We start from the raw sequence: 72,089 nt of genomic DNA, 5'->3' as shown, positions 1-72,089 counted from the left end.
ACGGGGCCTCCCTCTCCTTTCCGTACTCTTTCCACTGCCCTGCGACCCGTGGCGAATGCGTGCTCAGGTGATGCTGCTGACAGATGGAAATGCTGCCCACACTACCCTCATGGCCACCAACCTCAGCCCAGAGAACCTGAGAAAGTCACCTCCTCCATTACCGCCCCTCGGGCAGGACATCCAGAGCCTGGCTCGCACAGGTGACTTTCTCCTGCCTCTGTCCGGGATCTGAGGGCCTACTCCTTCCAGAGTTCAAAACAAAACACTAATGAAAACAAGAAAGCCTCTACAGGGGCTAGACATTTTCTGCTTCCATCTCACATCCATCTTTCCTGCAGCAATGACTGTACTGTGCCAAGTGGAGCAGAACCACGGGGAGGAGTGGTCAAATAAAGTTTTCACCCGAGCCATCAACTGTACTAACTCCCTTTCATCGGCCATGTGACAGGGGCAGAGCCAGCAGCAGCACCCTGGGTTTGAGAGGCCCTGCCCAGCCTTTCCCAGCCTAAAATTCTCTCACACACTGAACTGTTCTATTCCCAGAAGTACGTCCATTTCTTTGCATTTTGTCTTCCAGAGCCCTTTTAAACCGCAAACATCTCTGGAGGAAGAAACCATATTCCACTGGCTCTAGTCACGCAGCACCTGTGCCCCATAAATATTTCCTGAATTAAACTGGTTACTAGATGCCTGTCCTCAGGGACAGGGGTCACAGCCCAGGGCTGTGGAGGGTGGGGCTGCAGGGACAGCCTTTCCCCAACCTCACCGCCGGCCTAGAGCAGCCCTGTCAGCCACAGTGAGATAACGGAATTCGGAGAAAGTAAATCTGAAATAGCCAAATATGGAAACTCTGCAGGAGGGGGCAGAACCAGCCGAGACAGAAAGCGGCAGAGGGGCCCAGTGGAGTCAGCGACAAGAGCGAGGCCCCGGTATTCACTGAAAAGACTCAAAATTGCCCAAACGCTGCAGAGTGGCAGTCAGGAGGCGATCTGGTCTGGAAAACCCAGATTCCACCAATCCTCTGGGTGTCCCTGGGCAACTCACTTCACCTCCCGGAACCTTGGTTTCCTCCAATACCCCTCCGAGCTCAGCTTGGGTGCGTGCGTGCATGCGTGTGTGTGTGTGTGTGTGTGTGTGTCTGTGTCTAAATGAGCACGCTCAATCGAACAGTTCGTGGAGGTTTCCATTCATTCCGATATTAAAGTTTCATTTCGGAGGGCTCGGGTTGGAGAAGTCCTGCAGAAGTGGAGGGTGCGCCGAAGGGTACGGATGGAGAGCCAGGGCTTTGCAGAGCGTGCGTGCCCGGCGCGCCTGGAAATCGCCCCTCCAGGCCACAGCCGCGCTCTGCAGCAGCTCCCCAGCCCGAGACCCCTGGTCTCCGTCCGCGACACAACCTCTCCCAGCAAAGAAAACCCGCTCGGAGCCGCGGAGCCCAGCTGTGTCCCCGAGCCCCCAACCGCAGCTCCTCGCCCGAAGCAGCCGCCACCAACACAGCGGGTTCCCCCGCTCCCCCCACCCACCCACCGCGGCCGCCCCGCGCCCTCCCCGCGGTGGTCCGGAACTCTCCGGACGCGAGGAGACCCCAGCAGCCGAGCGCCAGGCGCCGGGAGGGGGCTGCGGGGCTCGTGCAGCTGTGGCGCTTTCGGTTTCAAAACAAACGGGACGAGCCGAAGAACGCTCCTCAGTCCCCTCACTCCACCCTACAGCCGCGGGGCTTGGGGATTATCAGCGCGGCGCGGCCACCGCCCCGGCGGCGACCTGCCGGGACTCACGTGTGGCTCGGCGCGNCGGTCGGGGCGAGGGGCGCAGGCCGCGGGGGAAGGGCGGACTCGCAAGAAGGTGTCTGGTAGGACGTCGAGAGTTACTGAGCAGTTAGAAATCTAACCGAACCTCACTGGAATCACAAGTACCTACAAACAAAAAGCATCTCAGATTTTCCTCAAGTGCCTTGGAACTGTACACATCTTACCCTTCAACCTGGGACAACAAAGCTCGGCCAGTCCTTACCTGTTTTGACTCCCTTAGCTCAAGGTCTTGGGTCTGGTTTGAACCAGTCCTTCCCCATCTTCCTTAGCAGTAGCACAAATTCGCCTGCCTTGCTGCTGGTCTAGCAATCCCTTAGAGTTGTTGAGGTTGACCTTGACCTTCGACCAAGGGCGTCCCAAGTATCTCTTTGGATCTTCAAAACAACCTTGTGAAGTAGGCTTGGTCCTTCTCAGTTTACCGATGAGCTATCTGAGGTCCAGAGAAGTGACCTGAAGTGAAGTGCCCGAAGGTGGACACTCAGCAAGTGCTTGTAGCTACAACTGAAATCCAGCCTTCCAGACTCCTAAACACAGGACTCTTTCTTACAATACTTCTCTCCATGAGCATANATGGACACTTAGGCTCTTTCCATGTTTTAGCTATTGTTGAGAGTCATGAGCATATGTTCTGAATGATATGGGTAGGCTATATAAATTTCCTCTGTGGAGGTCCATGGAGCATGAAGAGCGAGGACTTTGGAATGAAATAGATCAGAACTCCAATTCTAGCTTCCTCACTTTCAGTTAGGCAACCGTGGGCAAGTTGATTGTACTGAGTGAGCTTCAATTACTCATCAGTAAAAGGGGGAGAATTAGTAAAATGCACCACCCAGATATGCATAGGAACCAGGCAGAAACAGACAGGAAGGAGGCTGAGGTTGCAGTCATGGCGGAGGGGGAGGGACACTGGTGCACTAAAGAGCTTGGGCAGGATCTGGAGGAGCAGGCAGGCTCAGACTCTTTGCTAGTCTGTCCTCCTGTGGTCTCTATTTTTCAACAAGAGCCAGAAATCCAGATTCCAACTTTTTGATTGGTGAGCCAGATTAACCACTCTAGTGGGCATTGCTTTGGGACTCTAGATCCACCTCACAATCGTGTGTGAAATAAAGAAGATAGCATTTCTGCATTTCTGAAACAGAGTAGGCGCTCCGTGAACCTCACTCTCTCTCCTTGTTCCCTCATACATCTTCTCTTATCATTCCTACTTCCTGACTCATTCCCCACCCCCACCCCCACCTCTACACACACCCTGACCAGCATCTATAAGTCCTTGTTGATATGTTTTGTGAAGGTACATCTCCTTTCACTGGCTAGAAACATTTGCAGATATGCGCTGGGCTCTTGGTACTGTCACTGACTGTGATTCCATGGTTTCTCCCCCCTCCTCTTCCGATCAACTGAATAAAGCAGCCAATTTGTCCCTAGAATCATATCTGAGTTGTAACTACAATGAAATCAGATGCTTGGACAGATAGTGAATCTTTAGTTGTGGGAAGTGGGGGCTGCATGATTTCAGGGCTAGGAAGTTGGGAGATAGAGGAATTTTCAATAGGTGTTAGTGTTAGTCAGAACTGAAGGTCATGTTCCCAGCTCCCCATATTGATCACAGAATCCTGGGCAAGGTGTCTGGGAGAATAGAAGATGGACCCTTGGAATAGACCAGTCTGATGGAAGAGACATGATCCCTTTCTTCAAGGATCTTGAAGATGGATGGGAAGGACAGAATGTAAATGCACATAGAAAACCAGTATTAAATACTTGCAGGTGATAGTTAACATTTATTTTCTTATTATATACCAGGTACTGTGCTCAGTGCTTTGTTCATATCAAACAATTAATCATCAACCCTATTTTATAGATAAGAAAATGCATCTCATGAATAATTTGCCCAATTGCAAAATTCTTAGTTTGGGAAAGGTAGGATTTTAACCTTGGAAGTCTGGTTCTAGTGCTCTTAATCACTATCTGTGTGTAAATTCAAACAGAACAACTTTAAGAAGGAGACAAATGTTAGCAGTTTTAGTGTTCTGAAAATATCTGCAATGTTACAAAGAGAATCCAGTCTTCAAACTAAATCCATCTAATAAAAATAAGGACAAGATTGGACTATATACCAAGTTTTGACACAGAATAAAAGGGCTAAACTTTTTATCTCTTTTAAACACCCTAAATTTACCCCCAAACTTCAAAAGACATGACTTTAAGGTTATAAATAAATAAATATAAATAAATTATAAATTAATAATTATAAATTATTATTATAATTAATAGGGTAGGCAATTGTAGTCAATGGAAAGATTGTGTTGATAGAGAGGGGAGGGCGCCACCTACTGGAACAATAGATGGATGTATTACCTTCCTCACGCTGCCCTTCTGTGACAAGACTGATCAATACAGGTAGTTAGTTAGAGCAGAGTAAAAGGTCATATCTTCCACCACCTAGAGATCAGTGAGATGCGACTAAAAGGAAAAATATTTTTCTTGACTCTTAGATTGCACCTTTAACTTCCATTGTAACTTACAATGGAAATTCTTTGCCCTTAATGGAACCACACATGGAAAATGTGATATAGCAGCAAACCACTCTTAGGCAAAAAGCAAAACCTCAGAGTGCTGAGCACATAGAATGCCCACTTGCTCACTAAGCAGGTCATGCATCGAGGTAATAAATATCTGTGGGTTTTCTATATTTAAATTCTTGACCCAATGATATGTGGTCCCTTTGCTTTCATCAAACAACCTTTACTCCAGTTCTGTCTATCAGTGCGCCAAGCAAGCACCACAAGAAGAGAGGCAGGGAGTGCTGGGAACACGGAGCTTTTCCCAGGATGGATGTAATTATTAAAAAAAGAAAAATAAGGCTTGTTTTCTAAAGACTGGTTTTCCATTATCCTACATCCATTATCTGGAAGTACCAGAGTTTACTTATCCATTCACGTAGTTAAGGTCATCATGGTTGTTTCCCATTACGAAGTGGAATTAATTGGCAATTATGAATAAAGCTACTATAAATTTATATGCAGATTTTGGTGAGGTATACATCTCCATATAGTCTGTTTTTGTTCCAGAGGATCCCTCTCTCAATATATACATTCCTCCCTTCCCTTCTCTGTTCATGGTTTGATTGTGTGATTGTCAGCTCTTTTGTTGCAGCAATTAGATTTTTATTGTTTTTTTTTTAATTTTTTAATGTTTTATTTATTTCTAGGAGAGAGAGAGAGACAGCGTGAACAGGGGAGGGTCAGAGAGAGAGGGAGTCACAGACTCTGAAACAGGCTCCAGGCTCTGAGCTGGCAGTCAGCACAGAGGCTCTGAGCTGGGGCTCGAACCCACGAACCGTGAGATCATGACCCAAGTGAAAGTCGGACGCTTACCCGACTAAGCCACCCAGGCGCCCCAGATTTTTATTGTTTTAAAATTAGGCCTGCTGTCTTCACTGTATGTTTGGCCAGATGTGGATTCTGTCCATTTTGACAGTTCCTTTAAGAAGATTCACACATGCAATTCCTATCAGTGCTTGGAAAAACATTTTAACATGTTAACTCTGCATAGTCACTGTAGCGCATTAAAAAAAATGTTTTTTAAGGTTATTATTTAGCCTTAGGAACCATGAAGTAAGATCATGGGTTTGATTGGCACAATCTGTCTGGTTTTGTTAGACCTTGTCATAGGTCGGTAACAAGGAAGACTATTCATTATTTGGTATTTCTTTTTCTTTCCTTTTCTTTTTTCTTTTCTTTTCTTTCCTTTCCTTTCCTTTCCTTTCCTTTCTTTCTTTCTTTTTTTTTTAAGCAATGCTCTTATAAACCTGGCTATCCACATGCTGTTTCACAAACAGGACAGAAGCATCAATGAATGTAACGCATATGCTCAGAAAGGGCTTATAGAGCTAACACGGGAAAAACTGACAAATTTCAAATGCCTTTGACTTTGACAACACCTCCATAGTCCATGACCTTGTCCCTCTATCCTGAGAAGCCCCATACAGTCCTCAGCATCACAATGAGGGCCTCTCATTCTGCTACACCATTCTGGGGCTGCTGCATCCACTGTATACACTTTGGTTACTTTTCTTTTCCTTTTTTAAACAAATTTACTGTCATACTTTCAATACCACAAAATCCGCCCAGTGAAGTTTAGTAAATGCATACAGTTATGCAACCATAACCACAATAAAATCTTAGAACCAACCCATCACTCTGTGAGTCCTTTTGCAGTCCATCACTACTCCCAGCCCTGGATCTGCTTTCTGTTTCTATAGTTTTGCAGTTTCTGGGAAATTTATATAAATAACGACACAGTATTTTGTGTCAATTGGAATAAATGAGGTTCATCTAGTTTGTTGCATATATCAATTGTTTTTCCCTTTCTGTTGCTGATTAGTATACCATTGTATGCATACACCACACTTTGTTTATCTCTTCACCAGCTGATAGGCATTTGGATTATGTTCGGTACTGGGATATTATGAATAGCGCTGCCATGAGTACTTAAGCACAAGTTTTTGTATGCACATACATTTTCATTTCTCTTTAGGTAGATACTAAGGGGTAAAATTACTGGGTTGCATTGTACATGTACATTTAATCTGTTAGAAATTGCCAGCTTTCTTCTGGCCATTTGTAGCAATGTAGATGGAACTCGAGGGTGTTATGCTGAGCGAAATAAGTCAGGCAGAGAAAGACAGATACCATATGTATTCACTTACAAGTGAAAACAGGAGAAACTTAACAGAGGACCATGGGGGAGGAGAAGGGGAGAAAAATAGCTGGGGAAAGGAAGCGGGCAAACCATGAGAGACTCTTGAATACTGAAAACTGAGGGCTGATCGGGGTGGGGGAGAGGGGAAGGAGGTGATGGGCATGGAGGAGGGCACTTGTTGGGATGAGCACTGGGTGTTGTATGGAAACCAACCTGACAATAAACTATGAAATAAACAAACAAACAAATAAACAAATGATAAACATTAAAAAAAAAGAAAAAAAGAAATTGCCAGCTTTCCAAAGGAGCTGTATCACCGCGTTATATTGCATTTCTAACAGCCATGTGAGAAGTTTTCAGCTTCTCCACAAACTTGGCAATGGTTGGTATGTATTGTCAGTCTTTCTAACTTTAGCCATTTTAGTGGCTATTTTAGGTACCTCATTGTGACTTTACTTTGGATTTCCTTTATGACTAATGATGTGATATCTTTCCATGCACTCATTTGTAATTTGCATAACTTCTCTATCCAAACGTCTGTCCAAATTTTCTGCCCATTCGAATTGATTTTTGTTGTTGTCCTCTTATTATTGACTTGTAAGAGTTGTTTTGTTTGTTTGGTTTTGACTTGTAAGAGTTCTTATTATTGGGCTCTTAAGAGTTCATTATACGTTCTGGATACAAATCTTTTATATGTTTAGTAAATATTTTATCCCTGCCTTTTAATTCTCTTAGTTGTATCTTTTGAAAAGATGTTTTTAAATTTTGAAGAAATCCAATTTATCATTTTTTTCTGTTATGGATCATTCTTTTGATGATGTATTTTATTCCAGGAGTTTATGGTTTCAGTTCTTACATCTAGGCCTATGATCCATTTCAAGTTAATTTTTTTGTGCACAGTGTGAAATAAGGATGAAGGTTTTTTGTTTTGGAGGCAGGGTTCTTTTTGGCATACAGACATCCTATCCTTTCTGCTATTGAATTACTCTAGCACCTTCACTGAAAATCACTTAACCATATATGTGTGAGTGTACTTCTGGACTCTACTCTGTTCCATTGATCTATAATCCATCTTTACACCAATATCACACTGTTTCTATTACTGCAGCTTTACAACAAGTAATCAGTTAGTGTACGTCCCCAGTTTTGTTCATCTTTCTCAAAATTGTTTTGGTTTATCTAAGTTTCAGGTTGGCATTTGTTTGTATGAATAAAGTTTTGTTGGCATATAGCCATGTCTGTTGATTTATATATTTTCTAAGCTGGTTTTGAACTACATAGGTAGAGATGAGTAGTTGCACGCAACAGGTATGGACTGCAAAGCCTAAAATATTTACTGTCTGGCCATTTATAGAAAAAGTTTGCTGACCCCTGGTCTAGGTTCTTTACATTACCATGTAAATTTTGGAAATAACCTGTCAATTTGTACAAAACAACCCTAAGATTTTGATAGACATTGGGTTGAATCTATGAATTTGAGGAGAATTACCATCTTAACAATATTAAGACTTCCAATCCATGAACATGGTTTATCCCACAATTTAGGTCTTCTTTAGTATGCCTCAGCAATATTTTAAAGATTCCAATGAATAGGTCTTCACATTTTTATTAAGTTTATTCCTATTTTATTCTTTTTGATACTGTTGTGAATAAAATTGTTTTCTTAATTCCATTTTCAGATAATTCATTGCTATTATATATACAATTGATTTTATATCAAACTTGTATCCTGTGACCTTCTTTTTTTTTTTTTTAATTATTTATTTCTGAGAGAGAGAGACAGCGTGAGCAGGGGAGGCTCAGAGAGAGAGAGGGAGACACAGAATCTGAAACAGGCTCCAGGCTCTGAGCTAGCTGTCAGCACAGAGCCCGATGCTGGGCTCGAACTCACGAACCGTGAGATCATGACCTGAGCCGAAGTCAGACACCCAACCGACTGAGCCACCCAGGCACCCCTCCTGTGACCTTCTTAAACTCATTTATTATTCAAGTAGGTTTTTGGAGGTTTATTAGTATTTTATTACATGCAAGATCATGTCATCCACAAATAAAGACAATTTTTTAAAAAATAAATTTTTGTTCTTCCTTTTGCTCTTCCAATCTATATGCCTTTATTTTTCTCACCTTTGTGCATTGCTAAAACCTCCAGTAAAATGTTGAGTAGAAGTGGTGAGAACAGACATCCTCCCCTTGGTTTCAATCCAAGGAAATGCATTAAGTGTGACGTTACTATAGGCTTCCTGTGGATGGGTACCCTTTATCGGGTTGAGAAACTTGCCTTATATTTCTAGTTTTCTGAGAGTTTTTATCATGAATGAGTGTAGGATTTTGTCAAATGTTTTTTTTGTGTCTACTGACATGATCCGATGTTTTTTTCCTTTTATTTTATTAATGATATATTGCAATGATTCTCAGCAGAGGGTGATTTTGCTCTCTGGGGGCCATTTGGTAATGGCTGGAGACATTTATGATTGTTGAACTGGAGTGGAGGGGGTTGCTACTGGCACCTGTTGGACAGAGGCTGAGAATTCTGCTATATGTCCTATAGTGCCTAACAAAGAATTATCTAGCCCAAAATGTCAATAGCACCGAAGTTGAAAATTCCCAGTGTATTACATCAACTGATTTCTGACTGTTAAATGAGATTTGCATTTCTGGGATAAACACCACTGGGTTATGTCATGCAATTCTTTTTGGATACTGGTGATTTTATTTACTATATTCCTAAGGATTTTTGCATCTCTGTTCACTAGAGATATTAGTCTGAAGTTTTCTTCATTTGGCTTTGAATCAGAATAATAACGCTCTTATAGAATGAGTAGGAAAGTGTTCTTTCCTCCTGTATTTTGTGAGTTTGTGTAGACTTGGCATTATTTCTTTACGGATTTTATAGAATTCATCAGTAAAGCCATCTGGGACAAGACTTCTCTGTGTGTGAAGATTTTTAAGTTATAAATTCAGTTTCTTTACTTTATTCAGATTTTCTTTATCTTTCTGAGACAGTTCTGGTAAGAATTTGTCCATTTCATTAACCTCGCCAAATTTGTTGGTATAAAGTGATCATAATATTCCTTTACTAGTTCTTTTAACTTCTGTAGATTATACACAACGATGACCCTTCTCCCAGTCTAGGTTAATTTATGCACTTTTTATTCTTGATCTAATGTATTTTGTTGATCTGAGAAGTAACTACTGGTTTCAGAGTTTTTTTCTCTACTATTATCGAATTCATTTATTTCAACTATCTTTATTTCCTCTTTTCTATTTCAGTTGAGTTTACTGCTTCCCCCCTCCCCACCTCCCCCTAGCTTTTAAGGAAGAAAGCTTAGATGATTTATCTCTCTTCCTATCTAAAATAAATATTTAAAGCTATAAATGTCCTTCTAGGCACAGCTTTGTTGTATCCAACAGATTTTTAGCCACTATGTTTTTACTTATTTTCAGTTCAAGATATTTCCTAATTTCTCTTGTAGTTTATTTTCTGACCCATAGCTTATTTAGAAATGTGTTTAGTTTCCAAACTAAACAACTGTTAATAAGTGGATTAATAAGTGTTTGGAATTTCAGAGATTTGTTCCTTTTTCCCTAAAAATTTTAAAAGTTTATTTATTTATTTTGAGAGAGTGTAGGAATGAGGTAGCAGCAGAGACAGAGGGCGAATCCCAAGCAGGCTCTGCTCTGTCAGCACAGAGCCCAATGCAGCGCTTGAACTCACAAACCTTGAGATCATGACCTGAATTGAAACCAAGAGTCGGAGGCTTAATGGACTGAGCCACCCAGGTGTCCCTCCATTGCTTATTTATAATTCCATTGTACTCAGAGGACATTCTCTGGATTTGAATCCTTATCCACTTATTAACAGTTGTTTATGGCACAGAGCATGGTCTATCCTGGGAATATTTCCTGTTTACTCTGTTGCTGGGTAGAATGATCTATGAATTTCACTTAAAGATGTTGATAGTGTTCAAGTCTTCTATATTCCTACTCATTTTTGGTTTTCATGTTCTGTCAAATTTTGAGAGATGGGTATTGAAATCATGGACTTTAATGGAGGATTTGCCTATTTCTTCTTGCAACTCTAACATGGATCCTCTGATGAATGGTCACCTTTATCATTATTAAATGACCATCTTTATCTTTGATAATATCCTTTGAAATCTTTACATTAATGTAGTCAAATTTTCTTGTTAAGATGGTATATATTTCATCCATTTTATTTATTTTCTATTGCTGCATAACAAGTATTAACCTCAAACCTAGCAGCTCCAAACAGTACAAATTCAGTTTCTGTAGTAAGAAATTAGGGCACAGCTTGGCTGAATTCTCTGCTTCACAGTCTCTCATAAGAGGCAATGCAACCAGAGAATGCAACAGTCTATCAACAAGACATAAATCACAATCTTTTAGTTTAATCATAGAAGTGAAATCATCACCTTTGCCATTTCCTATTGGTCAGAAGCAAGTCACTACAGCCAGCCCATGCACAAGGGCATGAATACCAGGAAGGAAATCTTTGAGGGCTGCTCCAGATCTCTGCCTCTAATCTGAGGTTATTATGGGATACTTCTGAGAATGTTTTCCTGTACTTTTGCCTTCATGGAGTTGGAGGTTCCTTAATTCTATGAAGTTTTATCGCAAATCTGTCTCTCTGTGCTGCTTGCACCTCCCCTGGTTTTCCAGCACTAAGGGTTATTTCGATTTTTGTTATATCTCGTCAGGTCAGTAAGATTTTGGAAGAGAAGAAAAATAAACTGAGGATTGTAGGGGTGAAGTAACTTGTTCAATAGAGTTGGAAAAGTCATCATAGTAGAGGGAAGACTTTTTTTTTTTTTAAATATATGTCAAGCAAGAAGTCCCTCAACAATCGACTGTTTTCAAACTCTTTTGGAAAAGCTACAGCATGTGAATGAAAGTGGTCCTGGGAATAAAGGCCTCTTGAAGCCAAATCCTGCCAATCATGAAAGCTGTTCTGGGCAGTAAAATACATAAATATCTACCTCAAGAAGTAGCTTTTGTTGTGGTGTTAATTCAGGACCTCCTTAGTTATGGTGACTGTACCCTATATATTTAAGATTAAATCATACAATACCATCCAGAGAAAAAAGACATCATATGAAACATTCTGGGAGGTTAGCCTTTATGCCATTTCCATTGTGAAGACTGCTTCTAGATCTTTCCAGTTCGCATTCCCAGCATCTTTTCCATAGAGACTCACTCACTCACATTCCAACCTTAGGATTCTAAAGTTTAAGTTAACCACATTGTAAACATCCATTCCCTTATCAGTAAAAAAATAGCCTACTTTGAATCTGGTAAACATCTCAACCCAACACTAATTCCTGGTCTTCCTCATTCTCCCGTAGTTGTACTGGAATTTTGACAGCAAAAAAAAAAAAAAAAGGGGGGGTGTGTGTCAAATAAAGCCACATGGCCTTTTAGATACAAACTCACACATCTAGGAGCAATTCAGTATTTTACTTTCCAACTCCATTAGTATTAAAATTTATTGCTGCAGAATATTCCTTCACTGAGGTAAAGTTATGATTCAGATTGAAGTTAGGAGTCATTATATGTGACCTATTTTGTCCTAAGAGAAGGCAATTTATGTACCCCCAGTAATGCTGTCAGAAAATGAAGCGGTTTCTTACATTTTCTATCACGTGGTTTCTCAGACTTGATTATTGGATTCCTTCTGAATTTACTTATTCTGTTATCTTCTTCTGGATATCTGTAATGAATGCTTAAGTTAAAAAACTAACACATGATACTTTCATTTTCTTATGTTTCCTAGTCCAGATGTATTCATCATTTATTTTGGAGAAGCACAAGGAGAAAGATAGATCTTGCTCTGAGTTTTAAGTCAGATTATTAATAACTTTGAGGAGACCTTGATACTCTAGTGTTAAGTGATCAGCCATTATTAACATGTCTGAGTAATATTCCTTTGATAGCTGGAAGAAACATTAAAAAACGATACAACATATTTACTAACTAAACTTGGTAATTAAACCAAAAAACTTGCAATATTATTTTTTTTAATCATGACTGACTGTCACTTTTTGCTTATTCCCTACATTTATTCCTAAAAAAGAATGTTGGCCTATATTAATACAGAATTTTATATCCCTTCATCTTTATTCTACAATATATTTTTACTCACTTAATTATAAAATTACTAAGGAAAAGTTATCAAAACTTACCTTTACCTCCATCCATATTACACTGAAATTAAAGAATATAGAAAAATATTTTTTCATTAATATTACCAGGCATATCAATAGTGTGATTTATTTTTAGTTATGTAATGAAAAAAATACTTGGGTGTAGATTTTTCAAAAATAACCTTGACATTATGAAATGGTCATTAAAATATTCTAGATTTTGCTTTTTTATAAAAATCAATATTTAAAATTTCACAGTGAAGAGGTCCTAAATTCCTCATACAGCATGAAATTATATAAAAATAGAAGACATAGACACCTTTAACTCTTTAATCCTTTGATTAAGCAGCAAGCATATCACTCTTTCAGGCCAAACACTGCTTAAACAAAAAAAGAAAATTAATGGCGTGCAAAATATTTACAAAATATGCAAAGCACACAATAAGACATCTCACTATATACATGTGTCATATTACTAATGAAGCTCCGATTTTTCTACTGTGTGCTCTAGTGTACGTAAATAAAATCACAGCACATCCCTCAGATACAGCATCTTGGCCCATGGGTGGGATAGAACAGATTTTTAAATGAATCATAATATACTTAACAGCCGGACAGATGCTGGTGCTGACCAACGTGACTGACATATCCCACACACTGTATACTGAAGGTCTACTGACAAAAGACAAGACAATAAGAGCTGTACAATATGCACATATGCAAGACAATCTTTAGAAAAATGCTTTAGATATTTTCTTTTAAGATATATAACTGCCCCCCCTCCCCTCGTGGCTTTTAAAGTAAAAATAAGTATAAATTCTTGAATATTAAGGATTTTAAATCAGATTTTCATCTAGTTACGATCCAGGGGCAGAACTATTTAAGATGAGCCAATGAGAAAGAAAAGACACACCCTGGAAAAAGTCTGTGCCAGAAGTGAAGGTCCTTCTGAAACAGTGGTCTAAAATTTCAAAGATGAAACCAAGCAATGAATTTAAATCTATAGCTCTTTAAGGCTTTAGAGCCAATGGTAAGGATTGTTTTTCCAGTATTGGGAATATGACTTCTCAAAACATAAATTAGGGCCTTACACATGTTGTGAAGTAGTTCTAAATATGAGAATGTAAATGTGCAAACATTTAGCCTTAAGTTCCACTACGATAGTAATCTAAGCGATCTGTCCCGTTGCACAAATCATGATTCCAATATGAAATCACTGTATCAAAAATATTAGCAACACATTGTTGAAATACTATTACTTGCAAAATATTCTTTGTAGGTACTTAATGATTTATGTGTTCAATTAAGACTTGAAATGTTTTTGCTTCTTTATAAAAAGGGGTCTCAGCATTTTAAGTTAACAGCACAATTGTGACAATATACTGATACATCTTTAGATAACACAGAACAAATTCTTAAATTTATTTTATGAAATAATGTTGATGATTTAACCCTAACCAAACCCACAAGCACAGGTCGGCTGCAAGGAATACACAAATGTATCCAAATAGTACAATAGAGATTTATCAAGAAAACATCCTTTATATTAAATGTAGACCATATTAGTAAGTATGAGGGCAATTTTAAATCAGAACCTAAACACAAAAAGGGTACTGTAAATAAATGCTTCCATAACCATTATCTCCACGTAACTGACAAAATATCTCTTCTAAAGTCCCCAAATATAGGCAACTAGTTAAAAGCAGATAGCATTTAGAAACATTAAAAAAAAAAATCAAAATTAACTCCATTTTCAAGGAACTTACAGACACTGTACTTCAACAAATTAAGTCCTCATTTGTATGTAAAATTATTATTCCAATCCTCTTATTACTGATAGATGATGGGTCAATGACCTTTAAGTAAGGACTTTGCACTAGGACCCTAAAGTGTATGTTAAAGGGTTAGTAGGTTCAGTACATTCTTTGTGGTTTCATATAATTGCTTTGCAATTGATTAAATTGCTTTCTTTTAAAGGAATATATTAAAATTCCTTTGGAAAAAAAAGCAAGATTTTTTGAAAAAGGGGATATGCACTATAATTTCTTAAATATGCATTAAATGAACATATGTCAAAATCTGAAATGCAGGCTATTTATTCTTGCACTCCTAACATAGGAAAATGTTGTTAAAAATTAAATTAAGGAAGAAAGAAAAAAAGTCAAACATCCTTAAGAAACTTAAGGAGATTTCACAATTCCTAAGTCAATATTCCTGTACTAAGAGCCTGGACTATGAAGAGGCAGAAATATAAAGAATCTCAATAAAATAAATACAGTAAAAATAAAACAAGAAAACCTTGGTATATAGAATACTTAATCTTTTGTTTTTTCCTTTAATGAGATCATGTCACTGAATGTATACTCTACATAGGAGGCTAACCATAGGCTTTTTGTTGTATAACATTTAGTTCAGTTGCATGAACCAAAAAATTTCTTAGACATCCACTTATGCTAGCCCATTGCCACAGAACTAGTTCGCAGCCTCAGTATCTAGGAAGGATTATTCTCTCCTCTTTTGCATCAGTCTGATGAGCACTGGTATAATGATGGGGTGAAAAGTTACTGTAGCTCTGTCCAATTTAATTTTAGTGCAGTGAGGACTGTGAATCTGTCTGAATTCCGATAAGTGACGGTGGCTGTTGACCACCAACCGTGGACAACACTGGTCTTGGGTTTAGACGGGGTGGCATAGAATTAGCAGGGCGAATGAGAGGTGGTGGAGGCTGATTTAAAGTTGGCCTGGGCTGGATGAACCGAGCCTGCTGCTGGAGTGGAGGAGGCTGCCGGTGAAGAGCGGGGGCAGCAGGCAATGTTGGACGAAGAAGTGGTGGAGGCTGGTTCAGAGTGGCAATGGGGGCTGTTGGTGTTGGAGTGGATGATGGGGCAGGAGGTGATGGACCCAGAGTCCGAGGAGCCTGTGGGGTCTGTGCCTAGAGGTGAGGAAACAAAAATACATGTATGAGATGATAGTTCCTAATGAACTTAATACAATATAGTTTGGGCTGTCACAGGAAAAACAAAACAAATCAAAACAAAACAAAAACATAACACCAGTGTTTTTTTGGAAGCACAAGCTTCTTTTATTTTAAACAAAACAAAACAAAAACCAAAAACCGAAAAAGCAACGAAGCTACCAAACAGGCATCTTTATTAGTAAACAACTTAACACTGGAAATAAAATAAGACTATGAAAGAACAATACACTCTCCATTCTTCTGGGATCGGAACTTAGCATGTCATTAGGACTTAAAAGTCACGAGAGGCACCATTGATTAAGTGTATTGTCAACCTTTCATGCTCATTTAGCTCGTCCTCTGACAAATTAACCTTACAGAACACCACACAAAATGATTCCTCAACTCATATGAGCTCAAATTCCATACACAAACACACCTCCTCTTCTTCATCAGTGCTCTTCCCTGATGGCACATTAGAAGCACTTTTTGTCTCCTCCCCTAAAGCAGAAGCATCACCATTAGAAGCCTGGGTTCCTTGTTCTGCTTCCCACTCCTGCAATACCTCCTCTAAGTTAAACCGACGCCTGTAGTTTACAAAGAAGTTCTTCACTTGGCCAACAGTCTTGTTGCCAATTACATCTGCAATAGCTTGAAAATCTTTACCATATTTGCGGACACCTGGAAGGCAAAGTAAATAATACACCTGTGAAGGATCAACAAGGAGAGCTGTGTGTACTACACATCATGCACACACAAAAGATACCAGCAATGAAAATCCTTTCTCATAAACTCTGCTCATTTCTCAATTCTGAGATACAGACTAAGATATCAGGGTCACAGATGAAAACTATCAATTATGTCATTTCATCGAGCCAGCCACTTGCCTTCAACTGAACAATCAGAAACTTACCATTTTTTACATACTCAGTTATTTTCTCCAATCCTCTCTTGAACTCTCAAATACAGTCCATTTATTGTAAAGCATTGAATTCTTTGTTCCATCCTCAATTCCACATTCATTTATTTCCCTAGTAGCCAGTCACCTAAATTTGAGCAACACCGTTTGTAAACAAAACTGGATGGGAATGAACCATCTCTTTTATCCCCTCAATGGACTGAGTGAGTAGTCTTAGAGTTCCCCCATTAAGAAAAGCGTTATAATCTGGCCTTAATAGCAGCTTCAGTATGATTACTTGCCTAATCTCACCAGGGTACCAACGCACAGAAATAAGAATTTAAACATAAAAAAGGGAATCATCACAATGTGACAGACAAAAACAAGGGAAGCTATTTTGGGGAGGTAGCTGGATTTCAAACTCCTGTAACAGCTGCAAAGACTGTGCACGTGGAGGAGCCCCCGCAGTACTGCAGACAGGGCTTGTTGGGCTTATCGTCACTATCTTAAATTTAAGAAGGACTGCGTGTTCGGTTACTTGAGAACTTAACTTTTCATTATTGAAATTTTATTATAACAAAAGATTACATTCGATTTATGAACTTGAGGTAGTCAGTTATACTACAAAATTTGGAATGACTTCCTATAATAAGATGGATAATAAATTGCTCTTAGGGGAATTCTAAAAGGAGGTTCACTGACTCATTCTGGAAAGAGATGCACTTAGCTCAAAAGATAAAAGCTATCAAAAATTTTCATTTTACAATTTGATAACTACTGTTTAAAATATAGAAAACAGTAACTCATTAATTAGAGATGAGAAAGGAGGAAAAAATAATGATACTTATGATATTAAAGTCCGTAACTTAACCTAAGCAACCAGAATCATGGGGATTTAAATAAATTCAACATGTATACAATCACAGAGGAGAGAATAATATGAGGATATGTTAACACCCCAGGAGAAATGCTAGATACATTCTTAGTGTACCTATTGGTATCATGTCCCCAATTATCTTCTTAAAGCAGCATCATGATATGACAAAATTCTTGTTTTTAATTTCTGCCCTTCTTTTATATGGAGAAATTGGGAATGAGTATCTCTTGCTTACATTTAACTAGCTAGGCTTGACTCTGGGAAGTTCCTTTATCTTAAAGGGCATTCTGGGCAAGAAGTTTGAGATTATTAAGCTATAGTAATTTTTAATATAGTTTTACATTTATAAACTGTGGTCATTTGCTCTGTTCTCAAAGGCAAAGGCATATGGATGATAATAAATTATGACACTTAACCTTGTTTACAGCATTTAGCAATATAAATTCTCTTTAAATCCATGAGATAATGTCCAGTTTAAACTCTACCACTGAGTATAAATGCCAATGGTGACTAGGTTCCACTGAGGGTTATTTGGCAATAAAAATCCAAACTTATTTAATATTAGGAATTACTTCTATGTATTCAAGTACTTCTCTACTACTTATACTTTGGAACATAAATTATTTGAGATTGCTGCACTGAAGATAACTACTCATTAGAAATCAGACACAGTGTTCTATCGATGTACTAATTTTTACAAGGGATAATTTACATTTTAGAAATGACCAAATCTACTGAATACATGAGTTTAGAAATGAAAACTTTAAATAAATCTAAGATTAGTTCTTCTGTATTCTAGCAAGAAGTCACATTAAAATTAACTGACTCCAAGTATGAAGATATTATAACCCTCAGAATACCTATTTCTTTAGCAAAATATATTCCAAAATCTACCAGTAAGTTGTCCTCATGTCGGATTCCATTTTATAGCTGTCCCCTTTTTTGATCTTCCATTTTATTTTCTCTTGCTCAATGGACTTTACCATATCACCACCAACACTGTTGCACTTCCAGAATTACAGACCCCCTCAAAGCAAAACTACTTCCTATAGGAGCCTTAGTTTTCCCAGACACTCTGCATGTCAAGGACTTTTTCCAAGTCACCTAGGTTCTGAGTCACCCAGGTATGTTTACTATTAAATCATGATGCCAGTCTTATATAAACTACTTTGCAAAATCTTAAGGCTCAGATCAGACTTTGGAGTCTGGTTGAGGATCCCACTCACGTCCAGGGAACAAGTGGGCCTTCAGGAATATTAATACCCTCAGCCTGCAGGACAGCTGGGCAGGGTCTGGAATAGCCAGAGCTCCTTGGCAGTCCTTTCTGGACAACAGTAGTCTCATCTGTTTGGCCCAGTGTGTTGTGACAAATTTTGTACTTTTTTCTGTATGCCATAATGTGAGAAAAGTTAGGAAGTACTGTCCAATGAAATATTATGCTAAGTACACAGGAAGCGTTCAGGAAATAGGATTGATTTTTCTCCTCCAAACTACAAGAGTCACATATAGCTAACTTCTTTATCACCTTAACACTCCCCATGATGCTGGCTCAACAGCCTATCTTGGTTAAAAGGTGGAGTTCTTAAGTTATACTATAGCTGATAACTAGGTGAACTCAGTGAAATACCAACTGAAGCCTTAATGGGGCAGCTCCTTCAGAGGAACCCCCAGCTAGGGGGAGGAAAACCTAGCAGGGGCAGCAATGCAGAGGAACTGGCTTTAAAAAAAATTTTTTTAATGTTTTATTTATTTCTAGGGGAGAGAGAGAGAGAGAGAGAGAGACAGAGTAAACAGGGGAGGGTCAGAGAGAGAGGGAGTCACAGACTCTGAAACAGGTTCCAGGCTCTGAGCTGGCAGTCAGCACAGAGCCCGACGCGGGGCTCGAACCCACGAACCGCGAGATCATGACCTAAGTGAAAGTCGGACGCTTAACCGACTAAGCCACCCAGGCGCCCTAGAGGAACTGGCTTTAACAACACAGAACATCAGAGCTACTATTTGTGCCAATTTGTATCTGGAAGCTGATACAAATTTTTTCACAATTTGTAATAAGCAAGGCCATCTGATTGCTTTATAAGCAAGGGAATTAAACACAGTAATTAAATCTTTCTTTCTAAAGATGTAAATGGCTTAGGCCCATCTGAAACATGCTTTTAAATTAAACTTCTCACCTTTAGGGCACAGAGTCAGTTTTTAAAGGTTAGTAGAATGAAACTTTAGAAAATCCTGGAAGATGTAAATTGTAAATTTCCGAGGAAGAAGAAAAAAGCATTTTCAGTCAAATTTTGAAAGTTCATTTGAAAGTTATGGTGAACAACTTGCCTTCCTATGCTGGCAGATGATACTTTATAATCTTTAACACACACTTTTAAAGTCTGTTTGGGAATTAATATAAAAATATGACTGACATTACATTTTATAAAAGCCCACATTTTCCAAACAGTGTTCTTCATTCTGCCCCCCAAAAACTATACATTCATATATATTTTAATGTGGCTAGTAACATTATAACTTCGGGGGCACTGGTAGCATGGTGTTTTCCAGCTTCGGATATGAAATTACAGACTTTTTTTTCTTCCTGAGATAGAGGGGATATCATGAGTCCACTCTTAGTAGGTTTAAAAAGTTATTTTTTTTAAATCTGATTTTGGACTACAAAAAAAAAAAAAGAAGTCAAAACATTACAGTGGCAAGCTGCTTCTAGGTAGTAAAATGGGGGAGAGGGGATATTATTTCCTGCTTCTTATAACAAAATTTAAAGTGAGCATGTACTTAGTATAAATGGGAAATCCATTTTTGAAATGAGAACATAGTGACATCCAGAAACTCCAGGGATGCAGTTCCTTCCTATCAATAAAAGATTAATTTTAAACTCAAACCATTTGGGAACATGCATTTCTTTCTACCTCCTGTAAATCTCTTCAAGAATTTATATTGTAGTGTAAAAAAAAAAAAAAAGGTATCAACAGCAGGACAGTGAATGGTGCCATGTAGGTGAGGGCTAAAAGTTAAAATCCTATAATCTCTTTCTAATGTCTAGCCTTTCTCTTCTGAGTCTTATATTCCAATCTTCCTACTGTAAGTTAAATTTTATCACAAAAATGCTGGAGATTTTGAATTATTAATTATTTGAAGCGCATGCATCAGAGGGCTGACAATTATACTTTTGGGTCTCTATTTTCATGATACCTGTTATAACAGAAGAAACTCTCTAAAGCAAATAGGTGTCTTTTAGCTGGAAGAACATGAATCTCCTATTTCCATTTCCTTTTGATCATTCATGTACTGGGTTATAATCCCGATGTTTTAATCAAGTGCCAAATCTGTTTTTCCCCTCCTTTAGGAATCATTCTAGCTTTTTAAAAAAGCATTAAGATAAAATTAGAAAGAAGGCAATTTCTAGACTTGCAACTTCATTTCTCCTAAAAACAAATGAAACGCATAAACTACAGGAAGAGAAGGTAACATTTAACTGTAAAAGCATAACTGACTTGAGCACAGTTTTGTCGTTTCCTGTTTTATAAGAGAAGGCAGGCAATATGGAAAAAAACCCCACTAAACTAAAAATTAAAGTTGACACCTTGATAAAACTGGAAAAATTTCTTGTTGTTTACTCTAAATAGCACTAATATTTTAGTTGGGGAATATATTATTTTTTAGCTCTAGTGATTATGAAATAAATACAGTTAAGAGAAGGCCTAAAATAAATATTGTATGCCATGCTTCTGCCTTTACATACTTTAAAGAGTCAATGTTTTATACTATCATTTAAATGTATTATTTTTTGAAAACAGCTAATAATTATTCCAGTTGACATCAAAAAACCCCCCCAGAATCTAATTCTTTTCTTAATTCTTGGTAAATAAGAAATGTTTATCATATGAATATCAAGATTAATTTTAGGATAATTTCTAAAAGCACTATAGATTAAAAACAATATTTATATATATGACACAAGCCATAAACAGGGATATACCCATTAACAAACTGTGAAGACTATAATTTCACTGCTAACTAATTTGTTATAAGAAAATGCAGACACTTAAGGCTGGGACAGATTATAGACAATGTAGAAATTCATGCTAAGCAAATACTTTTAGAGGTTTAAATTAGCTGCACTGATAATATCCTACCTGGGGACTCTTGAAGAATGTTACGGAAGTTTTAACATAGCTAGAACTAAAATTAACATAATAAAGTGATAGATTACACAAGTATAAACAGATATTCTTGTCTGGTCTAAGCATGATTTCTCCCTTTCCAAAGGGAGAAAGAAGGAAAAATAGTTTATTATTTATTTAAATATTTATTATTTGAATGGTAGTATTTAGTTAACAACAATATGAGTATATGGGTAAAAGAAAAGTGGGAAATACATATTAAAGCCCTAGGAAATGATCTTAAAATATATTTATGTGGTTTTAAAAGAGTTATAACAAAAAAGTTTATTTAATAGAATTCTAAATCTCACTAAATGACACTAGAATTTACAAATTTCTCTCCTCAAGTCACTCTAATTGTCAGCTATGAGCAAGATTTAAAAAAGCATTTAACAGATGAGTGTCAAATCAGAATATGTACACAGAATGTCTTAAACATAAAGTACTTACAAACTAAAATATTAATATCAAAACATAAATGATTTACTACTTTGTGAAACTGAAATAGTCAAAAGAATAAAAGCATCTAAAGTTTTATCACAAATAAAGATTAAAGAGAAGAAAGAAACCCAAACAACTGCCTGCTAAGATAGGTACTTCTTAACTGCAAACTTTTAAGTTAAAATAAAAACTGCAGTTATGTACCTTAACTACACTGGGACTCAGGTTCAGGTGGCATTACTATATGATTACACTGTTTATAAGACATACTTCTAAGAATTTTGTAAATGTATGGGCTCATTAGCAAAAAAGGCACTTTTTAGTTTTCCCTAAAATAATTATTTTGGTGCTTGCTTTGGCAGCACGTATACTAAAATAACTATTTTGGACACAAATAACTCTATTTTGTTTTATGTAATAAAAACCACTTAAAACAAACAAACTTAAAAAACCCAAAGAGAAACAAAAATTCCACATACAGAGTTAAAATAAATAAAAACAATGACATTAACATAGTAAGAGAGTACCTTCAAAATCCTAAGAGCATGCCTACTTCTGTACAAATAGTTACATCAGTATGATTTATTTAAGGATTACTTTTTAAATGGATATAAGAATATAATATTGAATATAACTCAGCAGAGAGGAAATGTTTGATTATATCCATAAATATTCTTTTAATATTTATAAGCTGAGATAATGTCCACATATATAGCTCAAACTATAAATGTAAATCTTGCCAATGTCCCTTCCCTTGAATGCAGCTCTGCATCACATCCAACCCAGCCATAAGATTCAATGGACTCTCCCACCTAAAAAGAGTGCTGCAGAACAGGGTCAAATCCTGAATGCTCTGGAAACACCAGCCCAGATTTTCCCAAGTGAGTCTCTTCAGAAAATCTTTTACTAGGATAATTTTCTTATACTAGAGTACAGGATTAATATACTAACCTTTAAGCAACTGAAATACTGGAAATCAGGGTTAAATTCTACAGGCTTTATTCACACACACACACACACACACACACACACACACACACACACAGATGGACAGAAAACACAGGCTTTCCATCAATAAAAGCAATGCCTCCTCGAATAACTATGTTAGAGCTATAAGTCACAGATCCAAATCAATATGAAGCAGCCTCTTGAAAAAAAAATTTTTTTTTAAAGTAAGCTCTATGCCCAACATGGAGCTTGAACTTATGACCCTGAGATCAAGAGTTACATAACCTACCAAATGGGCTAGCCAGGTACTCCTGCTAATTTTTTAATCTGAATTTTAAATAATCTGTTTCTAATTTAAAAACAGCTATTACTGAACATTATAAACTAATTAAACTTTGTTCTGACTCCTTCAGAAAGTTAGTTCCACAGTTACAGATATGCTCAATGCACGTCCAGCATTCTGTTTATGAAATGACTATTTTGTGCTGTATACGCCAAGCAGAAGGATGACATCAGTGCGTTAGCACCCTCCTGTGACAGTTTCTAATCACAGTGGCCGGGTAATTCTTACTCACTCTAATCCAAACTGCAGACTCATCTATTAATCAGTCTTTAATTACATTATTCTCATATCCAAATGATACCTGTAGATCATTTTTGAGTTAAATAAGTTCTCTATGTTTGAATACCTAGAAATGTTTTTGAAAGTATATATGTTTCACGGGGGCCCAACTTTCTTAGATAAAAAATCTAGATTAAAAAAAGAATAGCTAGTAGCTACTAGTGCTCAACACAAAGAGGGCTCAGCCAGGAAAAGCCAAATTGTAGACCAAACTTCTAATTATACAATCAGTCTTGTAGATAGTTTATCTTGAAGGGAAAAGAAAAAAAAAAAAACTACAACACTGAATAAATAAAATGCAGTTTGCCCTTCCTTCAGTAAGTCAAACATGAGAAAATCCAAGTTTATAATGCTTCCAATTTGCCGACAGGCCTTATAATACAAAAAGTGGTCTGCCATATAATTCAACAAAGCATTCTTATAAATAGTGCATTTAAAATGCTTTACATATATATTTTAAAAGTATCTCTTAACTCTCTCTTTTCATATATACATATATGTATAAAAATGTATTTATATATGTTTATATTGTATATATGTATTTATATGTATAAATATATATATATGTATTTTTAAAGTTGGGTGTCTAATCATTCAGTGGCACATATCTCAAGTTATATATACTGAAAGTTAAATATATCATTAATATTTTCAGTACCTGACATTTATGAAGGAGAAACACTATTATACAGAGTAATCAGAAAAATCAGAAACATAACAGTTTATGCTATTAATGATGAATTATCAATGACTAATAAAGAAAATGAACCCAATTGCGGGACAACGGAAGCAAAGGCACAGAGAGACCATATGACTTGTTTGAGCTTGTCATCATCCGTCATGGTTAAGGCTGAGAATGTTTTACTTGCTGTACAGGACCCAAAATGCACAGAGGCTCAGTAAGTCACATCCACAAGAGCAAAACAGAATTCCTGGTTATCAGGACTTTGTGGTAAACACAAAGCTTTTTCTTGATCCATTTCTAAAGAAAGGGAAGAACTATGGTCGGCACCTTTCATGACAGGTTAAATAGTTAACAACAATAACTGCTTATCTTTAATATACCTTGCACTGCTAGAAGCTGCTCCTCTGTGGTCCAACGGGCATTAATTTTCTGATTTGACTACAAAATTAAAGAGAAGTTTCCTAATGAGGATATGAAGACAGACATTTTTCCAAAGTGCTTATTTTTTTTAACTTTTCACCAAATCACAGACATGAGATTACTAAAACTCTGATTTACGTAGATTCTGTTTTTATAAGGATTAAAAAATATATTCTGAGTTACCTTTTACCCATACGAAAAGATAATGAAAGTGAAATGTACCAATTTGGGAGCATGAACAACATTCACATTTATACTCTAGTCAGAGACATTAAAACTGAGAAAATCTATTAGTCACCCATTTTCCAACTACAATGTTCCTATCACACATGGCAAATGTTAATTTTAGCTTAGTCGTAAACATTTAAGAGAATTAGTCTTCTTTAGAGAAGATCTGTGACTCTCTTTGAAATTTTTTCTCTTCATATTTAGAATAAACCTAACCTTGCTCCACCAAAACCAGTATTATAAATGAATACAGAACTATAGACGAGGCCTAACTCCTAAAATATTTCTTTTAGTTTCTGAAGCGGAGAGTGACCCATTAGAAGAACAGAATTTTCCCCCCAAAACCTCCCCACATATCTCCCAATATTTTTGTTTAAAAAATCTCCCAAGTTTAGGATTTTTATTATGACAAAATTAAAGTATTAAACACCTAATCAAATTTCATTAGTGTATACTCACTGATTAGTACAAGGACCTCTGGCAGTAGGAGGGACAGAAATAAGTACACCAGCCTACAGAGGTTTGCAGAAGAAACTAATATATATATTGGCCTGGTGTAAGACATGGATAGGCTGGGCAAAACAGAAAGAAATACTTCCTTCGGCAACAAGTGTTTAGGTCTTATCTCACTCAAGGTCTTAGCAATAAGAGTTTCTACAGTACAAAGATGTTCTAGGTAACATCTACTTTCTCACCATGAGTGAAGATGTATAAAAAAAGCAAGCATTCAGAAGAAAGAATAAAAGAAAAATTTTAAATTAGAAAAAATTAATAGAGAAGAAAGGAAAAAAAGTTTTAAAAACACTGAATAAAGGAGGGACAAACCTAACGCAGAGAGCCCTGAATACCAATTGGCGAGTTTAAAAGAGATAGCAAAGCAAGGCCAGGCAGACAGTGGATATGCCTCAAGGTTAGGATACTGGCAATGAAGCAAAAAAACAGTAAAAAGAAAAAGGAAAAGAGGGGGCTATAGGCCACAAAGCAGCAGTAATAAGAAAAGAGTGAGCCAAGGTTTAAAAGAGTAAAAAGGAAGGGAGGAAAGAAGGAAGGAAGTCCTGAAGGAAAGAAGGAAGGAAAAGCAAGGAAGGGAGGAAGGAAAAGCAAAAGGAGACAACAGAAGAAAACTCAAAATTTTAAACATATGTTTCCCCAAAAGAGGACTAACAATAGGAGACAATACTTGAGTTAATATCCAGGCAATCTGATGCAGCCTGGGCTGTGAAAGGTAGATAAAAGAGGTCCTTGGTACCCAAGGATAATTGTTCTAGAATCTTTCTAAAAGGTCCAAATATTTCAGAATAAATGGTAAAAAAAACAAAGGGTTGACTACAACTTAATCTAAAATGTGAAACTAAAACTTATGAAAATTATTTTAAAAAATAGTTAATGATTTCATTTATATGCTTCATTTTTTTTATTTCTGGCATATAATAATGGTATAACATTCATCAGCTTTAAAATTTATAACATGAACATATAATAGGTAGAGCATGAGCAGGGGAGGGGCAGAAAGAGGGAGACACAGAATCTGAAGCAGGCTCCAGGCTCTGAGCTGGCAGCACAGAGTCTGATGCACGGCTGGAACTCATGAACTATGAGATCATGACCTGAGTCGAAGTAGGAGGCTTAACCGACTGAACCACCCAGGCGCCCCAGTAATTTTGTTTTAAAAACTTCCAACAATTTTTTCAAGGGCCTCCCTTAATCCTTTGTTACTCAAATTCTTTTTTGAAATGCCTATGAGTCATCATCCTTTTTTCAATTGTTAACTCTGCTAAATACCATCTGTCAACAATTCTGCATGTGATTAAAGCCATTCTTTTGTACTTCCATAGGCTTTATGAAGTTTTGCATCTTTTTCAAGGTTTGCAATTTCTTTGGTTTGTGCTATATTTGCATTACATTAGCAAGGAAGTAATAAAGATGTTGATGTGATGGATGGGAAAGATAACAGCCAGAGTTAATTAGGGATCGATAGTTGGTGAGCAGAGCCTAATTTTATAAGTGCTTAGTTCATCAGTGAATATTCTCTTGTTTGGCAACTTTTGCTTATCCATGAAATCCTTTAGATTAATGAACATTTGGATACTGAGGATCTCCTTTAATATTACATTACAAGTTGTTCTGAGGATTAAATTTAGAATAGATGTAAAATATGTGTAAAGCTATATTTAGAACATATGTAAAAACCATCCAGCAAAATGCCTGAGCCAACTGAAGCTGAAGTTGATTAACTGATGTTTGTTAAATCTGAAAGGCAGAAACTGGAAGAAAAGGTACCATTAATGAAAAGGGAACAAAAAATAAAAGAGAAGTAACACACACTATGAAAACTTATTTTCAGCTTATAAGCAAATCAGGACATGGGATAAAAACAAATAACTATTAATAAAATTGAAAGTTCAGAGTACATGGGGGATTTAAAGATGAGAGGGAAAAGTCACAATGACTGGAACAAGGAAGAAGGAAAGTTGGAAGGGCTGGACCCTGAGGTAGGTTTAAGAACCGGTGAGTTTCTAAAAAGGCAAAGATGAGGAGAAGGCATATCATGTGTAGGCAACAACAGATCAACAACAATTAGGAAGAAGTAATAAATAAGCCTGGAAAGTTGGTGATATTTAACTAAAGTATGGTAAGGATAAGTTATGAAAGGGCTGTAAATATCAAGGTTAATGAGTTCACACTAAATGTAATAAGCAATCATTTTTTGAGGGAGAGGGAACAGGGGAGAGGAGGAGGGTTCTAACCAGAATAAGACTTTAAGCCTGCAAAACTGGGAGAAGGGGGGTGCTGTTAAGGACCTAAGAAGTTATAAATGCTGACCGGGGAGGTATGGGAAGGCAAGGCTAAAATGACAGTAACTGGGGATTCACGGACAATGAGGTATTAAGCAGGACATTCAGGAGGAGCTCAGGATCCACTTGAGGCTAAAACAGATTCATCTATGTAAACATAGTTTTTAAGGGTCTGGAAAAAGTTTAAGGGAAAACAATGGAGTCATATCTTAAATGTAAGGTTCTAGAATCAGCCTATGAATTAAAAAAAAAAGATTTTTGCTTTTAATTCCAAATTACTCTTGAAATATTCCTAGAAAGGTGGTCATGGAGACAGTCACACAATCTCTCAGTAAGTCCACATGACCAGGTATTCCTCCAGCACTGAAAGGGACCACTAGTTTTTCAGTGAATCCTGGATAAAGCCTTTGATTGAAATTTAGGGTGGTATTGAATAAAAAATATAAATATATATATAAATATTAGAATTTCCAAGTCAAGGAGACTGCCTACACAAGGAGGCACATGGAAGCCAAAGCTGACTAAAGAAACAGTAGATTCAGTTCCATTCCCCCTGACTGGGGGAGACACTTGATAACTGGAGTTCAAGCAGGGCTGCCAGCGTTACTCTACTTTCTATTATTAAACATTCTTTTTTATTTGGCTGAGTATCTGTGGTTGAGTCTGTGTCATTCAAATATATATATGATGTAATTTTAATATAGTGAAGTGATGAGCCTGTATGATGTTTCCAAAGAGAAAAGAATGAGAATAACTTGGAGAATGCTTATACTTATGTACAGAAAGGAAAATTATACCTGAGAAGGGAACATAATAGTTATAAAAGACAACATCACCTCTCAAAAGTTAAAGGAAGAAAGAGAGGCTGTCATCTATGTCAAGGGCTCGGAAAAGAGGCCAGAAGGAGTTAGAGCATAGAATTTGATCACTAGCACCAGCGTTAGCCTTAAAGAAGCAGTTTCAGTTGAAAACTGCAGGAAGGGGGATTGACACTGCGTGGAATTAGAAAGTCTATGTATGACAGAAAGGAATCTGTGGAAGAAAGGGAAGACTGAAGGAGAAACAGGTCAAATTTTTTTAAATACATAGGATTCCTTTAAGTTATGGATTTTTCAATTCTCTTTTAAATTCAAGAAACTTTGGTAGAGATTTGTTTCACTTAAGGAAAGGACAACTAGAATATATCTAGGAATCTAAAACTGTGTAGTAGTTGTGGTCAGCTAGGTAGTACCACAGAGAACATACTTCTACAGCAAAGCCCAGATTGAAATGCTGTTGTTTTAAAAATAATAAAATATTAATCTAAACTAAAATAATCCAATGTATTAATAGTTACAAAATTAATAATATAAAAGGCCCAAAAAGCCTTTTAGAAGAATCTATGACATCCTTAGTGAGATCAGAAACTTCACTGCATCCTTTCCCCGCTAAATCGGTCTTCACATCTTTCTCATTTTTGTCAGTAGTAGATTCATATTATCTCTGACTTGAAAGAATTAGAAAAGGTCACCAAGTTAAGCCTTTCATCCAACGCTGAAAACTCCATCCAATATCTGTAATGAAAGGAGGTCACCCGCCTATGCATGAAAACATCCACAGATGGGGAAATCTCTAGCTTCGAAAAGCACTCCTTTTTTAGTTTCTTCCTTCCTGGATTCATTAATCTCCTTGTCCCCACCCACCTACCTCCAACTAAAACAAGTCAAAGCATAACCCCACATGTCACCACTCCTCCCAACATGCTTACATACTTTCAAATAGATACATTAATTTCTATTTTGCAATGTTCTTTGGATTTATCACTTGCTGTTCATCTGACTCTACTCAAAACCCCTTTTACCATTTACTTTATCATAACTCATGTTCTTAGTATTTTAGCAGCTATAAAGTTTGCAACTTAGCCTGTGCAATACTGCCAGGATAACCTTCCTAAAATTAAAAATTTCCATTACATCCTTTCTATAGAGAGAAACTATAGGTCTTCCCATTTGACTTAATTTAAAAGGAAAACTTCTCTTCCTAGCTCTCAGACCTGTATACTCCAGCCCTTGCCCACTGCTCTCTATCATAAAGAAGTCTCTATTGAACTCCATCTTGTTAATATCTCTCATACACTATGTTCACTTGTCCTCTGCATCCAAGTTTGCCTTCCTAAGTAGACAACATGTTTCATGATCAAAAACTGTTTTATGTTTTATACTTCCATTGGATTCTCAATGCTCATCAGCACTACAATGAGCACATCCTAAGTGCTCAGGGAATACCTGTTGACTGGTTTTTCCCCACTGGATTTATACATAGTTTGAATGTACTGTTCAACACAAGCCAGCGTTCATATTATTCCTTCCACCTGCTCTTTCTGTACATGCAAAATTCCTATTCGTCCTTCAAACTTCAGCTAAAACATCCCCCATTAGGAAGTCTTTCCTGATTATCCTAGCAAGAATGAATATTACCACTTGTTTTCCTGTAGTATTTTACTTATAAATCTATCACACAACTTTAATCATTTTGTCTTATAACATCTAGACTGTAAGGTGATTTTTTTTTTAAAGTTGATGGAAAAATCTATCTCTTCCTCATTTTAATGTGTCCCCTCTTCCTCTCACACACTTTCCACAATGCCTGAAACAATGCCTTACATGAAATAGGTGATCAACAAATACTTATGGGAGTGAATAGACTTTCTTCACCAAATATTTTCCTAAATGAAAAACAAATACAACCAAATGAGTAAGTAAAGCATCTTAATAACTGTTTACTTCCCATTGAGTTACATCATTTAATAGTTTATTGTTCCAACGGTTAATAAAATTCTTTTGTTAGGTATTAGGTAGAAATTCTATTACCTAACATAAAGAAGAGGGGATAGATTTATTTTTCAAGGTCTTTACTATGACTGTTAATCTAGTATTTTGAAATGTATCTATTCAGGTTGTTCTCCCCTGCAAAGCAATAGAAATTACATGATAAATATAAACATATCTGAGTATTTTCTAGGTAATAAAATATACATACATTTTTTCAAGTTATAGGAGTTCAATAAATCAACCTCAAAGTTATATTCAAACTCCACTGTATGGATGATAGAAGGTTAAGATTTTGGTGGTTTCACTTTACTATTTTTACAAAAAACCCCAAAAGATATAATAAATGTTTGACAACATCTAACCCCAAAACTGCATTTAAATGTGATAATCAATATACAATTTTGCTATTAAATGAAAACTTTCAAAAGTAAGAGGGAGCATGATATTAATCTAGGACTCCAAATGAACTCCAGGATTCTGAAATATAGTCAAAATTTTCTCTATTTAGTAGATGTGTGACCTTGATCAAGCCAGCTAACCTCTTTGAGGCCCAGTTTTATAGTGTAAAATCATGTCTTACTTTATATAATGTTCATGAGTGATGTTATCTTTCAATTTTCTGGAAAAACTGAGGTTAGAATCATTGTTTCCTTAAAAATTTGGTAGATGTTTTCTGTAAAATTGTCTGGGCCTGGTGTTTTCTTATGAAAAAATGTTAAATTGTTCCTTTATCAGGTTTTCTTTTTAAAACAATTTGGTGAGATAGATTTTCCTATGAATTTCTAAGTTTTATTTAAATTTTCAAATTTATTGACATAAAGTTATTTAAGGTATTCCCATGTTTTCAGTATCTGCTACTCTTTTAAGTTTATTTATTTTGACAGAGAGAGTGTGTGTGTGCAGGAGCATGTGCACGAGTAGGGGATGGGCAGAGAGAGAGGGAGACAGAGAATCCCAAGCAAGGCTCGAACCCATGAAACCATGAGATCATGACCTGAGCCAAGATCAACAGTCGGATGCCCAACGACTGAGCCACCCAGGCGCCCCTATCTGCTATATGTTTTAAATTTAATTTTTTTTAATTTTTGTTTTTAATGTTTTACTTATTTCTGAGAGAGAGAGAGAGAGAGAGAAAGAGAGAGAGCAAGCAGGGGAGGGTCAGAGAAAGATACAGAATCTGNTGATAGAAGGTTAAGATTTTGGTGGTTTCACTTTACTATTTTTACAAAAAACCCCAAAAGATATAATAAATGTTTGACAACATCTAACCCCAAAACTGCATTTAAATGTGATAATCAATATACAATTTTGCTATTAAATGAAAACTTTCAAAAGTAAGAGGGAGCATGATATTAATCTAGGACTCCAAATGAACTCCAGGATTCTGAAATATAGTCAAAATTTTCTCTATTTAGTAGATGTGTGACCTTGATCAAGCCAGCTAACCTCTTTGAGGCCCAGTTTTATAGTGTAAAATCATGTCTTACTTTATATAATGTTCATGAGTGATGTTATCTTTCAATTTTCTGGAAAAACTGAGGTTAGAATCATTGTTTCCTTAAAAATTTGGTAGATGTTTTCTGTAAAATTGTCTGGGCCTGGTGTTTTCTTATGAAAAAATGTTAAATTGTTCCTTTATCAGGTTTTCTTTTTAAAACAATTTGGTGAGATAGATTTTCCTATGAATTTCTAAGTTTTATTTAAATTTTCAAATTTATTGACATAAAGTTATTTAAGGTATTCCCATGTTTTCAGTATCTGCTACTCTTTTAAGTTTATTTATTTTGACAGAGAGAGTGTGTGTGTGCAGGAGCATGTGCACGAGTAGGGGATGGGCAGAGAGAGAGGGAGACAGAGAATCCCAAGCAAGGCTCGAACCCATGAAACCATGAGATCATGACCTGAGCCAAGATCAACAGTCGGATGCCCAACGACTGAGCCACCCAGGCGCCCCTATCTGCTATATGTTTTAAATTTAATTTTTTTTAATTTTTGTTTTTAATGTTTTACTTATTTCTGAGAGAGAGAGAGAGAGAGAGAAAGAGAGAGAGCAAGCAGGGGAGGGTCAGAGAAAGATACAGAATCTGAAACAGGCTCCAGGCTCTGCGCTAGCTGTCAGCACAGAGCCTGACTCAGGCTCGAACCCACGAACTGTGAAATCATAACCTCAGCCAAAGTCAGTTGCTTAACTGACTGAGCCACGTAGGTGCCCCTATCTGCTATATGTTTTAAATTCAATTTTTAAGTTATGAAATTCTAGGCATTTAAAGTGTTTGGCTTTTATGCATTTCAATGCATAAATATAAAATTAAAATAATTTCAGTGTAAAATTTAAAATAATTTTTGTTACAATAAAATAAAGTAGGATTCTTTGTGTTAATACAAAATAATTTTATTCCTAATGATTCTTCCTTTCAAAAAGATTCTAATGAGACAGAACATGGGGCATTAGTTCTGAAGCACTGCTCTTCTGTCCTCCTCCCACCAGCCCCTCATGCATATTTCATTTGTAGATATTTCAGGCAACCCGTGATGGGGGGAGGGGCAGGGGACATCACATTAGGACCAAGTAAGATTATTTGATTATTACATACATAGAAAGGCAAGTCCCAGATATGAAGCATAGCATAGAAGTCTTTTAAAAAAAGGAATGGAGAAAAGATTTATAACAGAAGCTTCTGTAGAAAGATTTGATCGGGCTTTACAGGCATTTAAGGAGCCCTATAATTATCACAAATATCAAAAATATTAGGTTTCAGATGAAATACAAGAAAGGCCTGAGAAAAAGGTTAATCTATATCTTGTTTTTAGATTTCACATTTTCAGGGATATGAATATAAGAATGTTAATTAAGTCCACATACTAAAATCCTAAGACAAAATCTGAGTCTAAAGACAAACACCTTAAAATAAAAAATTGCTAAAATTGCTAAATGAGCTCCTCTTCTTGGAATCTTTCTCCTGTCGTATTGCCAAGTCACACAGGTAGGAAAAGGCCTCGAGCAAATATTGCTGTAGACCCAGAAATGTACTGGCCTGCTCATCCATTACCTTCTACTTTCAGTGCACTGGGCCTATTCGTGTCACTGTTTCTCCCTACTTCGCTTGATATGAATTGCTAAGGGCAGGAAAGAAATGAATTCACTTAAATCATTAACCAGATCTCAAAAGACTAACTATCTAAATGACAAAATAGAGACATGACAAATTACCCACATTATGACATCTTCAAAGCATTAACAACACATGTGACCAAAATAGTAAATACCGGATAGATAATTCAAAGAATAAGATTTCATACTTAGTCACATATATTCTTCAATAACATACCTCAGGAGGTTTGAATTCTTCAATTCCACCTTCCATTTTCTGTTTAAGTGCACTGTTTACTTGCTTAGCATTCTGAACCTTCAACAAAATAACCCAAAGTATGAATCAGATCACATACTTAGTAAATGTATGAATACTCAATACATGAAAAGGATATAGAATATATACCAAAACCTGCTTAAATTTTATTTCAGGAGGACAAACACTTAAACTTTATCATACTTGGGGCCATTCAACTAATACCCACATCAACTAATATATATATCAACTAATTATATATATCACTAATATATACCTATTAAACTAATAGTCTACAAATCATAGTATCTGAGTATCTTTTAACACTATCTCCTTTTAAGACACATGGTATATAAAGGAGTTAAATTCTATTAATATGTCTCATCACAATTATGTTTTGATCAAATAATTATTCCAATAATAATAATAATTTTAATAAGTACCATTATTGGTGCTTCACATGCAATAAATCATTTAATTCTCAAATATTTTGTGAAGTGTATAATCAGTTCTGCTATAACCTGACATAAGCATTCTCAAAAATCAGCTTAGTAGGCAAAATCGCACAATAAAAACCACAGGACTTATGGGGAAACAGTTAAGGACACGACACTGAAAAACCTCATCAATGACACAAAAAAAGATAGGAATCTCATAAAAATAACAGCAGTTTTATGCATTCTAAACAAGAACAAAATTCACAAATGCTTTAATAAAGATGGTACTTTACCTGGAAAAAGACCTGAGGTTGCTTATAGAAGGGAGTATCAAAACAGTTGCAGCTTGTGAGTTACTGGGAAGTGGTAGAAGGAGGTTATTTGAAATCAGATGCAAAGTTTAACACCAGATATGGATGTGTGTAGTTCATTATATGCAGTGAACTGAGGGAGATGGCACATATCTGAAGTGTATGGATATATACTCAGCAAGTGCAAACAAATCACAAAAATTGACAAAAATCAAACATAATCGAATGCAAAATTCACACTCTACTCAAATTGTTTCAGTTGTATTATCAGTTGTATTGGAATAAATTCATATTTTCAAAACAAGCGTTATAGCAGAACTGACTCTACTTTTACTGTAGCCATTTTAGAGATGAGGAAGGGAGGGCACAGAGAAGTCAAGAGAAACTTTCCTTAGGCCACAGAAACAGGAGGCAGATCCCAAATTTGAACCATGCCAAGTTTTTAACTACTGTTCTACTAGAAATATTATTATTTACCTAGAATATTAAGGGTTAGTATTTCCGTTTGCTCATTTGTTTATATTTTTTTCTTGGCTTGCTTTTTTTTTTAGTTTGGACAATATTTATACAGTGATTTGTGAAAATTTTTTCCTCAGAGATCATACACATGTGGTCAGCCATGTTAGGCATACAAATATAAAATGTAAAGTCTCAGTCTTTAAAGATTTCATAGATTAGTGGAGAGATAAATAACTATAAAAGTATATAAATGCTAAAATACCCAACCTAGACTTGGAGGAAGAGAGAGAAGAGAGTGTTTTGTATACGTGTTAGTGGGTGTGGGTGGTGGGGAAAATAGGGTAAGTTTTCCAAAGGAGATGACACCTAAATTTAGTTTTAGTTTCAAAGGATTAACAAGAATTAAGCAGGTAGATAAGGTTGGGGCAGGAAATGCCTTCCAGGTAGAACAGCAGGTAGGAAAACAGGAAAGCAGTTAGGCTGGGCCATAACAAAACATTTGAATTTTGCCTAAAGACTGAAGGAAACTTTCTAAGGAATTTTAAGCAAAGGAGCAACTTAACTCATATTTTTCCTTTTAGAAGGATAATTCCAGTTGAAATTTGGAGAATGAGACAGGGTGAAGAAGATGAAAACTAATCTAACAATCCAATAGAAATACTGAGAACCTGAATTACCACAGCAGGAATGAAGGGGTGATGGTGGTGGCACACAGACAGATAAAAGAAATAACTTGGAAACAAAATTAAGATGTGTTTATAAACAGTTGATAGGGGAGAATTAGGGAGAAGAAGGAATCAAGGGTAAATCTGATCACTGGCCTGAATAAGTGAGTGAACGTGGTGCTGAGACAGAGAATGCAAAAGGGACAGATAACTGGGGTGGGTGAAGAAGTCAGTTTGGACACTATGAGATGTGTCTGGGATATAAAAGTAGTAGGATTTGTAAATCCAAGAGTGCAAACCTATACTATGTCACACATCAAATGACTAACCAAGAAAGGAGTTTAAAGCTTTAAAGAAGGTCCTTTATAAAAATCAATAAAAATAGGCTGTAAGTGAAGCAGTAATGTTAAGAATAAAAAAGTATGAATACAGGTGACTGAGTACATTTTATTCCCTCATTATTTAAAAAAATTTTTGAACACCTGGGTGGCTCAGTCAGTTAAGCATCTGACTTGATCTCAGCTCAGGTCATGAATTCACAGTTTGTGGGTTTGAGCCCACATCAGACTATGGTGCTAGCAGTGCAGAGCCTGCTTGGGATTCTCTCTCTCCCTCTCTCTCTGTCCCTCCTCCACTAGCACTCTCTCAAAATAAATAAACTTAAAAAATAAAATAAAAAATAAAAAAAATTTGAGCACTTTAAAAAAATTTTAATCATATGTTAAAAAAATAGTCGAATGACTTTCATATATCAAATCTGGGTTTTGGTTTTAATACATTAAAATGATATAATCCAATCTAACTCATGTTATCGCTTTCAGAGATACAACGCAACTGGAAATATTTTTGCCCTGCCAGTGGATATTGCTAAAAACAAATGCCTATGGGTGCTCCTGCATCTTCAAAAGAAAAAGAAAAGAAACAGGAACCATAGTTCTCCAAGGATGGCTGTACTTCCCATACTGTAAAAAACAAAACTTGCTTTCAAGAATTTCAGTATGTATTGTAACATAGACTTCATTCCTTCCGTTTGCTTGCTGACTTCTTAGATCACTTGTTTAGAAAACTATTCTCACTACTTAACTGCTATTGGTACTTCATAGGATCTAAGTTTTAAACTTTTGTAAAGAACATTACAAGCTATTTCATGTAATTTAATTTTGTGCTGAATATTCTTCAAAGGACTTTATATAAATAATACAATATTTTAAATGAGTCTCCAATTCACTTGTCTTTCCACCATATTATTGCTTTCTCCAACTTTATCTGCAAATGATCTAATTCCAGGTAAATTCAAGAGGAACCCAAGGACTGGCACTCTTCTACTAAAGCCAATGACCATAGGAAAGAAGCCCCTGAAAACAAGAAAGAATCAATAAACTTAAAGACCATACTTATCAAAGGGCCAACCAACAAGGACAACAAATACACCACCCAGGAAAAATCCTGTAGCTTTCATGTTATGTTTTTGAAAGAAAAATCTGAATGTTCTTTGTAAATCAATTACAAAAGCCAGGCTAGTAACAAATAAAACATTTCCAATAGCCAGTAGTGCATTATCAAATAGGAGAATCATTCCGAAGAACAGGAAAAATACTCCATATCCTGTAAATCGCACTCCAATTCTTTGGGTGTCCAGTAAGGAGATCATGGCTGCAGTGGTGAGGGCAGTGGCAACAGAACCTCAGGGTGTCCAGGGAGTGAAGCAAAGTCAGGAGAAAAGCCAGCAAGCAGCCTAGGCAAGAGCCTTCACATCTTCTGGAAAGATGCAGCCACCCCTACCCCAGCTTCGAGACCACTCAAGCCTTTTTTAAAAATATTACAAAGTGTTTTAGAAGGTCTATTAAGAGAAGGAGTGCTGTTGAAAAGNTGGGGGAGAGGGAGGGAGGCAAACCATGAGAGACTCTTGAATGCCGAGAACAAACAGGGCAGATGGGGTTGGGGGAAGTGGTAGGGGGAAGATGGGCATGGAGAAGGGCATTGTGGGGATGAGCACTGGGTGTTATATGGAAACCAACTTGACAATAAACTATTAAAAAATTTTTTTTAATTAAAAAAAAAGAGAAGGAGTGATGTGGTTTGGGAGATGGGAGTCTTATATACATACATTCACTGTTCAATTAAAGACTAAGCATTCAGTCAAAAACATACCTAAACCAAAGAGTCCAATGTCGTAACAGTTAAGGGAAGGGAATTCCAAGAAGGAAGAAGTAGTTGTCAGTATCAAATATTATTGAGCAGTAATAGATTCAAGAGAAATAACAACCAAGAAGAGAGCATGAGACCTGGCAACTTAATAAATAAATAAACTTGAGATTGCTTTTGCAGTGGCAGAATTAGGATAGTGTATGGGGCAGAAATTAGATTGGGAAGGATGAGAGAATATGTGATGGTAAGAAAGCAGAGGAAACTAATATGGTAGATATTTATTCAAGAAGTTTGTTGGACAAGAAAAGAGAAATATAAGAGCAGTTTGGGTAAATAACGAGGGTCAAGAGATAGAGAAATCTCACTGTTTGGGATACAGAAAAGCGATCTTGCTCACATGCTCTACTGCTCAAGATTCTTACATGTTATATAAAGTGGTATAATATTAACACCAAGGATGTATATTATACTACTTAAGCAAGGAAGATATGGTAAGTTGAGGATGCATACTGTAATTCCTAAGGCAACTATTAAAAAATGCAGATATAGTTGAAAAATGTAAGATCATGTTACACTTCTCTTTAAAATCCTTCAGTGGTTTCCTAACTCAAAATTAATTTTAAGGTTTGTTTGTTTGTTTTTTACATTTTATTTTTAAGAGAGAGAGACAGCACAAGCAGGGAAGGGGAAGAGAGAGGGAGACACAGAATCCAAAGCAGGCTCCAGGTTCTGAGCTGTCAGCATAGAGTCCGATGCAGGGCTTGAACTCATGAACCGTGAGATCATGACCTGAGCCGAGATCGGCCACTTAACCAACTGAGTCACCCAGGTGCCCCACAATTTTAAATTTCTTAACATGATCTTATAAATTCCTGTCTGCCTGTGCTGTCACCTACTAAAGGCAAGTAGAAATTAATGAAGAGCTTTCAGAGGAATGATTGTGATCATACCAGTATTTTAAGAAGATAACACTGACAACAACGTATAACATGGAGCTGCAGAGAAGTGGATAGTAAGGACAATCAACAGGACAGTTATGGTCAGATAAGAGGTGGTAAGGGTCAGAACAAAGGTAGTAGTGATGGGATTAAAAATGAGAGGAATGATTTAAAGAAAGTTTCTCAGATAAAACTTACACAGCTTGGTTACCACTTGGATTTGTGTGTTTTGGAGGATATGATAATGGCAAGGGATAAATCAAAGATGATTCTCATGTTTCAGCAGACAGGAAACAGAAAAAAATCTTTACAGGATAGTCAGATGCCTAGCAGGCAGCTAGAATATAGCAATATACAGCCTGAGAGAAAAGTCACAGCCCGAGAGGTAGATTCAGCTGTCACTGGCATTTGGTGTAGGCTTGGCTGATACAGACCAAGAAAGTACAGACTTGGAAGAGTACCTAGATCTAAGGGATAGGGAAAACAACAGAAACAAATAAAAAGAGGAAAAGGTGACTGAGGAAGGCCAGAGACCTAATGACAACCACTAACTGAGTACATACTATGTGCCAGGGACTGTTGGAAGCATTGTTATATATATGTAATGAATATAATTCTTCCCAAGCATCAGATTATTATCCAATTTCAAGATGAGAAAATGGACTTATGAAGAGTGAAACCGCTCCCCTAAGGTTACACAGGAAGTAGATGATGTAGCTGGCATTAAAATTTAGGTTCACTGACCCTATATCCTCACTCTTAACCATGAGTAACCTAATTATGATAAGAATACATTTATAATACCTCGGCAGCTACCACGGATAATAATGAGGAGGAGGAGAGAGCAGCCATTACTCACTGAGCATTCAAAACGTGCCAGACACTGCTCAACAACCTACACATAAAAACTCAAACAATTCCCAATAACTTGCAAGAGAAGTATGATTATTATCCCCAACTTCACAGATATAAAATTGAAGCTCAGAGAGTCCAGTATTTCCCAATATCACAGGGCTAACAGGTAGTGATGCTGGTATTCAAATTTAGAATAGACAGAGGCATCTTTGAATTTGGAAACAAAGTAAATTTTAAAGAATGAAACTTATGTGAACAGCTAGCTGAGAAAATCTGCCAAGACCTTAAGTTTACTGAGGTTTTAAAAGGGGATAAACAAAATGAACAGAATCACCACAAATGATTTTTATGAAATACCTGACGTTTTAAAGAGATCAGCTCCATGTCCAGTTGTCGCAGGATGGTGTTGGCTGCATTGGGACTACAGGAAACCGCTACCACATCCTCCTGGGTTAAGTACATGCCCTTTGGGGGACGGCACTTGGAGCGCTGAGAGTGATGGCGGTGTTGTAAACTCTGATACTCTCTCCTTCCCAGCCCAATCTTGCTGGTTTGGACAGGCTGCTCAGTATTGCCCTAGAAGAATAAAGGTACAGTAATAGGTTATTTCGTTTTCATGCACATATAAGCTGAAAACAGTCTATTACTAGAAGTATCTGCTGCACTAAGGACACCTAAAAAATACTTCTAACCCATTACATCACATACAAGTACAAACACAGATAAACGCGCAGCACTTATCAACTGGGGGGAAATAAGCATACAACATAACGCATCTTTGACCAATCCACTCAATGAAATGCTTGGTTTCTAGCCCAGAGGACTATAGAGGACTATGAACAAATGAAAATATAAGTTGGATTCGAAACTATTCTTGTTTGCTTCAAGATAGAATATATTTTCCCTCAGCAATAAAAGGCCAAAAAACAAACAAAAAACAAAAACAAAAAAACCCAGCAATAACTTATTAAGTGCAAAAGTTTTTTAAGAAACTAAAAAGAAGCAAATAAAGAATTATGACAAGTGGGGGACGGGGGGAGATGGGCATGGAGGAGGGCACTTGTGGGGATGAGCACTGGGTGTTATATGGAAACCAACTTGACAATAAACTATGTGTAAGAAAAAAAAGAATTATGACAAGTGGCTGATAATATTTTATTCTCACTTTAGAGTTGCTGAAAGAGAACTATGCCTCTAAAGATTAAAAAGGACACAGAATTATCTTTTCATTTTTTAAAATGCTTATTTTTGAGAGACGGAGGGAGAGAGAGCGTGCGTGAGCACGAGTGAGGGAGGGGCAGAGAGTGAGGGAGACACAGAATCTGAAGCAGGCTCTAAGTTCTGAGCTGTCAGTACAGAGACCAATGCAGGGCTCGAACTCATGAACAATGAGATTGTGACCTGAGCTGAAATTGGACCCTTAACCGACTAAGCCACCCAGGTGCCCCGACCCAGAATTATCTTAATCTTGACATTTTTAAACTCTAAATCTATTTATCTGTGAATAAAATATGATGTAAATTTGTATTTTGGAAGAAGTTAAGATGGGCCTAATAATAATGAACATGAACTGTTAAGTAGGATTTCATTATTACTTTAAATATTCTTAAAGTGTGATATAAAAATACAATGTTATTCTGTGCTTCTGAGACAGGAATCCATTTGAAACTGAATATTAGGTTGAAGGGCAACCTAATTTCAACTGAACAGATGTAATACTCCAATTCTTTAGAAAAGGAACCCAAGGGGATAAGTGAGTATGCAGCGGCTGACACTTGCCTAATGCCCATGCTTCAATGGGCAACAGGTATCTCCCATTGGGGGGCGCCTGTGTGGCTTAGTCAGTTAAGGGTCGGACTTCAGCTCAGGTAATGATCTAATGGTTTGTGACTTGAGCCCCAATCAGGCTATGTGTTCTTGGTGCGGACCCTGTTTTGGATACTCTGTGTCCCTCTCTCCCTGCCTCTCTGTCATACACTTTCTCTCTCTCTCAAAAATAAACAAAGTACCTCAGATTGGTAGGGCCTTCAGACATTTAGCAAAACAAATGCAAAGGTGTCTCTACAAGAATGCATTTATTTATTTTTTCCTAAAGTGTATGCACACATGGGGGAAGGGCAGAGAGAGGGAGAGAGAGAGAGAATCCCAAGTGAGCTCTGCACTTGTGGAGCTGGATCCCGTGAATCACGAGATCATGACCTGAGCCAAAACCAAGAGTTAGAAGCTTAACCAAATGAGCCACCCGGGCGCCCCTTAGAAGAATGAATTTTAAATCCATGTCTCAAAAATTTTCCACAAGTATGTTCCAAGGAAAATGAGCTCCCAACCACAAACTGATGAACAAGTCCCATGAGTGACATAGTAGAAAAACAATTAGATCTGCAAAGATTGAAAAATTAGAATTACTGGATAAGAGAATACAATAAATATATTACATGTACATAAAGAAATAAATGACAGAATTGAAAATATGGAACATTCTTTTATGAGTCTATCAAAACTGACTAAGCAGATACGCAAAAGAACCAAATAGAACACCTAGAAATAAATAGTATAAAGAAGATTAGAAACTCAGTGGATGAGTTACTCAGCAGATTAGACAGAGCTCAGAAGAACAGCAGTGACTGTACACGGTAAAAAATGACCATAATGCAGTACAGAAATATGGAAAGACAAAAAGATGGAAAATGAGATGGTTAAGAGCCATGTGAAAATCCATTGTTTCTAAAAGGATTCCCAAAGGAAAGGATAGAGAGAATGAGGAAGTCGCAATATTCAAAGAAGCAACCAGTGAGAATTTTACAGAACTTATGACATAGGATTCAGGAAATACAATAAATCCAATACAAGTTTACAAAAAAATGATGACAAAAAACATCACACCCAAAAAACAACTCCACACTCAGATATATTAGAGTGAAACACCATTAAAGACAAAGTAGAGAGGTGCCTGGGTGGCTCAGTCAGTTAAGCATCCGACTTCAGCTCAGGTCATGATCTCACAGTGTGACTTTGAGCCCCACATCAGGCTCTGCACTGGTGGTACAGAGCCTGCTTGGGATTCTCTCTCTGCCCTCCCCCACCTCGCACACGTGCACATGTTCTCTCTCTCAAAATAAATAAACTTTCAAAAAAAAAAAAAAAAGACAAAGAAGAGACCATAAAAGCAGAGAAAAAGAAAAGACAAATTACCTCTAAAGGAATGATAATTAGCCTGACAGCAGACTTCTCTGCAGCAACAATAGAAATTGGAAAGCAGTAGAATATTATCTTCAAATGGTAACTGTCAACCTAGGAGTCTAATCCCAGCAAAACTAGGGTTTCAAGAGCAAGGGAGAAATAGACACTATGGACATACCAAAACTAACTGGGTTTATAAGTAACAGATTCTCCCTAATTTAACTTGTAGAAGATGCATATATTTCTGGAAAAGGGGAAATGTTTTTTGAAGAAAGATCTAAAATTCAAGAAAGAATAATGAGTAAGTTTTAAACGTGTGTAAATATAAAAAAGAATGACTATATGAGATTTTGAAAAACAAGATGTAACTTAGACAAAAATAGCATATAAATCAAGAGGGTAGTGCCTAAAGTCAAAGCATTCTAAGGGCCTTGTATTAATCAGAAAGTCATTAACTTAGACTTTAAGTTAAATATGCAGGAGAATGTCTGGGTGTCTCAGTTGGTTAAGCATTTGACTCTTGGTCTCAGCCCAGGTCTTGATCTCAGCACTGGGCTCCTTGCTGGGCATGGAGCCTATTTCAAAAAACAAAAACCAAAAAAGCCTCCACTAAGTTAAAGATGCAGGAAAATTTTCCAGGGAACACAATAAGAATAGAAATATAGAAACATCCCAAACTAGCAGAGAGTAAAAAAATGGAACAGGAATTGGAGTCTTAATGCAAAAATAAAATAAAATAAAAGCCATGAAGGAGGAGAAAGAAAACTAGAATACACATAAATTGGTGATTTGCAGATGACACAGTTGAAATGCTGAAAGAAAATAATAAAGATATACCAGGTAAATACTTAATAAATGAAAGATACCTGACAAAATATTCTTTAAAGCAGAACACATTACAAGAGATGAAAGGGTCATTACATATTGATAAACAGTTCAATTCAACAGTAAGATAAAGCAATTCTAGTCTCCTATGCACCTAACAATAGCTTCAAAATATAAAATATCACAAAAAGTCATTTCTCAATTAATTGATCAGTAAGCAGATAACAAAAACCATGCTAGCAAGGAGGCAAGCAGTAAGAGAACATGGACTTCAAGCACAGAACTGACAAGCTACAAGTAACAGACACAGACAGAATCTTATAATCAAAAGAGTATATATTCTTCTTAAGAACAAAAGGAAAAAAATTTATGAAAATTCTGTATTCGAAGCCTGGAGGTTTCAAAACATGTCATCAAAATCCTCAACATTCCAGTCCCTGAGAAGTGGGGATCTATATCCTCTCCCCTTGATTCTGGATCAACTTCAACAACTCACTTATAACCCACAGAAGTGATGCTGAATAACTTCTAAGGCTAGGCCAGAAATGGCTGGGTAGTTTCCACTTAGTGCTTTTGGGATTAATGCTTTGGAGAAAACTAGCCCATGGTGAAAAGCCAGGTAACTCAGATCACTCATGGACCATCAGGCTAGAGAGGAATGCCAGCTGATAGCTAGCATTTCAACTACCAGTCATGTGAGCAAGTTGAAAACCTTCAATTATATTCTAGTTGATGTTGAAACATAAAGACAATTCTCTCTAAAATTAGGAATAAGGTAAAAATATTTATCATAATATTCTTTTCAGAATAATAATGGTGAATCTTTTTTTTTTTTTACAAGTAGTTTATTGACAAATTAGTTTCCATATAACAATAATGGTGAATCTAACCAGTTCAATAAGGGAAGAAATTAAAAGGTAGGTAAGAATTCAAAAGAAATAAAATTGCTATTATTTTCAGATAACATAAATCCCTTCGTAGGAAATGTAAACTTATCTACAAATAAATTACACAGAAGTTGCATTTCTCCCTATATGTGTATCCCCACTTCTCTTCCTTATGTAGATTCAAAGGAATACCTAATAGGGCTTTTCTAGGAATTGTGACACTTCAAGAGCAAAGGTCCAAGAACTTACTATTTTTTTGTTTTTTTAGTTTAGTTTTGAGAGAGAGATTGAGATCATGCACAAAAGTAGGGTAAGGGCAGAGAGAGAGAGAGAGAAGGGCGCAGAGGATCTGAACACCAAGCAGTGGGACTTAACCTATCAGCTAACAAGACTTATTATAAAGATACAGTAATTAAGACATTGTGGGACTGACAGGGAGCAGAACAGATAGCAATGTATATACAAAAACCTCATATATGATAAAGCTGACACTGCAGACCAGTTAAGAGATAAACTCATTTCTGGGGCGCCTGGGTGGCTTAGTCGGTTAAGCGTCCGACTTTCACTTAGGTCGTGATCTCGCGGTTCGTGGGTTCGAGCCCCGCGTCGGGCTCTGTGCTGACTGTCAGCTCAGAGCCTGGAGCCTGTTTCAGAGTCTGTGTCTCTCTCTCTCTCTCTGACCCTCCCCTGCTCATGCTGTCTCTCTCTCTCTCTCTCTCTCCTAGAAATAAATAAAAATATTAAAAAAGAGATAAGCTCATTTCCATATTAGAAAAAAATAAAAATGGATTTCTACCTCACAACATGAACAAAACTAAATTACTGACAGATCAAGGACTTAAGAGTAAAAAGCAAAACTTTAAAGCTTAAAATATAAAAGAACATTGAAACTTGAATATTTACATGCTTCTGATGAAATAGGTGTTCACCAAAACATGTAAAGAGAGTTAAAACATAAACTACAAACTGCTAAAAGATATTGCAACACACTTAACTAAAGGATTAGTAGTATCCAAAATACATAAAGAATTCAATAGGAAAGAAAACTTTTATGCATTCTGTCTTAAGGAAAAAGATAAAAACCCAATAGAAAAGAATGTAACAATCAAACAAGCAAACACATACAGTATTTTTTAAAAAAGACATGATAATAAGAAAATATTCAGTACCATTAGTAATGTGATGAAATTGAGAAGACGATACCAATTTATATTTCCATATCTAAACATTTTAAAAGTGACTATATCACATATCAGCAAGAAAGTGGCTAATAAGTACCTTATGGCCCAAAAGAAGTACAACTGAACTTTGAACAGTGTAGGGATGGGTGCACTGACCTTCCTTGTAGTCCAAAATCTGTATGCAACCTTTAACTCCCCAAAACTTAACTACTAATAGCCTACTGTTGACCAGAGCCTTGACAATTAACACATTTTTCTGTATGTTGTTTTTATTATATACTGCATTCTTACAATAAACTTGACTAGAGGGGCGCCTGGGTGGCTCAGTTGGTTAAGTGTCCAACTTCAGCTCAGGTCATGATCTCACGGTTTGTGGGTTCGAGCCCCACGTCGGGCTCTGTGCTGACAGCTAGCTCAGAGCCTGGAGCCTGTTTCAGATTCTGTGTCTCCCTCTCTCTCTCTGACCCTCCCCTGCTCACACTGTCTCTCTCTCTCTCAGAAATAAATAAAATATTAAAAATAAATAAATAAACTTGACTAAAAAAAAGAAAATGTTATGAAGAAATTTTTAAGGAAAAGAAAATAAACTTATAGTACCGTATTTATTGAAAACATCTGCATGTAAACGGACCCACAGTGTTCAAAACCCATGCTGTTCAAGGGCTGACTGTACATCAAATGTGGAAAATGATTTGCCATTACCCAGTAAAGCTGACCAGGGTTATACTATAGAATAATTCCATTCCAAACACTGCTAGGGTATTATTTACTCAATAAGTCACTGGTGACATTTTGGTGGGAAAAATCTATGCTGTGCATTTCAGGAGGTCTGGCTGGCATGCCTTTCCCACCACATGCCAGGGGTGCTCTAAAATCATCATAATAACGAAAAACCCCTCTATAATTTCTAACTGCCCCTTATGGGTGCAATACTAAACCTACTAAACCTGAGAAGCTCTGTCCCAAAAGAACTCTTTTTTTTTTAATTTTTAAAATGTTTATTTATTTTTTGACAGAGAAAGAGAGGGAGGGAGGGAGGAGCAGAGAGAGAGGGAGACACAGAATCTGAAGCAGGCTCCAGGCTCTGAGCTGTCAGCAGAGAGCCCCACACAAGGCTCAAACCCATGAGATCATGACCTGGGCCGAAGTCAGATGCTCAAGTGACTGAGCCACCCAGGTGCCCCAAGAACTTATATTTGTATATCCAGGATACATTCTTATCAGTATTGTTCACAATGATACAAAACTGTAAATGATGTCCATTGATAAGAAATGGGTAAGTTGTGGCATATGCACATAATTGGAACACTGTAACACAGCAATGAAAATAAACTTAAAGAACATGTTGGACAACAACAAAATGCAAGTAGCTGAAAAATATATACAATATGATTCCATTTAAATACAGTTTGAAATGGACAAAACTAAATGACAGTTGGTCAGAAATAGGCACACATGTGATAAAACTATGAAAAAAAGGGAAGTGAGTAATTGATAGAAGTTCAGGATTGGGTTCCATTTTCAGGATAGAGGTTCCCTCCGGAGAGAAGTGAGAGGGGTACAATTAAGGAAACATACCCACAGGACTTCTACTCCCAGGGCTCAGTGACAGAGACACTGAATGTCTGTTTTATTCTTTAAACTCTATATATTCTATGATAATATAAAGTTTACAATTTTTAAGTTTATAAAAACCTTTCTACATAATGCATCAACAACATGCAGATCTGTGTTAATGGCAATAATATATTAACATTCCTGCCTGTGTCCTTATCATTTGTGAGAGAGCAGAGAAATGAATGAAACTGCTGATATACAGTTCCTACCCTGGACCACAACCCTGTGATGTTTCCTTTCACTTTTTTTAATTTATACTCTCCTCATGCTAATAGTATGAGATCACAGGCAAACAAAAGACCAAATGCATATGTATCATCTCACAAAGCAGGATAAAACAGTATTCCACATACATACATTCTCTACTCAAATCCCTAATCTCTCGCATTTGTACAGTAAATAATAAGTTCATAATGTGTATTCTCATTCATTATAAAAATTTGACAGAATGCTTACTATGTACCAGGCCCTATAGATAGATATGATTCTTGCTCTTAAAGTGCTTATCACACAGGTATGGGCAGGCAGAAGAGGGGAGACTTTAAGTAAACAAGTATCACTCACCTTAATGAGTACTGCAATAGACTTATTAAAGAAAAATAAGGAGGTAGTCAATTCAAGCTAAGGTACAGGAGACTTCATAAAGAAGTTATATCTTATAGAGTCATGAGGAATCTCTGAGGCAGACTGGGGAACAAAGAGAATTCCAGAAAAAAAGAGAACCAACATAACCACAGGACAAAAGCCAGGGAACTAAAAGACTTACTAAAACACTGCTAGTAATTTGAAATATGTGAAGCGGGATAGAGAATGCCTCACTAGAGAGCTTTGTGTTTTATCCTAATCCTACAAAGCCACGGAAATGTTGCAAGCAGTCAATTTGGTTTTCAAAAAATTGCTTCAGTAACAGAGTTAAAGAACAGACTGGAAGGGGTGGCGTGGAGACTCTGGAAGCAAGGAGAGAAGACAGAACATTCCAATAATTCAGAGAAGCGATGAAAACCTGAAAAAAAGGCATCTGCATACAACATAAAGAAAAGGATAACATTCATACTTGAGAGAAAAAAATAAAAACAATGACAAAACAAACAGAATTGAGGAAGTATATAATAGTATAAAATAGTAACTGAAAAAAAGTCACTAAATTAAGACACAACAGTTTAAAAAGTAGACAAGAATTATGGAATCATGTTATAAAAATCAAAGAACAGATTTTCAGGAAGAAGAGAGGGATCAGTAACTTGAAATGATACAGAAAGCACAAGTAGAATACAATGAACAATCAATCACTGGACATGGCAAGTTAGGTCACTGATGATCTCTGTCACTATTTTCAGTGAAGTGAAAAGAGAGCAGCCCGACTGAAGCAAAGTCAAGAGTGAAGAAGTACTAAGGAGAAGAGTTTCTTCTAGACTGGTAGAGTAATAGTTACACTTTTCTATTATTTTTTATTTGAGAGAAAGAGAGAGAGAAAGGGAGAGAAAGAGAGGGAGGAAGGGAGAGAAAGAGAGGGAGAAAGAACACACAAGCAGGGGAGAAGGGCAGGAGAGAGAGAGAATCTGAAACGGGCTCCTTGCTCACTGTAGAGCCTGACATGGGGCTCAGTCACGGTGCGGGGCTCAATCTCATAACTGCAAAATTGTGACCTGGGCCGAAATCAAGAGTTAGATGCAAAAAAAAAAAAAAAAAAAAAAGAGTTAGACACTTAACCAAGTCACCCAGGTACCCTGAGATAGTTATGCTTTTAAACAGAAGACCTGTACATATTTTTGAGCTGCAATGAAAAGGCTGAAGGGCATGTGGTTGGCTCAGTTGGTTGAGCAACAGACTTCAGCTCAGGTCATGATCTCACAGTTTGTGAGTTCGAGCTTCACATTATGCTCTGTGCTGACAGCTCAGAGCTTGGAGCCTGCTTCAGATTCTGTGTCTCCCTCTCTCTCTGCCCCTTTTCTGCTCACACTCTCTCTCTCTCAAAAATAAACACTAAAAATTTAAAAAAAAAGAAAGAAGAAAAGGCTGAAAATATAGCATAGAGAGAGATAACTGATGGGAAAAGTCCTAGATGTGCCATGATGGGATAGACAGGATCAAACAAGCAATGGAATTATGCAGACCAAGGGAAAAAAATCTTTGTTATTGTGAGAAAGAGGCATTCAGGCAGACTTCATTCAGTAAATGTTCCTGAGTATCATTTCAGATCTGTAACATTTTTTAAAAGTCTGATCACCTCAAATACTGGCAAAGAAGTGGACAATGAGTACTGTGTAAAGTGCTAGGAGATACAAGATACACAATGTTACTCAGTCCCTGACTTCAAAAACTTGACAGCTTAGTAGACACAATATAGTACTTTTAATGTTCTAAGTGTAACTACACTCAAACGAAAAAGGTGGTACAGTCGAGGTTAGGAGGAAGGGCTAGAATCTAAGGGAGCTCCTGCTTAATATTTTTCTCTGTGAAGTAGAAGGTGAAGTTATCTGACAACATTTTGGGGGGAGGGGAGAAGTGGTAGATGATATATAGAAAAACAGCAACTTTTATTCAAGATATATTATGTCCTGGGTACTGTAAGTGGTTCTATACATATTACCTCTCTGATTCCCAGAACAATTCTCTTATTTTTACTTTTCCAATGGAAAAACTGGAGCCTTAGAGGTTAAAAACAGAGAGGCATTAAGGACTACACAGAGACTTGAAACTATTTTTTCTAAGTAGCAACAATTTACATGATTGTGCCATGTTCTCCTGCTGTGCCTCTCAGACCAAGAATAGCAACTAATGCAGCAGTGTGTGTTTACAGGGTAAGGGAAGGTATAGCAAAAGAATATGGAAATGGGAGTTAAAAGATACTAGGAAGAGAGCAATTTAAGTAGTTGATCCTTAGATCTATATAGCTCAGGGAAATAAGGCAGAGTTGGAAAAAAAAAATTAAGGAATCAAGTAATTTGAAAACATTTAGCAGTAGTGAGAAAATTAGTTAAATATCAAATTGAGGTAAGAGTAGGATTCTTAAATTGTCACTGATGAGAGTTTAAGATGACGGCAAGGGCCAGGATAGGCCATGGCAGTGAGTTCCTTAAGAGGAATGGGGGTCATTAAATAGGATGAGGTCACATTCTGTCTCCCAATTTCGATATTCATTATTCCACAACTGTCTACACCTCACAATCCTTTACTTTCATATTGAAATTTTTTTATATATGTTTTAATATTTTTATAATTACGTAATTTCTTGCTTTTATAAATGAGTATGTATATCAATTTAGCCTTTGCTTAGAGACTTTAAACCATCTTTATTACCATTTTGAGGAATATGGGAGCTTTTCTTGTCGGGGATTCTTCCAGATCTTCCTTTGAGGCAGGCTTTTATTTTCACTACTGTCAGTATACCACTATTACAGGTAGTCCCCAATTTATGATGGTGCCAGTTACAAGTTTCAACTCTATGATGGTGTGAAAGCCACAGGCATTCAACAGAAACTGGGCTTCAAATTTTCCTCTTCTACCGAGCTACCTGTAGTACGATGCTCCCTCGTGATGCTGGGCAGTGGCACTGAGCTGCAACTCCCAGCCAGCCACGCGATCACGAGGAGAAACAACCGATTCACTGACAATCATTCTATTTTGTACTTTCGGTACAGTATTCAATTACATGAAACATTCAACATTATATTATAAAATAGGCTCTGTACTAGATGATTTTGCCCAATTGTAGGCTAATATATGTTCTGAGCGTGTTTGAGGTAGGCTAGGCTAAGTGATACTGTTCGCTAGATTCGGTATATTAAATGCATTTTTCACTTCAATATTTTCAATTTATGATGAGTTTATTGGGATGTAACCCTAGATTTGTAATTTCTAATTTGCTATAACATGGAACAAAGAGTATTTTCAAGAAAAACTGTGTAACAAAACCAGAAAGCATAATTCTATGCTATACTATACTTATACTATATCATCTGAGGGTGGTTTTATTTCTTTTCTATGGATTAAAGATCAGGGATTGTGGCCAGGCTTTTATACTTCTGAGTGGATCAGATAATCTAATAATTTTATTTACTTACTTTAAGAGAGAGAGAGTACACAGAGGAGGGGAAGAGAGAGGGACAGAGACTCCCAAGCAGGCTCTTCGCTGTCAGTGTGGCGCCCAATGCAGGCTTCGGTCTTACCACCAGGAGATCATGATCTGAGCCAAAACTAAGAGTGGGAGCTTAACTGACTGAGCCACCCAGGTGTCTCCACCCTCAACAATTATTTAAACTATTGGCTAACTGGGAGTTCTAGATAATACCTTTTTTTTTCAAAAACCTCTAACACTGAAATTTACTACTTCTATGCCATTACATAAAAATGTTTTTCTTAACATGAAGTACGATTCATTCTTTTTTGCATGGATTTGTAGAACAACTATAAGCATTCTAATGATCATCATTACCTCTTTCTTGGCTTCTTTTTTTGGATCATAATCACTGTCGTTTCCATCCATTGGGTGTGTTTCTTCCACATCATCATCACTGAGAAGAAACAAAGATGAGTAAAGTTAATTCTGTTTTTATTCTATTCCAGGGCTCCTATCAAATTGCAATATACCTTGCCAATCATTTCACTACATATTCCCCAGCAAAACAAGAGTTGTCCTTGGGAAGATGAGCTTCTATAATTTAAATTTCTGTAGTATTTGGAAACATTTATCCTTTTGGGCACATATAATCATTTTAGCAAACATTTCTACCTAAAAAACAGAGACTCAATAGGAAAAATATTTAGGAAGTGTATTACTGGGAAAGAGAACACGTATATTAATTTGGTATAATACTTACTATTTCAGTTCTCCGGTTGGAGGATAAAGACAAACACCAGGAAACAACATGATTTTATAGCACCAGAAAGATGCAGTTACAATAATGTGGACTTCAGTTACACAGGTAACTGTACTCAGGCAATTGTGGAAAGACCATGTTTAGAGAATATATTTCTTAATATATTCTAAATATACATATTGGATATAGCAATACTAAAAGGAAGCCATCATAAGTACAGTTAAACACAGCTCAAAATATAACTCAGTTGCAAGGTTGCTGGCTATGACTAACAGTGAAAGAGATGCAGAAAGTTCTTGCTCTTAAGATTTCTGATCACTCAACTCTTCCTGTCAGAGCAGAAACATGGATGGAAGATTTTAAAAAGTATTTACAAGGTGTTGTGATAATTTTTCTGCTTTAGGAAATGTAAGCAGTCCAATACAGTGTCCCTAACAATATAACTATATAAAAGCATCCAACCTACCTGTCACCCTGATTATGTCTATTGGCTAGTTTACGAGCCTGGCGATCCATCAAGCTTGTCCTAGATCGCGTTTTTTTCCAGGAATAGTAATACTTTACAAGGCTAGCAATTGTCTTATCTGGAAGCTTGAAAAAAAATCATGTCAGTATCAGCAAATTTAATTCATAAACTGATTAACAGAATGAATAATATTCCTGATATTATTGTTTGATACTTAAAGATATAGGTGAAAAATATTTTCATGGGTACCTTTATGAATTATAGAACTAAAGAGTGCTGTTACAGTTACAGGAAACCATCACACCTGTGTCATTGACATTTCTGAATGACTATTCCTATTTGTTCTGAGGGGGTGGGGAGAGAAGAATGTCACAAACTAACATGGCAACAATGCACCTGGATGTCCCTAGCACAATGTTAGCATTTGATACACAGTTTCCTTAAAAAGTTACATTTCCCTCCTTAGTAAACTGTAATTTTTAAATTGATACAGAATTAACATACCAGGAAATTCACCCATCTAAAGTGTACAATTCAGTGGTTTCTAGCATATTTGCTAAGTTATGCCATGATTACTACTTAATTCCAGACATTTTCATAACTTTAAAAAAAAAACTCCATACCCATTAGCAGTCACTCCCTGCTAGTTCCCTTACCCCAGTCTCTGACAACTTGTAATCTACTTCCTGTCTCTATGGATTTGTCTATTGTGGACCTTTCATGTAAATGGAATCATATAATATGTGACCTTTTATGTTTGCCTTCTGTCACTTATCATAATGTTTTCAAGAAAAGCTATTCAATTCTCAACAATGAATATTTTTAATTGTTTGTTTTAAATTCAGGTTTCAAGATGATACATAATACAAATACACTTTAGCTACCAAATAAAGTCTTTGGGTATTAAAATGACTAATGATCATGCACTGATTTGTCATCCTAGCAAACAATGATACACACTCCCAATCAAAAAGGCTCTCTTAGTTAATGGAATACATTTATATATATTTGTAAACATTATCTAATTTTCATCCATTCAAGTTAAAAGATTTTAATGCAGCAACTTCTCAGGTTTATATTATTTTGACATAATACTAAAAATTTAAAAACTAGAAATAAAGGATTTTTGTCCTTAAAAAAAGCAACAGTACCTGTACAATATTGAAATATAGCACTTTTAAAAATTGATTTTCATATCCAAAGGAATATAAATTAGAAAATAAATCCTAATGTTAAAAAATGAAACGTTTAAAAATAAAATTGAAATTATGATTTTCCCTAGAACAAGCACATTTAATAACTCTATTATACATACATTTAAGCCAAAACAAAACATAACTTATTATAATGAAATAACACATAACTGTCATGCATTAGAATGGCTGTAGAAAACAGGACTAGAAGCAAATATAAGAGTATTTTAAATATCAAATATTTTTGAAAATTAAAATTAGACTGAAAACTTTTTTGTATTTAATAATCAAAAAGTGTTTAATGATAGCATAGGTTATCTTTCAGGTATGAATCACAGTAAAACCAAAATTACCATACCATTTGCTGAATTCTGTGAAAGCTCTTCCCATGAAAACTAAAGGCTTGTTCAAACAGGACTTTATCTTCCACTGTCCACTCATCCGGAAAGGGAGTGAAATTAGGGAGATCAGCAAGGGACTTCTCAATGTTATGTTTATGCCAGAACAACATGCCAAGTGCCTTTGAAGAGAAATCACCCCCTTTGGTTTTAATGGACTTACGTTCCATCACACTTAAGAGAGTTAAACACAAATCAGGTTAAAATCTTAAGCCTATGACTTCAACTGAAAATACACTCACAGTTTGGGGCTTTTAATCAGAGATGCCCAGGTAGTAGACCTCATTTATTTATTTCTTTTAAATCAGGGCCTCAGAACAGAGAATGTTCTTACATACCACATTTGCTGTATAATCTAGGAAAAACAGTGAGCTGAGGAGAGGGACTATAATTAATTACTAAAGCAGGTTTGTAGGCTCATATCAAGACTCTCACCCACATTTATTCATTGCCAATGTGTAGAAAAAAAAACATGCTGTAAGGAAAAGTATCTAGTAAATACGTGAATGAAACTAACAATCATAACACAAAACTAGAAGTGCTCAGTCAAAACCTAGCAGAGAAATGTTTCAAGTTTTAACCTTTTAGGAGTATATCAGCTGAATAGTTCCAAGGAGTACCTCAACTCCAACCTTAATATTTACCACATATATTTTTTAAAGTTCTTCATAATTATAATGTACCCAAAAAATTTTCAGGAGGCATATTAATAACTTCAATGATTTGTTTACCAAATCATGAAAGCAATGAAATGGGTAATTTCTAACTATTGCATAACTTTCCCTTCTATGGTTAAGTAAGTCACAGACCTTTATCTTTACTATAAAGTACTATATCACATTTCATTTTTTAAGAAGAAATTTGGCAACTTTTTAAATAATAAGTTTTAAAATTAATCTTTGTACTTTGGTAATACTCATTTAAAATGGATAAGAAAATGAACATACGTGCACTCACATTTTCCAGGATTAATGCCTCAAACAAACATTAAACAGAAAGTCAAGAATTCAAAACAAAATATGTAATTAAAGGCTTCAAAAAATAAAAAAGTTAACTACATTTAGATAAGTATCTCGATTTCACAGAAATGACTTCTTAATATTTAACATGTTATTGACCATAAAAAAGTTAGTTCTCAATAATCCAAACTATAGATAATTTATTTAACTATTAATTCTGATAAAGGTTTCTCTAATAATTAGCTGAAAAGAGACTTAAGAATCTCTATTTCATTTTTATTTTTTCATATTCTTCATTCCCTCATTATCAGAGATAATGAACCATCTGCTATATAGATCTCCTTTTATTTTTTTAAATTTTCTTTAAAGTTTATTTCTTTATTTTGGGAGAGAGCAAGAGAGAGTAACGAAAGGGGCAGAAAGGGAGGGAGAGAGAATCCCAAGCAGGCTTCAAAATGTCAGTGGGGAGCCTGATGCAGGGCTCGAACCCACAAACTGTGACATCATGACCTGAGCCAAAAACAAGAGGTGGATGCTCTACTGACTGAGCTGCCCAGGCGCCCTGTCCTTTTAAATTTTTCTAATTAAAAATATGCGCTTTGTGAATTATTTTATTCAAAATTTAAAAGTCTTAAACATTTCTTTCAATTAATTTCTAAGTCTTTTAGATTAAAAGATCACAGAAAATTACCTGTACTCCAAAAAAAAAAAAAAAGTCCCTTTTTTGGTAAACATTTGCCAGAGTCATCCTAAAGGCATTTGGATACTTTTAGAACTCATAGCAGAGTAAGAAACAGAGGCATTGAGAGAAAAATGTTCAAGTCCTTGAGACAAATAACGTTTATAAAAGCAAAATCCTTTATTCTGAAAGGTCAGACTTTGCTAGGACTTTTGTGGTATCTATAAAATAGGTTGAACTATACTTTTTTAGGACAGAAACAACCAGGAGACATTCTCTGGATTCAGTAAGTACTGAAGCAAGCTTTAATATTAGAATGTTTCTCTACATACCTGCTCCACGTTGTAGCCATGTTTCTCCTTTGCAATTGCAATATATTCATCCACTGCAATGAAACAATGTTACATAATTAATTATTCTTACTTCATTTTCTCAGATCTACCTTTTTTTTTACATTTTTTAATAAAGCAAAATAAAATAGCTGAAGTCATTTTCCATGAAATGTTACAAAAAGACTTTTACTTCTAAGACAGGATTAGAAGCTTACTGGCTTTAAAATTTTACCTAGTATGATTTATCACTATGATTATACAGCACATACTTACTAAATTCAATGGCATTATACAATTATTCTTGTATACAAAAAAGACCAATTGGTATGTAGTCTATAGAGCCTAATACATGTAAAACATTAGATAATTCCTTCATTTTCTGTTGCAGTCTTTATTTGCAGAGACTTAGCTGTTTCAGACCCCATCTCATAGTAAGAGTTGGCCCAAAGTCTTTACCTTCCCTTTTCCGATTGCTGTACAAAGGACGGTTTATCTATTGTTTGTCAGCTATACATAATAACACATTTAAGTGTGCTTCAGTATCCCTAAATTTTCTTCAGCTCTTCCTGCGGACTATAAAGAAGGTGTCTGAATATTCCATTTTCATTCAACTTCCATATGTAATCAAGCCAGAATTACTTAGATAAGCACAGCTTCAATAATGATGTACTACTAGGTATTTCAAGTCCTCATTGCTGAGATGTCTACCATTTCACATTCAGCAGGACTTGGCTATATGTAAAATCCATATAGTCACTCCTGTTTGATCCTTTTTTAAGTATATTATATACTTTTTAATATATAAAATTCTCTTTCAGCATATTTGGAGAAGCAGAGGTTAAGAATTCTGATCCCAGAATAGCTAGTTTACCAGGGCTTGATTCTCAGCCTTGCTGCTAGTTTTTTGATGTTAGGCAATTAACTTGACCTTTTCATATCTTAATGTCCTCACTTTAAAACAGTGTCTTCTTCCTAGGATTAAATGAGCTAATATACATCAAGTGCTTAGAATAACACCTGACACATTTTAGGTACTTTATATAAGTTTGCTATTATTATTAGTCAATATGATATAGTTTAATATAGAAGTATGCTATTATAACAGTAATGTTGTTAGAATAACAACTATCTTTTATGGATGCTATTATAGTTCCCTAGGACTACGAATTTTTGGTGCAGAAAATCCAAATATTGTATTTCATTTAGAACTTAAACACATAGCATTAAAACACAAGGCAGTTCTAAATATATGCTGATTAACTTTAACTAAAATGTCTTATAGTCTTATAAACAGAAGGCTAACCAATACCAGTCAACCTGTAGTTTTCAACCTTGGCTCTGCATAAAAACAGTGGGGAAGCTTTTAAAAAGTCCAGGCTCTCTGCACAGCAAAGGAAACAACCCACAAAACTAATAGGCAACGAACGGAATGGGAAAAGATAGTTGCAAATGACATATCAGATAAAGGGTTAATATCCAGAATCTATAAGGAACTCACCAAACTCCACACCCGAAAAACAAACAACCCAGTGAAGAAATGGGTGGAAGATATGAACAGACACTTCTCCAAAGAGGACATCCAGATGGCCAACAGACACATGAAATGATGCTCAGCATCCCTCCTCATCAGGGAAATACAAATCAAAACCACACTGAGATACCACCTCACGCCAGTCAGAGTGGCTAAAATGAGCAAATCAGAGAACTCTAGATGCTGGCGAGGATGTGGAGAAACGGGCACCCTCCTACACTGTTGGTGGGAATGTAAACTGGTACAGCCCCTCTGGAAAACAGTGTGGAGGTTCCTCAGGAAACTAACAATAGAACTCCCCTATGACCCAGCAATAGCACTGCTAGGAATTTACCCAAGGGATACAGAAATGCTGATGCATAGGAGCACATGTACCCCAATGTTCCTAGCAGCACTCCCAACAATAGCTAAAACATGGAAAGAGCCTAAGGGTCCATCAACGGACGAATGGATCAAGAAGATGTGGTTTATCTATAGCATGGAATACTACATGGCAATGAGAAACATTGAAATCTGGCCACGTGTAGTAACATGGACGGACCTTGAGGGTGTTATGCTGAGCGAAATAAGTCAGGCAGAGAAGGACAAATATCATTATGTTTGCAAGTATAGGAGGATTAGGAGGAACTTAAGTGAGGAGTAAGGGGGAGAAGAAGGGGGGAAATGGTGGGGGAAAGGGAGACAGGCAAACCATGAGAGACTCTTGAATGCTGACAAAAACTGAGGACTGATGGATGTGGGGGGGAGGGGGGATGGGCATGGAGGAGGACACTTGTGGGGATGAACGCTGGGTGTTATGTGGAAACTAATTTGACAATAAACTATTTGTAAAAAAAAAAAAAAGAAAAAGTCCAGGCTCAGCCCTAAAGGTTCTGATGTAATTGGGTTGAGACAGAGACCAAGATAAGACATCAGTACTGTTTTTTCAAAGTTTCCCCAAGTGACTCCAATGCATAGTCAGGGTTGAAAACTACTGTACTAGATCTTCAGTCTAGGACATTCTACATGGATACCATACAATCAGAATATGGTGGCTTTCTGAATTTTGTTTTCCACTTTATTACGAAATCCATTGAATAAAATACTGCTAAGAGAGCAAAAGCCAGTGATACCCTGATGCTCAGTTTATGAATGAAAGCCTTCAGTAATGAGAACTGAACCAGAGAAACCTGATAATCTCCTTCAGGTTTCTCAGTATATAATCCCAGGCCAAATGTACAATTTTGTTTTCTGTTAAGAATGCCTCAAGAGCATATAATTCCTAGATTACCAGCTATACCTTTTGTCGGTATTCCAAAGCTCTCAAGTAAGAATTACCAGGTACACAACATAATACCCAATTTTCAATTTTTAGTTCTCATTGCGTCAATAAGTATGCTTAGACTTATTATGCACAAGATATATAAGACATCATTAATTTTCATAGGACTAAGCAAACCATCATGGGACATCTGTAAGATTTATTAAGTATTTTTAAAAGACAAGCTTATTTTATAGCTGCAAGAATAGCTGTGCGGTGGTTTTTATTTGGGTTTTAACAAATTCAATGATAACTGAATGGAGGGGTGGGTATCTTAGTTTTGTTACCTGCACGTTTCCTATATCTGATGTGCCGGAAAGGATCACGTCCGCTACATCACATTGAAGTCTAAAGCCACACCATGATTCAAGAAGTGCATGGTCAATGATCCAGAAGGTCTCCGTCCAGAATTGGAGAGCTCAAAGATGACCTGATTGATGGCTGCTGAAGTCAGTTCTTTCCCCTTTCCTCTTTAAAATGGTAATGATAGTGGGCTCTTTGAAGTTTGAAGGCATTTCTTTACAGCTCCATATACTGAGGAAAAGCCTCTGCAGATGTCTACATAGTAACTCCCTCCCCTGCTTGAGGATTTAAGCAGCAATGCCATCAGATCCTAGGTATTTTCAGTCTTCCTGGGCCTGACACAAATTGGAACGATCAACCCACTATCTTTCAAAAGGAAAAACATTCTAATATAACAACCTCCATCAAAACATAAAACAAAACAAAAGCAAACCGTTTTTTTATGAGAATCTAAGCAACCCGAAACAAATATAAGTTGAATTTTGAATTGGTTGATAGAGCCCTATGGACATAAACATTCAATTTCGGAAAAACTTACATTTGGTATCTGGGATACTGTGATATGGAGACCATACAAGCATTCCTCCATTGTCTTTATCTGTGTACTTTGTAGCACCTGGGGGAAAAAAATTGATTACTCTAAATATGAAGGATTTTATTTCCATTCAAAATAAATATAAACAAAGTAAGCTTTATCTCTATTTTAGTATAGTACCTGCAAGAGACAAAGAAACAAAGTACAGGGAAACAGAGAAGGAAAACAGGCTTGATTAAATACACTAAATATTTCATTTATGGAATTGAGGAAAATCTCACAAACACTAAAATTTACCCCCACTAAAGTTTACCACCGTTAAAAGACTTTCTTAAGTACATTATATGGCCTTAATTCTTTTTTAAAAATTTTTTTAACATTTATTTATTTTTGAGAGACAGAGAGAGACATATCATGAGCAGGGGAGGGGCAGAGAGAGAAGGACACACAGAATTGGAAGCAGGCTCCAGGCTCTGAGCTAGCTGTCAGCACAGAGCCCGACAGGGGGCTTGAACCCACAAACTGTGAGATCATGACCTGACCCAAAGTCGGATGCTCAATGGACTGAGCCACCCAGGCACCCCTACGTAGCCATAATTCTTGACAGGTAATAGACCTGATTTAATCTTCTGTACATTACTTAAGAGTCAGTAAAAACTTTTTTTTTTTAAGTTTATTTACTTTTGAGAGAAAGTGAGCAGCAAGAGGCAGAGGGGGAGAGGGAGGGAGGGGAAGAGGGAGGGAGGGAGAGGAAGGAAGGGAGGGAGGGAGAGGGAGAGGGAGAGGGAGAGGAGAGAGAGAGAGAGAGAGAATCCCAGACAGGCTTCACACTGTCAGCATGAAGTCCAACACAGCGCTTGATCCCATGAACTGCAAGATCATGACCTGAGCTGAAGTCAAGAATCAGATGCTCAACTGACTGAGCCACCCAGGTGCCCCAATTCTGACTTTTAAAACTAGAGAATACCTCAGGTGGTAACTTACTTGTTTTGCCCAATATCTAAATAGGCCAAGATTACCATAATTTAAAAATACTTATACCTGCTTTTTATGGGTTTTTATTTTGCCTTTTTCCTTGTGAGTCTGCCAGCTATTCCTTATCAGCATTAATTTTATTTACTATAGTTTATATTTATAAAAGTATGTGTTCTGTGTAAGAGGAAAACAAAGTAAAAAACTGTAAAATAATGTTGTTTCTTCTTAATGTAATCTGAGAGTCTACCTCTAATGTAGAAGCACGCCATTACTGTTTCTTATTTCTAATCTGTTATAATCTAAAGTCAGAAAAGTCAAGCTCTATTGGAACTGCATGTAAATTAAGCATAGAATCAATGAAAGCCTGACATAGTATCCCAATGCCAAGTACATGCCCATGGATTCTGTCTTTTAATAACTTGGTGGTCTTTTTCTGGCTTCTAATTCCTAGGTGCATTCAAATTAATAAAAACCATCAAGAAATGAAACATTGTTGCCATCTACTCACTTGAAGACTTGTCTATGAATATATCAAAACTGACTTTTATGAGATGTTGATAGCTACCACCAACTAATGGCAAGAATTCCAAAATGGTTCACATAAAGCATTAACAGAATTCTCAGGTTAAACTGTAATCATTCATAAGGTTATAGATATTTGGAATAAAGAACATTCATTTCCAGGGGTAAAGAACTACTACTACAGTCTCAATCTAGAGAAGTTATCTATCCAGCAACAATTTAATATAGTTCAGTAGCTTTTAATTTTTGGAGCATCATTACACATTACTACTGTATTTTCAATCAACAAATTATAGTTAGAGAATGATATATATGAAGCTAAAATTGTTGAAAAATTTTATGTGTTTTATGTAAGGAAAAATTAAGGATGGAGAAATTTGAAATGAGGGAATACTACCAAAGTATTAGAAAAACCATAATTACAAAGTGAATCTAAAACCAAAACCTACTTCATTTTGTCACTGTCTTTAAAAAATTTTTTTAATGTTTATTCATTTTTCAGAGAGATAGACAGAGTGTAAGCAGGGGAGGGGTACAGAGAGAGGGAGATTCAGAATCCAAAGCAGGCTCCAGACTCAGAGCTATCAGCAGAGCCCGACGCGGGGCTCAAACCCAGGAACTGCGAGGTTATGACCTGAGCTGAAGTCAGTCGCTCAACTGACTAAGCCACGCAGGTGCCCCTGTCAAAAGTATCTTTAATAAAAGAGGATAGAAATAAAATGCAAGTTAGAAGTACATTATGAAAAATTTATATTCAATGAAAACAAATTTCAGGTTTTAAAAAAAAAAAACTTCAAAAGTAAGCTCTATATTAAATTTCTAACCATATAAAATACAAACACAAAAGCAAAACAGGCAGCCACTTGATGAAAATAAAACAGACATGCTATCTAACATGTTATCTTACTGCTATTTCTAGTGAGTATTCTAAGTTTCAATTCTTTAACATAGGACTGATACTTTTCCACAATGGATTATGACAATAAGACAATTTAAATCCTACTTAATAAGGAATGCAACAAAGAAAGGTTTCCATTAAATCTCAAGTCTTAAGAGCACATTATGCTTAATATTTAAACATATTTCCTTGCATTAAAAAAAATCTTAATTAAAATATCTTCATGAAATGTCTCCTTACACAGATATAAACTTTTTTTTGTATTTTTTCCTATGAAGAGTAATAGTTAGGTTTCCAAAAAAAAATTCTTAGCACTATAATTAAGGGCCTGATCTGACAAAAACTGACATCCAAACCGTGGGGACTAACAGCTCTTCTAATATGGGGGCGGGGGAAGGTGCTAATAAAGGAGAGTAAGCATGTCTGGTAGCAGAGAATGCCTAATTAGGCATTTCACAATGTTCTTTTCCTAACCCTTGAACTAGACTCCGCCATTTTCAATCATGTATGTGTCAACTCAGCTTAAGACATGACTGATGTTCATAGGAAATGAGGTATTTTAGCATAATGGTTAAGAGTGTAACCATTATAGAGCCGGACTCTAAGTTTGAATCCAAGCTCTGCCACTATCTAGCTTTGTCATCTTGGGGAAATTTATCTATGTTGTCTATGCCTCAGTTTAACTCTTCTTTAAAAAATGGATGATGAAGGGTACCTGAGTGGCTCAGTCGGTTAAGGTTCTAACTTTAGTCATTATCTTGCAGTTTGTGAGTTCGAGCTCTATGTCAGGCTCTGTGCTAACTGTTCAGAGCCTGCAGCCTGCTTCGGAATCTGTGCCTCCTCTCTCTGCCTCTCCCCCCCATGCACTCTGTCTCTCTCTCTCAAAAATAAATAAAACATTAAAAAAAAACCCCACAATGATGACAGTACTACTTCACAATATTATTAAAAAATTTACAAATTATGGGGCACTTGGGTGGCTCAGTCAGTTAACTGTCTGACTTCGGCTCAGGTCATGCTCTCATGGCTTGTGGGTTTGAGCCCCATGTTGGGCTCTTTGCTGACAGCTCAGAGCCTGGAGCTTGCTTTAGATTCTGTGTCTCTCTCTCTCCTTTTCTCTCCCTCCCCCTCCCCTGCTAGCACTCTGTCTCTCCCTCTCTCAAAAATAAATAAACCTAAAAAAATTTACAAATTAATATCTGTAAAGTACCTAGCATACAGTAGCTTTACTTAAGACATTTTTATTACCAGTACATGCTTACTGAAAACAGTTCTTTCTTGAGTTCCCTTCTATCTCTGAAAAGGCTTCTTGTCACTCTATCAATCGGATAATAACATAAATGAACACACCCTCATGGGGCTATAACACAAAAAGCTTATGCCTTCTTTCACCAACCCCTTGAAAATGAGATTAGATAGCTGAAATGACCTAGCAACTAAGATCTGACTCCTCTCCTATAAAAGGAGAAACTAACTCGTATTATTAAAAACAACGTACCCCTCAGGATGCTTTGCATCCCATAAAGTCTTATCCTTTCCATCATAAAAGTTGAACAAAAATATTATAAGGACATAAACTCAATGCTCATTTTGTTTTCATGTGTACTAATATTTAATATTATATCCCCAAACTTACTGGTACTTAGAAATAATACTGAGCATCAAATTTGACTCACCACAAAATAGTCCAGTCTTAGAAGTATCCTATCTTCTAAATAAATTAAAAAAACAAATCGAAACCTAGATAGCAAGCTATTATCATGTAAAAAAAAAAAAAACTGTATAGTAGCATGACAATTCTGAAAACAAAATTATTAAACGGTTTTTAAAAACATGAAACACTTAAAAGTTTAATCCTTTTGAAATGTTTTACATATCCTTAACTGCAGTTGGTAAAGTACATTTATGAGACCAACTGGGAAAAACCAACAACTAAAAAACAAAAGTATAATTCTGATAAGCTAGGATTTTGACATCTATAGGAAATTTCAACATAAGTACAAAAATAAAAATCTTCCATTTCTTCTCAGATTTCTTTGAAGACATTTAGAATAAGGATTTTGATTGAAATCTTGGGATAAATATTCTACATAAAGAACTTAAAGCCTGGGGCACCTGGGTGGCTCAGTTGATTGAGCACCCAACTCTTGATTTTGGCTCAGGTCAAGACCCCAGGATTGTGGGATCGAGCCCCACACCAGGCTCTGTGCTAAGCATGGAGCCTGCTTAAAATTCTCTCTCTCTCCCTTTGCTCCTCTCACCCATTCTCTCTCTCTCTAAAATAAAATAAAGAATTTAAATACTGAGAATATTAAGACACACCAAATATTTTTTAAAATTCTACTATTTATGAACCATGCTTTCATTTATAGATTTAATTCACCACCTTCAAACTGGGATAAACAAAGACTTTCCAAGAGGTATATGAGTAGAAGTAAGTTTTATAGGAATCAATTTTCAGACCTTTAACTTCCCTATGTTTCCTTTCCCACACAATCTGCTTGAGAACTCACCTTCAGTCTAAGCTGTATGTTCATTCTACTCTGACCTTCTTCACAAATGCCTTCTCTCACTTAAAAAAGCAGCTCTCTAACCCCCTCCCACATCTGACCAAGAGTACATTGCTTAAAATTTTAAAACCTCTAGAGCGCCAAACAAAGGGTGTCTGCAAGGCTCTCCTTTACTCAAGGTATCATAGCTATTACAATTACAACTTCAATTACACAATAATTGTAATAATTCAAATCAGAAGAGACTTAACACTTAGAACCTTAGGTTCACAAGAATACACATTATAGTGGTAGAGAAATTGGATAGGTGATCAATAAAGCACTTTCAAGCAAAAAAATATAAAAATCCTGTGGGGCAAATGCATGGAAAGGATTTCAAAAATAAAAAGGAAAAATATAAACTTTCAGACTATGAACCTATTCATACTTTTTTCCTTTCTTTCTTTTTTTTTAGTAGGCTCCTCACTAAAGACACAGCCTAATGCAGGGCTTGAACTCATGACACAGAAACCTAGACCTGGGCTGAGATCAATCAGATGATTAACTGACTATGCCACAGAGGTGCCCCACTTCATACTTTTTATAAAATAGGTGCTATCATATTACTGCAGTATTTATATTTAACCTCATACATTTAAAATAAGGATATAGCAACTTTATTTCAAAGTGTTAATATTTTCAATACACCGGAGATTATGTTTTTCAACTATTTAAACATAGCAACAAGTGATAGATGTCAAAAATATGTGAGAAAATCTTTTTTTTTTTTAATTTTTTATGGATATACAAGCAAAACATCTGAAAACTGCTACTTTGTAGACATTAATTTTCACTTCATCTTATGATATAGTTAACATTATCTCCCGTTCACAAATGAGAAAACAAAGGTCTGGATACATCAGATGGTTCATCGAGGTCACTTGGCCATATTAGCTAAAAGGCATACAGTACGATTTGAGGCTCTAATCACCACACGAAACTGCTCCTCCTTGATTGATGAATAGTCAGGAGGCACTAAATAAAAGTTGGGAAGACCTAGTGAAAAATCTAAAGAAAAAAAAAACACCTAAGAAAATGATCAAATCCACTTAATTTTTTAAAGGCATTCTTAGCAATGGTCTGTTAATTAACATACACTATTCTCAATCTCCTACATTCAGGAATTACAATTTAAGTTACAATTCTCATATTTTCTAAAATACTCATTTTAGTAAGTCATTCTGTGTTCGATTTCTACCATCACTATCCATCTCCTCCGATAAATATATCCTGCATATACACACAAATCCTCTTCTAATTTTCCTATATTCTGATCATAATAATCTTGGTACCTAAGGAATTTTTCTTCCAAATAACTTGCGTGGTTACAGGTCAAAAATCTCTAGTGGTTAATGAGACTAAAGATAATGTTCTGGAGAAAAGAAAAGGTGATAGGAACTGACCATTTCTCAATTTCTCTCATTAATTAATAAATATCTCTTTTCCTTTTTCCAATGAAATGTTTTAATTTCTCAGTGAATTACACTGAATTGATATGAAGTAGAAACTTCACACAACAGTACAACACTCAGAATAAAATAGACAGTGGTACTACGTTGAAAGGCATTAGAGGTTCAATACTTCCTTATAAAATGTGCCTACCAACTGTTAATCTTCATGTGTTTGACAAAATTTGCTAATGATGGCTATAGACGAGTCCACTTTGGTTTAAATAACTGGTTTTAGTTGTGTCCTTGGGCTTAGTACTCTTCTACACATGATTAAGGAGAAAACTTACAGATGATTAAGGAGAAAACTTACAGATGAGTTTTTACAATAGGACATACATCCTTATTCTAATAAAGAGTATCAATTATAATCTGAGTAAGTTAATTAAAATAGGACTAAAAAATAGCAATAATCAGTGATTTTTTTTTCCCCACATTCTGCTTACATTCAAATTTTTAAAAAATTATGATAATCAAGTAATCCACATACCGGCCATATAAAACTACCTGAGATATTCTGCACCTTTAATGAATTATTTTTCAAATTTTGAAATTTGTTCTAGTGTTTAGTCTATCATGAAATGAAAACCAAAAAGAACAAAACAAAAAGCAAAAAACAAAAGAAAAACCTTTATAGTGGTCTATGCCATGGCATGTATAATTTGGTTCCAGCAAGAAGTCTGGTTTTTAAACACAAGATCACCTAATAATCTACCTGTGTACAGCTGTCTATGAAATACAAACCTACCTAATGTGGCAAAAAGATAAATATGTTTACTAACTTATGAAACTGTTCTGGCTGTTGAATTGCTGTTGAATTCTAATTTGTAAATAAGCTTATCATTTCCCCAAAAAGCAGAGTACCAATGAAAGTCCTAAATCGGAAAGGTATAAATGTATGCAGAATCGTTCTTCCTAATTATGAAATTGAGCCTTTACTCAGTAACTGCCTTATGCCCAGTCATGTATTCCTGACAAGAAGTTCATAAAGTATTTTTTATTTCCATTGTATAGCTAAAAAACTAAGGATCAGGGAAGGCCACTGGCTTGCTCAGAGCACAAAAATTAAAGAGCTGGGAACTGAAATTAGTCTATCTTCAGCCAAAGCATGCTTTTTCCAAATGTCAAGTTAATACCTGAGGCAGCATAGTAATGTGAAAGTGTCATCCACCTACTAGTTGCATCAATAAACAAAGTTAATTTCACAAAACATTTAAAATTATTTGAAGCCCACCAGTGCACACACTTGATAGCTTTTGAATAAAATGTATTAACAGCCATGTCATTTAGAACGCAACCCAGATCTAGGAAGCACTCTTGTTTCATTGTTTTACCTACTTAAAAACTGACTGCGCTGACAATCCTTTTAACCCTCATTATTTATCCTCTCCCCTGGGACAGGAGGAGCTGCTACCTAAAAATTATTTAAATGGTTGGTAAATAGTTCACATTGCCCTAATGGGCAGGGGAAGGACGATAATACCCATCTATACCCTATAATGAAGCAAACAAGCTACATGCCCCTTCCTCAAAATAAACGAAGTTCTATTAATTAATATCTAATACAGAACTCGAGAGTCTCACACAATATTATAAGCGGGCAATGGGCAGAAAACTGACCAACTGTAAGGGGGAAAGGAAGGGAAGCAAAAACAAAAACAGAAAACAAAAAAAAACAAAAAAAAAAAAAACCAAAAACGAGAGAGCTCCTTCAAAGTCTGTCCAAAGCCTGAACTGAAGAGGGTCTGGGGTGGGGAGAAGGAAACACGCTCCACTCCGGGAGGCTCCAGCAAGGGCGCCTCCATATGCGGAACTCTCGCCCAATCCCCGTCCAGACTGAAATCCCGTGACCGCCAGAGAGCCTGTTTGGAGAAAAGTAGACAGGGAGCCCGCAAGCTGGGTTGGCAGAGGACGCTGGAACCTGGCTGCTCGGGAGAAAATGTCTCCTTGGCAGCTGCAGCCACTGTCCTGTGGTCTGACTTCCTAGGGCTGGCTCGAGGGCGAGGTGTGCCTCTGGCTTCTCCCCACCCCCTTCCCCCATCCCTTTCTCTCCGCGACTCCTACACTCCGCAGAGCTGTCTCGACCAAAGCTACACCACCTAGCCAAAAAGAAAGAAAAAAGAAAATCCCGTGTGCGCGCGGGTCGGGCAGGGCTCGCCCTCGGCTTCAGCCGATGACAGCAAGCCCCGGCATTGGTCGCCCTTGCGGAGCTTGGCCCTCCGCTCCCCGGGGCCGGCGGTGTGGCAATTGACATTAGCATGGTTCTTCCACACGCAGCCCGCACACCCTCTCTTCCAGCCCTCGGCCCAGCAGCCGCTCCTTTCCCAGCCCCGGACCCCCGAATCCGCCGAGGGCCGCCTCCCTCTGCTCTCCCCGACCTCGCCCCAGGCTCATGGGGGCAGAAAGGCGATGCCACCAGCGGGCAAGTGGCCTCCAAAGGAACCATGTTAACCTTGCAATGCACACATCTGCCCACACGCCCTGTGTCACAGCCCTGCCAAGCCTGACAGCCTCCCCGCCAGATGCCTGCCCATCCCAACCCCGCATCCCCTCCCAACCGCACACCCAGACCCCTACCTCGCCCTCCCTTCTACCTCTTCCACCCAAAGCCATTCCCAGAAAAGGGGAGACAGGATTTTGCTTAAAGCAAATATATCTACCTGGATCAAATTCAGGGATCCGAGCTTGGTATTCAGCTCCGACTCTCATNTAATAAAATCGCCGCAGAGGCGCGGCCGCCTCTCGGGCTTCCTTCCTAGGGGGCGCTCTGGCGCGCGGGCGGAGGCGAACGCGAAGGCGTGGGACTCTTTGCCCTCTTAGGGCGGAAGGAACGCGTCCAGCCTGAGAAAGGACCGGCTCGACCCGAGGCGCCGGAGTCAGAAGAGCGGCCCCCCTTTCTCCGAGAGGGTTGCGGGTTCCGACGATCCGGCCGGTCTCGGCGGGAGCCGGAGCCCCTTGAGATACTGCGGCGGTTGGGCTGCTCGGTTTCGCGGCTTTGCCGCGGTCGAGCTGGTGTCGCTCCCTTGCGCGTCCTGGAGCCGGACTGTGTAGCTGGGCGCCCTGCGAGTTCCAGGCCCAACGGGCCAGAGTCGCAGTCGCGGTCATGGTTATCTGGACGCTGCAGTTTTTGTTTCTGAATCCCAGAACTGGAGCCTGACTCCCTAGAGAGACTGAGGGTGCCGAGAGCAGCTGTATTTTGCTAAAAGGTGTTTGTTTTGGTTTTTTTTTAAACCTTTCCCCAGTTTTCTCTTCTCACCTTTTCATTTATTTTTATCCATTTTTCGCCCTCTTTTTGTAGTTAGAAGTGGGTGCTGTCAGTGGTGAAATAAAATTAGGACCGAGGCCTTACCAGTTGGTGCTTACTCAGTCCGTGCTGACCCGTGGTCAGGGCTTGGGGCAGAGCTGTAGGGAGGGCGGAGTCCCCCAGTAGCGGTGAGGCAAGAACTGCATTCTGGCAGGTTTTGAGCCTGGCAGGCGATGTGCTCTGTAATGCTTTTCTGAATTGCATTAGCCAAAAGGAAAAGGGAACTGCCTATTTCGTTCACTAGATTTGAGGATGTCTGCTATGTGCCAGGCTGCCTGGCATTGGGAGCTATTTATGATTTGCTTTTATTATTTACTTAACTGTTTTTGCTCAGCAGTAAGAATTGAGGACTTCCTGTTAACAGCTAGCATGCAAACGTATGCAAAGCAGTATTTGGGATCCACAGGTAGGTAGGGTCTTGTCCAAACCCTTAAAGATTGTCCTGTATGAATTCTGTTATAGGTCAATGCATAGTGGATCAAAGCAGAAATAAGCCTCTCCGGCCAGAGCAAGACTTCACCGAAAGCAGTAACATACCTAAAGCAGGAATGCCTCAATCAGGAATTGAGCCAAAAAAAAAAAAAAGCCTGGAAAGTAAATAATTTGGCAAGATCCCTGTCTAAAGGGAAAGTCTCCTCAGCAGGTACAAAACCTATCTTGTTCTGGTAGTGGAGGCAGTTTGATCTATCAAAGTTTGATGTGATTCCATTAAGTCATACAACTAAACCTATTCTTCTTTTACTTTTCTTAATAAATACAGTTCTGAATGTTATTTTAAGCCCCACATAGTTTTTCTACAATGAGAGAAATCTTGGCCAAATGAAATGAATAGCCATTTCCTATGACAATTACTTTTTTCACTGTAAATTAATACACTGGTCTTTTTATACACAAGCTTCTAATGAATATGATTCAGCATCTCTGGTCCTGTAATGTGAAGGGCAGACCCTGAACTAAGTGAATTCACAAAAGAGAACTGTTGCTCTGAGTCCTTTTGGCCAGCATGTTTTCTAAATCCCCAATTTTGCAACACCTCCTGCCTCTTTGGTACACAAAGGAATTTCTGCATGTAGTCAAGGATTAAAACCTGATGAAGATTTGGGGACTTTGGTAACTTATTTCTAATTGTTAGTAAAACCCTTAAAGAAGATTCCAAACTTTATTTGAGTAAAGCAAAGAGGGCAAAACAAGGGCATTCCACCTTTGGGAAAAGAACTTTAGGGATGGGGGCTTTTCTTTCTGTTTTGCCCCTGAAGAAAAAGAAAGCACCTGAAGCTGACCTGGTTCTGAAGAAGAAGAATAAATCTTAAAATGATTTCCCAACGGTTAACAAGAACAGTATTAAAAAAAGGAAACACCTAAGAAGAAAATCTTGGGGATATCTATAAGAGGTTAGAGGGAAAGAATCTGGTCAAGGAAGAAGAAAGCTTTAAGAAATCATTAATAAATAAGGCTCAATGATGCAGAATCATGAGAAGAGTTTAAGAAAAGGCCTCTGGATTCATTAACTAGAATAACGTTTGTTATTTTGTTTGTCTGCTTTTTTATTAATTTTTTTTTTTTGGTATTTTCATTGTAGTTTAAATTTGGAGTAGATGATACATTCTTATAGTTCCAAAACCAAAAAATGTAAGAGGAGGGGCGGCTGGGTGGTTCATTTGGTTGATTTTGACATAGGTCATGATCTCACAGTTCCTGAGACCAAGCCCTGGGTTGGGCTCTGCACTGACAAATCGGAGCTCACTTGAGATTCTCTCTCTCTGCCCCGACCTGATCGCACACTTTTTTCTCTCTCTCTCTCTCTCTCTCTCTCTCAAAAACAAACATGAAAAAAACAAAAGCTATAAGAGGCAATACTTGACTATTGTACTGGACATCCCAGCAGTTGCAAAAAGGCAAGGAAAAAATGTATAAAGTTAGGAAAGAAATACATAAATCTGTTACTTGGTGAAATCATGATAGTCTATATAAAGTTATAGTCTATGAACCTTTAGTATTAATAATGAATTTAGCGAATTGCTGGATAGAGTGTATAAGTCAATTATATATTTTTAAATGTTTTTTAAAATTCATTTTTGACAGAGAGACAGAGTGTGAGTAGGGGAAGGGCAGAGAGGGAGAGACACAGAATCTAAAACAGGCTTCTAGCTCTGAGCTGTTGGCACAGAGCCCAACACAGGGCTTGAACTCACAAACCGTGAGATCATGACCTGAGCCGAAGTCAGCTGCTTAACTGACTGAGGCACCCAGGCACACCATAAATCAATTATATTTTTAAATAATAGCACTAAGCAATTAGAAAATGAATTCTTAAAAAAGTGGTTAACATACAAATGCATCAAAGATATCAAATACCTAGCATATTATAAGCTTCCTATGACAGTTGTAACAAATTACCACAAACTCGGTGGCTTAAAACAAACTCCTGTCATATTTCTGGAGAACAGAAGTCTGAAATTAAGTGTCAGCAAGGCTATACTCCCTACAGAGGCTTTAGGGAGAATCTGTTCCCTGCCTTTT

General features: G+C 36.9%; 2 protein-coding genes and 1 pseudogene across 7 annotated transcripts in view; all 3 read right to left on the bottom strand.

Moving 5' to 3' along the window:
• The window catches only part of TRAF5 (TNF receptor associated factor 5), a 50,273-nt gene extending 48,482 nt beyond the window's left edge, over nt 1-1,791 (bottom strand). For 3 of the 4 annotated variants that reach the window (XM_077763170.1, XM_077763168.1, XM_077763171.1), the window contains exon 1: nt 1,773-1,791. The gene's annotated coding sequence lies outside the window, so the exon portion shown is untranslated. The remainder of the gene's footprint in view (nt 1-1,772) is intronic. The other variant, XM_077763172.1, reaches the window with a different exon arrangement.
• An 11,192-nt stretch (nt 1,792-12,983) lies between these two features.
• Nucleotides 12,984-68,974, bottom strand: RCOR3 (REST corepressor 3). 3 transcript variants are annotated; one of them, XM_077763163.1, is made up of 11 exons: nt 68,926-68,974; nt 59,877-59,954; nt 56,205-56,257; nt 54,195-54,356; nt 52,644-52,768; nt 51,793-51,871; nt 40,025-40,243; nt 33,837-33,914; nt 24,635-24,692; nt 16,063-16,304; nt 12,984-15,599 (listed from the first exon to the last, which is right to left on the bottom strand). In XM_077763163.1, exons 1-11 carry the CDS (start codon nt 68,972-68,974, stop codon nt 15,255-15,257), a joined length of 1,488 nt encoding a protein of 495 aa, XP_077619289.1. In that variant the 3' UTR covers nt 12,984-15,254. The 3 variants fall into 3 exon arrangements, with proteins under 3 accessions (XP_077619289.1, XP_077619290.1, XP_077619291.1); XM_077763164.1 differs by lacking the exons at nt 59,877-59,954; nt 68,926-68,974 and adding an exon at nt 59,323-59,630; XM_077763165.1 differs by lacking the exon at nt 16,063-16,304 and having other exon boundaries at nt 15,267-15,599.
• LOC144230827 (vesicle transport protein GOT1B pseudogene) lies at nt 36,934-37,377 on the bottom strand (annotated as a pseudogene).
• Nucleotides 68,975-72,089: the final 3,115 nt, after the last annotated feature.

The sequence above is a fragment of the Crocuta crocuta genome, unplaced genomic scaffold (genome assembly GCF_008692635.1).
Source record: "Crocuta crocuta isolate KB4526 unplaced genomic scaffold, BGI_CrCroc_1.0 scaffold3, whole genome shotgun sequence".
NCBI classification, from domain to species: Eukaryota; Metazoa; Chordata; class Mammalia; order Carnivora; family Hyaenidae; genus Crocuta; species Crocuta crocuta.
This window is presented reverse-complemented; position numbering and strand designations above follow the sequence as displayed.

Bases quoted from the DNA above. Each gene is read 5' to 3' on its own strand.
- RCOR3 (XM_077763163.1), bottom strand. From the start codon at position 68,974: ATGAGAGTCGGAGCTGAATACCAAGCTCGGATCCCTGAATTTGATCCA. The intron at 59,955-68,925 runs GTAGATATATTT...TTTTTCCCCCAG, and splicing joins GATCCCTGAATTTGATCCAG to GTGCTACAAAGTACACAGAT. The intron at 24,693-33,836 runs GTATGTTATTGA...TTAATTTTGTAG, and splicing joins AAGAATTCAAACCTCCTGAG to TCAAATCAGAAAATTAATGC.